The sequence below is a fragment of the Cnephaeus nilssonii genome (genome assembly GCF_951640355.1).
Source record: "Cnephaeus nilssonii genome assembly, chromosome: 6".
Lineage (NCBI taxonomy): Eukaryota > Metazoa > Chordata > Mammalia > Chiroptera > Vespertilionidae > Cnephaeus > Cnephaeus nilssonii.
The window spans coordinates 49,495,593-49,565,388 of NC_137077.1; the positions used below are offsets into that span (position 1 = coordinate 49,495,593).

The following is a 69,796-nucleotide window of genomic DNA, read 5'->3' on the forward strand; positions in this document are numbered from 1 at the left end:
GTTGGTTGGGCACTGCCCTGTGCACCGAGAGGTCGCCAGTTTGATTCCCAGTAAGGACATGTGCCCAGGTTGCAGGCTCCATCCCCAGGAGGGAGCGTGCAGGAGGCAGCCAATCTATGTTTCACTCTCACATCCATGTTTCTCTCTCTCTCTCTCTCTCTTCCTTTCTCTCTAAAAATGAATTTAAAAAATTAAAAAAAAATTAAAAGGGGAAAATATTCGTAATTTTACCACCCAGAAGTAACTCTTGCAAACATTTTGCTAAATATTCTTCCAGCTCTTGTTTTGCATAATTTAATAATAAATATTAGATTATACTATACATATTTTATAACCTGCTTTCCCCCCACTTTAACTATATCATCGACATAGTTTTGTCACTAAAAACTTTTCTACAATCCTTTATATAGATGTACTTTGCATGAATACTTTTCTATTTTTGAAAATTCATTTGTTGCCAATATTTTGCTATTTCAGCCGAAACTGTGATGACATTCCTGAGTTGAATCTTGATGCATATGTTTGATTACAGTATTTCTTTAGGATGAATTCCTACAATAGGATTGTAGGGTCAGGAAGTATATGGATATGCTTGGGATAATTTCTAGGAGTGAAATTATGAGGTCCAAGTTTAGAAAGGCTTTAAGGCTCTTGATATATTGCGGTTTTGCTCTTTTTTTAAAAAAAGGCTGCCTCCATTTTCAAGAGTGGAACCTCAGTGGTGGAGGAGAGAAGAGTGGTTTTTTTGTCTTCTCAGAATCACCTCCCAGAGGAGAGAGAAATGGTGTGCACTGGGTTATGGGGACCAGCTCTGGGCCCTCTCCCCTCCCTCCCTGCACCCTCCAAGGCACGCTCCCCTTGCATTTCGGTGTAATGACAAAGACCACAAGACTCGGGTTCTAGGTGCCGGTTCCACATTTTACTGACTGAAGTCTTCAGCAAGTCACTTAGGTGTGCTGAGGCCTCAGTTTCCCCATCTAAGTGAGGCTAATTATGCTGCTATGGCGCAGCGGACTTTGTCTCAAAGGGAAAGAGGAGTAAAAAAAAATCAATTCCAAATCTCTATTCTAAGCCGTGCATTTGGTTCAGCCCCACAAGGAAGCAATGGCGTTCAGTACCAAGCTCCGTTTCTGCAAAGATGGTGGCGCCCTGGTGGTGGAGAGCGTTGCATCATGGGATTTCACCCACCTGGCCGGCTGCAGCAGGGTGGGGAGTGACCCCCATAAATTCCTCCCTGTGGCCACCTCTGTCTGCCTCTGTTCTGAGGGTTGGCGTGGTGGCGGGCCCACCGTTGGGATTCCTTGGTTTTATTTAATACACAACCCCTTTCTCCGCCAAATCCAGGCGGCCCCTGGAGGTTCCCATGGCAACAGCACGCCTGGGAAGGACCAGCTTGGGGGGAAAACCAGATTTTTTTTTTTTATTGTAAAAAAACAAAACTGGCCAGAAGCCACAGGCAGGGCAAGCTGGGACAGGCTGTCCGTAGGGGGGCTGGTCCTGAGACCAAAGACAGCGGAGGGGTGAGCGCAGGCGCCGGGCTAGGCTACCTGGAGCGCAGCACCTGGCGCGCTTTGGGTACTTGCTATGACCAGACACCATTCCATGTGTTGTGTTTGCATTGACTTGTTTGATCCTCACGACGAACCTGTGAGGTAGGACCATTATTATCCCTGCCTTACGAGTTAGGGGACCGGTATGGCGAGGTTCAAGTCTGGCAGCCTGCATTCCGGGCCTCTAGGAAGTCATGACTCTCCGGTCCACAGCCTCTGACAATTGATAAAGGATGGTTTCGTTCTACCGTCCCCCAGATTTTGCAAGATGAACATTCTTTCCCTCAGATTGCAGACGAGGAACTCAAAGGTCAGAGTGGCTAAGGGATGGGCCCCGAGTCACACAGCTGGTAGGTGACAGAGCCGGGGCTGGAGCCCAGGGTCCTTTTTCTACTCAGCAGGTCTGGGCCGGCCGCTCCCAGGGGCAGGCGGGCAGGACCGCTTAGTAGAGCTTCAGGGGTTTGCGGGGGGAGGGGCGTGTGTCTGTGCTTTTGGCACGGTGCCAACCCTTCCTCTCCGCGCCCACAGGCCCCGGCCACGGAGGCGGGCCCCTCCCCGCAGGGACGGCCCCTCCTCACCGCGGGCTGCCCAGGCAGGTGGCCTGCCCACACCTGCGTGCTCCCTGGGACAGGCGGCTGGAAGGCACATCTCCCCGCCCCACGCATTCTGTGCGACCAGGCCCCGCTTCCCAACGAGGGAGAAACTCCCAGAGGTCTGTGAGGCCACTGGGACTTCTGGGATTTTTTTTTTCCTAAAAAGAGCGAGGAGCCTCCATTTCCGAGCTTGGAGCCTAGGCTGCGTGAGGTAGGGAGGTCTCTGCCATCCCTAAAGGACACCGGCCTGGTGTTCTCCCCGTGCCCATGTTTTATTTCACATATTGGGTGACCTGTCCCCTGATCTGGTTATTTTCTGGATGGTGGCCTTCGATGTTTAAAAGTCCTACGATGCCTGCGGTAAGTGCAGTGGCCTTCTAACGATCTGTCTTTCTGCCTCATCACCAAGACTATTCTCTATTTCCAACGGAGAGTTACCTCTACGGTCTTGAAGGAAAATCACATTTGCTTAAGATCTGTCATGGCACAGATACTGGTCGTATGCCTTCCCCTTCAGAGCCAGGGTCTCCATGGGAAAGTGAGGACGCCTTTAGACCCACCCCTTCCCACCTCTGCAGAGACAAGGGAGGCAACAGCAGCCTCCGGTCCGGCCAAGTTCCCTCTCAGGCGGTGGGCTAGAGAAGGGGCGGAGACCGGACGGGGCAGAGTTAAGGTCCTCTCCCCAGCTCCATCGGCCTGACTCTCTGCCTCCCTCCAGTTCCCTCTGAAAGGCCCACAGTCCATCCTTAGGACTTGAAGCGGTCCTAAGAGGCTTGGACACCCCAGCTTTCCCCAGCAGCCGCAGACCCCGCCATGCCTCAGCATGAACCCCATGTCTGTCCAATGTCCAGCTGCAAAGGATCAGAGAAGCGTTAGCACACTGCCACCAGCTCCCAGTTTCCTCACTGGGGTGGAAGCCAGCCAGAAGCTTCTCTTCAGAGGACCGGACATCCATGCGCAGGACAGCCTGGCCCCCAAAGGGGAGTGGGCAAGGGGGAGAGGCTGCAGACACAGGGAGAAGGAGAGCCAGAAAGTGAGGAGTGGGGGCTGGTGGGAGAGTGAGCAGAGGGGGGACCGGTGGTAAAAGTATGCCAATACCATGTTGTGATTCCTCGGGGGGGGGGGGAGGGGGATGAGGGAGGGCATCCTGCTGTCTTGAGTACTGAGCACCTGTGCACTCCCCCCGCCCCCCCCCCCCCCCCAGCCTGGCTCAGGCATGCAGTGGGCATTTAGTAAGTGCACACCAGAGCCGGCGGTTCTGTTGATAAGATGACAGCGCAGCACTCAGTCTGCAAAGTCCAGACTTCTGTCTCTCCCACCCCCTGGGAATGTCATAAATAAATCCCTGGGCCTGTTCCAAGAAGAATTTCAAGGCTTCTCTGCGTGTGTGTGCGTGCGTGTGTGTGTGTGTGTGTGTTTTCAGAAACACAACAATTTTACATGCTGCTTGGTATGCAAACTCCTAAGCAACCCACGGGGGAAATGAGGGCTGGGCCCCACCAAGAGAAGGTAGAGGCAGGATCGGGCCAGACTGGGTCAGGCAGGCAGCGGTTAACAGCGTTAGGTCCCAGCCAGCTCTGTAGCTGGCTCCGATAACCTGGCTCCCAGACACCCAGTCGGCCCCAGGCTCAGGTTGCTCAGCCCCCACCCCCTCGGGTTTGGCAGTATTCTCCACCAGGTTTTTGCAAAGTGCTGGGGTCTTAAAATAGCATAAAGGCACACACACTCAGACGCTAGTGTCAATTCCTGTACCACAGAAGGATCACAAAGGAGGGAGAGTGGAGAGGGGGGAGAGAACTGCTGGGCATCTCCCTGAGCAGAGAGCAGTGTGAGTGTGAGGACGGGGTGGGCACTTGGTGTGCGGCAGGGGGTGGAGGAACAGGCAGGAGAAAACTCCCAGAGGGCAAGAACGAAGGACTTCATTTGAACCATTCCCAGGGCCTAGCCCAGTGCCTGGCACATAGACATCCAATACATGTTCCAGGGTAAAGAAATGATGGATGGACCCGTGGATTTGCTAGAACATAAAATGATAGCAATATAGTCCAACTTCAAATAGCAAAATTAGAAATGGGTGCCCCAAAGTTAGAAGATTCTATCCATCAGTAAGTATTTACTGAATGTCGTGAGGGAAATGGAAGTGGTGGGGATTGTGATCTGTCTGGGGAAGGAGAGATGAACACACCCAATAGATGGAGGGTTGGTGGGGGGGTGGCTTCCTGGAGGAATCAGACCCGAGCTCCTTCTGAAGGCAGGGAAGAGTTCCGTGAGCTGGTGTTCTAGCCACGGCTCCTAATCTACGAACAAGACAAACACACTCAAACCCGTGGAAGTGAAAAGAGGATTTCCTGGAAAGACGCATGGAAATCTCAAGGAAATGCACTGTGGGAAATACACCAAATCTCATGGGATCGGGAAAGGCAGGGGGCTGGGTATGTGCTGAGGACAATTTGACTGCTACAGTGGGCGAGCTGGAGGGCATGTGTGCACGTATGCCTACCAGCAGGCATACCTGGGTAATCTCTCTCCCGCCCCTCCCCCCTTCTCCCTGCCGCTGCCCCCTCTCTTCTCCTGGCTCGCCCTGCTACCACATGGCCCAACATGGCTTCCAGGCACTCCTCTGTGGCACCCACCACCATCTAAGTAACTGGGTTTCTACGCCTCGTTAGTTCAAATGCTCATGAAAGAGCAGCTGATTAGCTCGGCCAGTTTATTTTATTGCTTTACTTGGTTCAGATGCCCAACCCTGGTGCAATCATCTGTGGCCAGAGGGCAGACTGTGCACGCACCTAGGAGAAGGGGTGTAGGCAGGTGAGAGCCATACACTCTTGTCATCCAGATATGAAAGAGGGAGCAAGGACTCTCCAGGCACGGGAAGACTATGAACGAGGGTGTGTGTGTGTGTGTGTGTGAGAGAGAGAGAGAGAGAGAGAGAGAGAGAGAGAGAGAGAGAGAGAGAGAGAGAAAGAGAAAGCCAGGATAATAGGGGAGCTGTCAGGGCTAGAATTAGCTGGTGACCTTGGCCAAGTTTTCTAAAATCTCTCTATGTCTCAGTTCCTCATCTCCACAATGGGTAAATAGTAGTACCTCTCTTATGGGCTTGTTGTGAAGAGTAAATAAATAACCTACACAAAGCTCTTAGGAGAGTAAATGGTCAGTCTCTGCACACTATTTTTATGTGTAGGAGGAGATAATTCTGGATGGATATCATGTACAGGACTTTTTTTGGGAGGGGGAGGTGTACAGTGAACTTTATTGGTAGTGGTGCATGACAATGTAGGGCTTCCTAAACCCCTCTCCTTCTTCAGGGGTTTGGGAAGGAACCTGTGGGGATCAGGAGATTCTCAGTGTGGTGGGGGCTTGATTGTGGGCAGGGACTCCCCAGCAGCTGAGGGCCTCTTTTCCTCTCGCTGGGGCTGGTGGTCAGGGGGCTCTTACTCCTGGGAGGCCACGTGGACCATAAGGTTCACTACCCTGTTGCTGTAAACAAATTCATTGTCACACCAGGAAATGAGCTTGACAAAGTGGTCATTGAGGGCAATGCCAGACCCAGCATTGAAGGTGGAGGAGTGGGTGTCACTGTTAAAGTTGCAGGAGACAACCTGGTCCTAAGGATGACCCAGGATGTCCTTGAGGGGGCCCTCTGACACCTCTTTCATTACCTTTTTGATGTCATTGGGTTGGTCAGCTTTCTCCAGGCGGCAGGTCAGATCCAAACCCGACACGTGGAGGGTGGGGACATGGAAGCCCATGCCAGCGAGCTTCCCATTCAGCTCAGGGATGACCTTGCCCACAGCCGTGGCAGCACCGGTAGAAGCAGGGATGATGTTCTGGGCAGCCCCTTGGCCATCTTGTCCCAGCTTCCCAGAGGGGCCACCCACGGTCTTCTGGGTGGCGGTGATGCATGGACTGTGGCATGAGTCCCTTCATGATGCCAAAGTTGTGGATGACCTTGGCCAGGGACGCCAAGCAGTTGGTGACAATCTTGAGGGGGGTGTCACACTTGTCATGGCTCACACCCATCACAAACATGGGGGCATCTGCAGAAGCGCAGAGATGATGATCCTCTTGGATCCACCCTCCAAGGGAGCCCCAGCCTTCTTCAAGGCAGTGAAGGCACCAGTGGACTCCAAGACATACTCAGCACCAGCATCACCCCCTTTGACGTTGGCGGGATCTCGCTCCTGGAAGATGGAGACGGACTTTCCATGGATCACAGGCTTCCCGGTCTCAGCCTTGACGGTGCCTTTAAACTTGCCCCGAGTAGAATCCTACTGGAACGTGTAGACCATGTAGTTACGGTCAATGAAAGGGTCATTGATAGCAACAAAATCCACTTTGCCAGAGTTAAAAGCAGCCCTTGTGACCAGGCGCCCAATAAGGCCGAATCCGTTCACCCTGACCTTCACCGTCGTGTCTCAGGGTTGTGGCTGGCACTGTGCAGGAAGACGCGGCTGTCTGTCCAACAGGAGGAGTGGAGAGCTCCATGTAGAGGTCTTGATTGCCAGTTTTGGATCTTCCTATACAAGTCACTATCTTCTCTGAACTTCAGTCTCTCTGTCTGTAAAACAATGGGATCAAACAAAATACTTTCGAAAATCTGCTCCAGATTTAGGATGCATTCATTTGGCCGGGTGTTATGGGTCAATAGGGAGCCTGTGTGTTTTCAAGGAGTCAGATGACAAAACGAAAGGGACCTTCTCGGAACACAGTTCTGCGAGGTGTGCCTGGTAACGACGGGGAGGCCCGGCCAGGAGGGAGGGCAGGGGTAGCAGTAGCAGCACCAGAAATGTGTGGGATGAGACTCTGGGCTGTGGCTTCACTGAGGGCGTGGAGGAGAGGGGGGCCAGATAGGCAAAAGCTCAGAGGTCCACAACAAGAGGAGGATAACCAGGAGAGCCGTCCTGCTTGGCCACTGGGCATGCCGGAGAGCAACTGAAGTATGAGTCACCAAGGCTGAGGGCACAGACCTGTTTACCAAGGAGGCACTGGGGTAGAACAAGGTCAGTGTGAGGGTTAAAGAAAAGAAAGAAGGCTGGTCTCTAAAGTCATGCAATGGCCTCTGGAGCAGAAAGTGAACGAGAAAAGCCTAGGTTTTCTTCAAGATGGAACAGCTCGTCACCATCCCAAGAGACCACTGAGCACAGACTGCATGCTGCTGACCACATCAGTCCCTGAGGCTGACTAGGGCCTTTGGGCTTCTCGGGCCGGTAGCCGTCCCTCTAACCAGCGTCCCATCCTCAGCCACCAGGCACATCAAGTTCAAGTTCCTTCCATTGCCTAAGCGGCCCTCCCTCTGCTTCCTTCAACTCCCTGGCCCATCTGCTCTCCCCCCAGCCCCTACACCTCACCTCCTACCCCGTCAGCCTCCAAATACCTCCTTTTCCGGTCCCACCCTGGGTTGCTGACCGTTTCCAGAGGAAATTGTACCATCAAAGAAAGAGGCATGTTATGACCTTTACTCTCTGTTCTGCAACCCTAGCCTAATGCCATCTTGGCAATCACTTTCTGCTTTTCTAAGTCTCTGGACACCACTCCATGCTCCACAGTGGCTTTTACAAATTCTCACCACTCTCTTAGAGCACACCCCCCATACATACCATCCTGCCTCCTGACCATATTGTCACAGAACAGGTGGCCATGACTGAAAACAGCCAAGTGACCCTCTCATGCCTAAAAACTTCTTTGTTCAAACCTCTTTCCTCTAGCCTCCAAGAGGGTAACATTCTCCTCCAGGCCAAAGCTACTCCCTGTACCTCTGGGTCTTGATCCTGTGCCCTCATCAACCCTGGGTTCTGGAGTCATCACTCACTCCTTCTTCCTGTATCTTTGAGCAACACTTGGCTCCTTTATAATGATCTGCGTTGCAGTCTCTCCTTCTTACGAAAGCAACAAAACAAAGGAAACACTTCTGTGATCTTGTGTCCTGGAAATCCCCTTTTCTCTCTCTTGTCTAGTTTGGAAATCGATATTTTTAAATTGGATTATTTAGTCTATTTATATTTATTATCATCATGGATATATTTGAACTTATTTTCACTAAGTATCTTATTTTGTGTTTTCTATTTATTCCACCTCAATATTATCCTTTTCCTTTCCTTTCTTGCCTCCTTTTGGATTACTTTTATCTCATTCTATTTCCTTCCTTCTCTCACCCTGGGAGTTTTCCTTCTATTAGTCAATATCTGACAATTGACAAAGTACACATGAGTTCATACACAACTTACACCTTTCAATTAAGCTCTAACTTTTAAAAGGTATCTTCTATGGGCATGAAATTCTAAATTGGCAGTTATTTATTTGTTTTTTTTGGATTTAGCAATGCAGGTTCTATTTCTTAGAATTTTGCCTGTGAGGATTCCTCGTAGTCTGAGTTGAAGATGGGTTCCTCTGAAGACGATTTGCTCTTCTTCCTTCCAGGTCCAGGAGTGCCACCAGCCTGGGGTCACTTGAATCTGAATAGTGTGTAGTTTTTCAAACCACCCAGGTAGGGTGACTGTGGAATAAAATTAAATCATGAAGGCCAACTTGGGGTTATGAATCCTCAATGACGATTCCCCCCCCCCCCCCCATTCTCACTCAGAGGCAAGATCCAGGTCAGGCAATTTCCCTTCCAGTCTTCTGGAAGAGTGTTCCTAGTTCATTGGTCAAATGAGGGTATTATCACCCTTTGTGGTCACAGCTTTATGCAGATGGTCACTTATTAGACTGCCCACTTTGGGCAGACCTAGGTTTTGTGTCCTGTCCCCTATATCCAGCTCGCCTTAGAAAACCAAGGTTCAGCCCTGGCTGGTTTGGTTCACCGGATAGAGTGTCGGCCTGCAGACTGAAGGGTCCTGGGTTCGATTCTGGTCAAGGGCACATGCCCAGGATGGGAGCTCGATCCCCAGTGTGGGGCGTGCAGGAGGCAGCTGATCCATGATTTTCTCTCATCATTGATGTTTCTAGCTCTCTCTCCCTCTCCGTTCCTCTCGGAAATCAATAAAAGTATATTAAAAAAAGAAAAGGGAAAAAAACGCGCACAAACAAACGAAAATCAAAGTGCAAGTTCACCTGGTATACAAATGTTCTCAAGGGGAAAGCCAGCTTTGGTGTTCTGCTCTCCTATCTTTGTTCCTTAGTTTGGACTTGAGTGTTCTTCACTTTCTAGATTGTTTATCAAGCATTTTGAGTTGTTTCTTCAGCAGGAAGAATGTGGTCTATCATTCTGAAGAAAACCCAAATTTCCCCTTCCCGTCACAGCCAAGTTCTTTTAAAGCATAGATGGCCTTCAGTCTTTTTAAGCCTTCACCTCCCATTCCCTTGTAGCCTCCTGAAGATGGGCCTCCACACCGTCTTCCAGTGAACCTGCTCAGGTAAACATGACCAACGGGCTTCAAGTTATCAAACCCTAGACACGCTTTGCTCCTCATCTCACCTGAACCCTTCTTAACATTAGATACTGCTGACCTCTTGAACCCCGCTCCTGCCTTGGTTTCTATTCTTTCCAGGTTCTCTTCTATTTCTCTGATCGTTCCTTCTCTGTCTACTTTTTTCCTATAGTATTGATGTACTTCCGGAATTCTCTCACCGCCTCCCCCTGCCCCCACCCCGAGTTGTTTGAATAGGTATTATATGCTACTGACTTCCAAATCCATATCTCCATGGCTCCAGGTACCTCCAGGAGGCCTCAATGCCCAGTGGGGGAACTCAACATCTTCCTCCCAACCTGCTCTTGCTAATCTGCTAAAAGGAGCCACCAAGCAGCCGGGCAAGTCAGATTGCCCTGGAGTGGTTTGGGGCCATCCTCATTTCCTCCTCACTTCCTTTATCCAATCACGCCTGCAGCTTCTACCTCTTTCAAACCTCTTGAATCTATTTCTCTTTCCCATTTCAGTTGCTGCTGCCTCGGGTCAGGTCCTCCTCCTACCTTGTCTGGGCCACTGAAATTGCCTCTGGTTTCCTTTCTCCAATCATCTGCACAAAGTTCAGGTTCATTTGGATCAGCAAAGTCGTTTTTCTAAAACACAAATGCGATCACTTTCCCTCCTTGCTTAGAACCCTTCTAGTGTCCTGGAGAATACGATACTTCCAAGTGTATGTCCATGTCTGTCTGTCTTTCCAACACGACCTTTCAGCTCCCCCACCATCCTTCTTCACTCTGCACTCCCTGGGGGCCTGCCATGCTGTGCACAGTTCCCTAAATGCCAGGCAATTTCATTGCAGTATCTCGCTCATACTGCTCCCTGTGCCAGGAACAATCTCCTGCCTTCCCTTGCCCCATACAAGCCTGTCTATCTAGGAAACATTCTTTTGTCTTCCCAGAGTCAGCTGTAGCATGGCCTGTCCCTGAAACCCTTCCCGCCTCCTCAGCTTGTCCCCACAGAGTTGAATCATCATGCCCTCCTAACTGCCCTCTCCGACCCTTCACAGGTGTATGCTATACCACCTCACCCGAGGATATGTTTCTTGGTTTTTAGAGAGAGGAAGAGAAAGAGAAAGAGAGAGAGAGAGAGAAAGAGAGAGGAGAAACATCAAACATCGATGTGGGAGAAAAACATTGATTGGTTACCTCTTGTACATGCCCCAACCGGGGACGAACCTGCAACCCAGGTATGTGCTCTGGCTGGGAATCGGACCCCCAAACCCCCGGTGTACGGGATGACGTTCCAACCAACTGAGCCACTACAGCCAGGGCAACACCTTGTTGCTTTTTTTAAATACATGTTTTATTAGATTGTAAGTTCCATGAGGGCAAGAACGTATCTATGTTTATACGTTGTGCCTTGGATATGATGTGTTTAATAAGTGTTTGCAGAATGGATGACTGAAGAGGGGCTATTGCCTTCCTGGGATTAATAACACCGCTATTTGCGCACCAAGGCAAACTGTGCTGAGTTCCCCAAGAGGTGGGCTGTCTTGACTTGCTGCAAGCAAGAAGGCAGCTGTAGCACCAGGTGGTCTCGTCAGTGGAGCCCGGGGAGGAGGACTTTTTCCTGGAAAAGGGAATCCTGGCAGCTCTGGGGAATCTCTGACAAAGGGACAGAGCAGGGCTGACAAGGAGTTCATAGACTGTGATGTGGGTCCCGCCCTAAAGTTAAAGAGGCTTACAGAAATGGACACTTTGCTGAGGCCTTCATGGGTGGTAAGAGAGCCAGGCTGCAGCAGGGAGCCGTCTGTCCCCATGCAGCTCGGGACCTAAAAGGCAGGGTCGATGCATCACCTAGGACAGTGGTCGGCAAACTGCGGCTCGCGAGCCACATGCGGCTCTTTGGCCCCTTGAGTGTCACTCTTCCACAAAATACCACGTGCGGGCGCACACGTACAGTGCGATTGAAACTTCGTGGCCCATGGGCAGAAGTCGGTTTTCAGCCTGGGCGAGTCTATTTTGAAGAAGTGGCGTTAGAAGAAGTTTAAGTTTAAAAAATTTGGCTCTCAAAAGAAATTTCAATCGTTGTACTGTTGATATTTGGCTCTGTTGACTAATGAGTTTGCTGACCACTGGCCTAGGAAATCTCTGACCTGAGCAGCTGCCTCAAACTCTCAGGAATAGGGTGTGAAGGACATTACTAACCTCCCTCCCCTACCCCATCGAGCCTAATCTCCCACCTTCAGCTGGCTCTGGAAGATCAGCCCCTGAAAAAAGCATGAGATGCTTCCATGTTGAAGAAGGACAGGACCAGCAGGCTGTGGCGTTGACACTTAATTATACGTGAGCCTGGGCAAATCACTCACCTTGCTTAGGTCTCAGTTGCCTCGCCCATAAACTGAACACACCCTGACATGCCTCAGCCACTTCACGGGATTATAGTAAAGGTCAAAGCATCATTGTAAGAATAGCCATTCTCTTTATATCACTTCCTATGCGTCAGAGACTATGCTAGGTGCCATGCAATGTCTTCAGCCGTCCTCACAACTCCTCTATGAGGTAGAACTATTATCAGCTCCATTTTACAGATAAGTGAATCGAGGTTTAGGGAGGTAAAACGTCTTGCTAATGTCCAATGCTAGCAAGTGGGCTGAGTGAGGTGGCGTTCGATCTGGGGACCCAGTGGTCCGGGTGCCTGGGCCGTATATTCAGGTATGTGGCTGACCTTGCAGTTTAGGAGCAGAGCTACCACCGGGCCCCTCCGGGACTCTCGGTCTTGCGGCCACAGTGGCAGCACTGAGTGAGATGTAGGGAAGAACAGTCCCTTCCCCGGGGCCTCAGAGACGTGCCCCAGAGGGCTCAGCCTTCCCTTCCCAACCACAGGGGTTGGTCAACATACTGCATTGAATAGTGGCCCCTAAAATTCATACCCAGCCAGAACCTGTGAATATGAACTTACTGGGACGTAGGATATTTGCATATGTAATCAAGTTAAATTACTTCAGCTCCTACTGGGTTAGGCTGGACCCTAATTCAGTGACTGGTGTCTTTATAAGGAGAGAGGAATTTGGACAGAGATACCCACACAGAGGGAAGACGACCATATGAAGACGAAGGCAGAGATTGATCAGCAAGGCTTCCACAGCCAGGGACTGGGGAAGAACACCAAGGATTCTGGGAACCACCAGAAACCAGAAGGGACGGGGCCTGGTTCTTCCCCAGAGCCTTCAGGGAGAACATGGGCCTGCTGACACCCTGGTTTCAGGTTTCCAGCCTCCAGAACTGGGAGAGACTACATTTCTGTTATTTTAAGCTATCCAGTTTGTGGTGTTAAAGCAGCCCCAGGAAACTAGCACGGTCACCGAGTGCTGTGCCCACCACAACTGGGAGCCCCAGGGTGTGGGTGCAGCAGAGTTTGGGAGACCAGTTTAATGGACTAGAGAAGGGAGGTGCCTATTGGGGGGGGGAGGGGGGTAGGGAAGTAGGGAGGGGGAGGGAGAGCAGTATAAAAATAAGGTGTTTACTCATCTAGCTACACTGACCCATTTGTAGACAGTGCCTCTGCATGACTTTGCACGTGTGCGTGTTGGGGCAATGTGTCTACAGTCTTGTTTTTTTTCTGGTGAGGATGGGGCTTCTTCAGGTTGGTGATGACTTACAAAGTGAGGACTTCATTTGAGAAACTCCTCCTTTCACCCTTTGCTCACCGTTTCCAACCCTAGATCCTAGACGATAAAACTGGACTTTGGTTAAAATACTTGCCCAAGTTGTCGGTCGGTAAGAAAAGGAGAATTCAGATCCATAATTCTGGCTTTTTTTTTTTTTTTTACAATCTCAAGCTCTTTCTCAAGCCAAAGAAAGTAAACTCTTTTCAGGAAGATAGAAGTGATTTTATCTTCTATAAGTATTTTCCCTGAATTTGAAAGTAACACTTTGTTTATTTGTAAAAGGTTTAGAAAACACTGAAATGTTTAAAGAAAAAGTAAAAAATTATTCTGGCAGTGACTACTGATAATATCCTCCTGGTCCTTTTCTACGCAGATATATGGTATATTATAATAAAATTAGAATAATACTGTAAACAGTTTTGTGTGTTTTTTAAATCCTCACCCCAGAATATATAAGGGGTCCCCAAAAATATATACATACTTTTATAACTGATAATCAATTTTGAAAATGAACTGTATGTTAATAAACACTGACTTTATAATCACTTAAAGCATGTATCATTTTGGGGGACATCCTGTATTTCCATTGATTTGAGAGAAGGGGGAGAGACAGAAATGGGTTGCCTTCTTAGGGGTCCTGACCCTGACCAGGGATGGAACCCGAAACCTAGGTATGTGCTCCGATTGGAATTGAACCCTCAACCCTTTTGGTGTATGGGACCACGCTCCAACCAACCGAGCCACACCACAGGGCACATCTTCGTATTTTGCTTTTTAATTTAATATTATCTCATTTATCATTATCATTCACTGAACCTTTTCTCACTTCATGGCTTTTTATAACCATACCTTTTAATTACTAAATAATGCTCCATCGTATGGATGGGCCATAATTTTTTTTGTCTTTTATAATTGCCTAGTTACTAGCCATTTACAACGATAAACATGCCACAGTTAAAACTTTTCATAAGCATTTATTCTGTATTATTTCCGGAAGACAGACAGGGGATAATACCGGGCCAAGGGGTCTGTGAGTATTTTAAGGCATTATATACATAATGCCAAATTGTTTACCCAAAAGGTTCTACCTGGGAGCAGCATGTGAGCCTCTCAAGCACGCTCACCAAAGAGCCTTAGAATGTTCTGAAAGGGGGCATCCCGTCACTGATCATACAGGTTGCTGGGCGCCCAGAGGATTGCAGACGGTTGCGAAGACCCTGCTGGGACCGGAGGCTAGGCAGTGGGGTGAAGGGAACCAGAAAACGCAGGGGGCTCGCGGGACATTCGATGCGGGGGAGGAGGCTGGTGCTGATAAGATAACCGCACTGGGTGGGGTGCCGGGGAGGGCGGAAGCTGCGCGTTCCCCTCGGCTTCCTCCGAGCCGCACTGGAACGCGCCGGTGAGGGGGACCGAGGGGCACACCCCTCCCACCCCTTTAACAGGGACACTCCCCTTTAAGGCGGGCGCCCGCGCGCACCCGGCCCCGCCCTTCGGGTGCGCGCGCGGCGGCCGCGGGGCCGGCTCCGCCGGGAGCGCACGTGCCGGCGCCGGGCGGCGGAGCGGGAGGCGGGAGCGGGGCCGCGGGAGGAGGGGAGGCGCCGGGGGCGCGCGCGCGCGCTGGGCGCTGCTGGGCTGCGGCGGCGGCGGCGGCGGCGGCGGCGGTTACTATGGCGGAGTCGGCCGGAGCCTCCCCATTCTTCCCCCTCGTCGTCCTCCTGCTCGCCGGCAGCAGCGGGTCCGGGCCCCGGGGAATCCAGGGTGAGTCCGGGGGCGGGGGGCGGGGGCCGGGATGGAGAGGGCCGGGCGAGGGCGAGGCCTCGCGCCGCGGCGCCTGGGCTACAGCGCGCCCCTTCCCCACGCGCACAATATGGCCGGGCGGGGGGCGCGGAGGAGTCGGGGTGACCCCAGTGTCTTCTCCTGACCCCCTAGGCTCCGCCGTCCAGCCTCGACCGAGCTCACGCCGGGCCCCTGAGGACTCGAGCCCTCTTCCAGGCGGAGCTGGATTCGGGGAGCTCTCGGGGGTTGTGCTCCAAGCACCCCTATATTTCATAAAGGGAGTGCGGGCTTCTTTCCAAAAATGTGCAGATCATGTTTTCGCCCCTCCGCTTGTCCAGCGGCGGGGGTCTTCATTTCCTCTCTCCAGATGCTCCTGGGGGGATGCCTTTTCTCCCGCCAAGATTGTGGGGCTGCGGCGGTAGGGGCTTTGCTTTCCAAGGTATCCAGGTGCGGAGAGCCCTTGCGCACCTCCGATGGTAGGGGAAGGGGTCTCTAACCTCTCCTTCCGACCCTGCACTGGGGGCATCTCTTCGCCTCCCGCTCCTCCCTCCCTCCCTCAGGTTCCGGGCAAGGGGGTCACATTTCCCCTTCACGCAGCCCCTGGAGTTCAGTGGGGCACTCCCCCCACCTCCAATACACGTGCCCTGTGGGAGCTCTTTGGGGGGAGTGGGACGAACAGGCCCCTCCACCGGTTAGGAGTTTGCCTTTGGAGTCCCCCTGACCCTAGGAAACCAGGTTCCAGAATGGTTAATCTTCATCTAGGTGTGTTTGCTTTCCATCTCGCCTCCCCCACCCCACCCCAGGGGGCCCATTCAGTTGCTCACTTCATGGATGCCTTTCAGGTGAAATCCTAGAACCCGCCTCCAACCCTCAAGATTATTTAAAGATCCCACCACTGGACCCGCTCCCTGGCCCTTGGTCAGTACTTATTTACCTTCCCCTACGACCCCTCTTAACTCCCCCTCCCCCCCTCACATTCCCCCACCCTCACACACCCGTCACCTTCCAGCCCCCACCCTTCCAGCTGTAGAGGTAGGTGCCTTTCTGTGGCACCCTTAACTGGGCGTGTTATTTAGGAGGCTTTGTGGGGCTGAGAAGAGCAGATGAAACCCTAAGATATTTCATTTAAGAGAGTTGTCTCCGATGTGTTTTGGCATTGGGGTAGCAGATGAAGGTTATATTTGGCAGTTATATTGAAGTGATTATTGACCCACACATGGATCTGGGAGAGACGGTCGGGATTGTATGTGCTCTCATGTACGAAGCCTGCTGCTTTGACTTCTCAGCAGCCCCTAGCCTGTCAGCAGTGGGAGATCAAGTGTGTGTTCTGTGGCTCTCCTCTCCACTACACATAATGATTCTCAGGTGGGTTCAGGCTCCTTTAATGCACCAGACAATCAAGAAAGGGCCTCATCCCACTTTGGAGTGTCAAAGACAAGTTCATTCTCTCCAGCTCTCATACTTGTTCCCAGTGGGGTAGCCTGTGCGGTGGGGTCTTTGTTCAGTGGCTGATACTCCTGTTAAGCACCTCGTGTGTTCCTGGGTCTCCATGTGCCGTGCTCGGTGATACGCCGTAGTTTCTGATCAACACAGGGAAGGTGTATGAACACAGCCTGACATTTAAGATCATGGTTTTCGTGAAGAATGTTTTCTGGGCCTTATTGTGGGCCATGCTTTTGGAAAGTGTAACATCGTGTTATTTCTCTACTGGGGTAGTAAATAAGGAGACTTGGCCTTCATGTTTGTCATCTGATATGTGTATGAATAAATCTTTAAATTCCTTCCGTAGGAATTTTTATCCAGTCCCTGCTGTATGCAAGATTTTTAACAGCCGTTTCCCTGTTAACTTGTAGTGTCTGTGGGCTTGTTGTGAGCTTAGTTAAGAATGTTTAATTGATAATCCAACTGGTTCTGAATGGGGCAGAGTTCATTTTATTTTTTTTTGTAACCTTCCTAAAATGGATGTTTGTTGGGGTGAGATGGGTGGTCAAAATAGGGAATTAGTTTCTTTTTTTGGTAAATTGGAAATTGGGTTGTGTGTCCAGCAAACATTCTCGAAGGCCTTTAAACTTCTTGGCCAGACACTACAGTTTTTTCCGGGACACAGCTAGTTGCCAATAGTGCATGCTACAGAGACCACTGTTGCAAAAGGCCTAAAGTAAAACGTCAGTTCTGGGAAAAGAGAGGCTGATGATAACAAGAAGTTGATTGCTTTCCTCCCCTGCACTTCCTCTGTGCGCTGGGCTTCCCTAGGTGGGCTGGAGGAGCCGGAGCCCAGCCCTGCCGCCTGCTGCTGGGGCATGCCATGAGGACAGCCAGGGATAGGTGTTTCTGTTAATTACTGAATTAACTTCGACTTGGTAAAAGGCCAGTGATAAGGCGAATGGCTTCCAGGTTATAAACAGCATCCATTTGATAGGTGTAGCATGTTTTAAGGCCTCTCTTTGGAATATTCACATTAGTATTTAAAAATGAAAAATGGCATTAGTTAGTAACAGAACACACTCCTTTCTTAAGACAAAAGCAATAATGGCAACATTTGAGCTTCTGATAGGTACATTTTGAATTTCTTTGAACAGACTGAAAATCTCATTTCAGGCCAAGTCTTGTAACTATTCAGTGGACGTGGTTTTGAAGTACAGTTGAAAGTGAACTCTTGTGGAGAGGAAGGGAATCTCTGATTAGTTTTGTTAAAAGCTCCTGGAACAGATGTGATTGAAACATAGTAAAATGGCTACTCTGGCTAAAGGTTAGAGCCGGAGGGAGGGAGGAAGCTGGTTTCCAGCCCCACAACTTCGTTCCCTTTCAGGTTGTCCTTGAGTAAGTCACTTAACCTGACTGTGCTGCCTCAGTTCTCCCTCTGTAAAGTGAGGAAACAATCTGTGTCACTCTGATTGGGACATTAGTGGGACTGACTGATAGCCAGTTGGCTGGGAGGTATTTTTAGACACAGTTTCTGACTTCACTGAACAAGCAAAGTTGCGTTACTTTCTATCTTATGGAGCAGAATAACATACTGTCGGGATTGATAGAAGGGCCACCGCGTCACAGTGTGGTTAATTTCTGATTATTTGTGCATTTTTGTAGATGAGTCAGATTTCCTCAGTTAATTTCTGTCTTTTGACAGGCTCTTCCATCGTAGACCCGGCAGCATACCTGTGCTAATCAAAAACAGTCTGGAGGGAGTGACCTGCTTTAGGCTTTATTGGTTTGGCAACGTTTTAATTCTTACGCAACTCTGGGTATGTTTATGGCACTATGTAAATGTTACATAAGAACATGGAGGCTGCGAGGTGGCCGGAACGGTGCCTGTGAGCACAGGAAGGTTAGGCTTCATCCTAAAGGACCTTGGGAACCTGCAATCAGTGCACGGAGAAGCGGCACTTCATTTCCCTCTGGAAGCCTTTTTGGTTGATTGTGTCTTTCAGGTGGACTGCTGTGTTATAAATAGGTTTACTCTCCACTGGTGAGCTAATTGTAACCTTGCTACCAAAATATGAATCAGAAGGCGAGGCGAGGAGACGCGCTGCTGCTTTCAGCAGGTCCTGTGGAAGCCGCTTGTTGCATTCTGGAACATGAGTTGAATTGCGTTGCAGTCTGTTCTCATAATAACTCAGGAGTACAGGGTGTTGGGGTGGAATGGAATTGTCAGTTCATGGTGCTGTAGGGCTTTCTTTTTGAAGGTTAAATTAGAATACTGAAGTGGCTCTTTTGTTTTAATTTTGAAATCCTTATTGTTTACTGTTCAGTTTTTGCTCAGAGCAGCAGTGAACATTAATTCTGGAATCCCGCCCCTTTGTCTTGAACTCTCGTGTTGTTTGTCTGGTATAGTAGGGGTTGATGTAAGGGGGTCTTATCTCATTTTCCTCTCTGTATTTACACAATGAAAATCCTCGAGTCCTCTTTCTCACCAGCCCTGCCGCTGCTGGAAGTGCTGCCGCACCCGGCGCCCACCAGGGCCGCCTCGACGGGCTGCCGAAGCCGCTTAAGGGCTCGGCTGCTCAGCCCTGACGGCCCCCAGTCTAACTTGCACGCTCTCGCTCTGCAGGCACTGCTTCCTGGCCGGGTTCCAATCTCTGCTCGTGGTTTTGCTCGCCTCAGTTTCTCTCTCACACGCTTTCACCTGAGCTTGGGCTCCAGAGGCACCGTCTCGGCCCTGGTGTGTCCCCCTGCCCCTGGCTTCTCTGCCATGGATAAAGGTAGCAGCGGGGGAAGCTGCTATTGCAGAGTGTCCTCGCATCTCTCTGTCCCTCACTCTGTAGAGCTGCCAGAATTTAGTGGTGAAGTTTCCATCCCAGGTAATCTCACCTGCTGTCTGCGTTTCAGACGGTGCTACTTCTGGCAGCTTGGGGGTTCTCTCTCTCTCTCTCTCTCTCTCTCTCTCTCTCTCTCTCTCCATGTAGTCTTTTTTTTCTCTCTCTCTTCACTTAGTCTTAAGCCTGCATTTGTCTTGCTAAATATATTAAATTTAACATAATAAAAGTAACTACTTCTCCCTTTACAGTATCAATCAACCCTAATATTTACACAATTACATACAGGAGAATTCTTTATTTATTCAGATGGGTATGTGCCTGGAATGGTTCTTGGCGTGAGGAAATAACAGAGAACAAGATGGACAGAGATCCATAAATCCCTGATTGTCATGGAATTTACAACTGCAGTGGCTTAGGCTGAAAATAAAGAAGTAAACACAGTGATCCGTTGTGAGTGCTGTGAAGACAAAAAACCAGGATGCTGGGTTCGCGGGTGCTGGGAGCTGCCCTTTCACATCCACCTCAACTCTGTAAAACGGGGTGTTGCACTCATCTCGTCACTTGTGGTCGTTACGCTCTATAAAGTCAGCTGGAACACTGAATTACCAAATACAGAGCCAGTGTTCCCGGGGAAACAGAGGGTCAGGCTCCTGTGAGCCGCTGGTCACACATTACACCAGTCAGTGCATCCCCTGGTCTTCGTATTTCTAGTTAAGACACCTTGTTTAACATATTTATTAAACATTGAACTCAAGGCCAATAGCACTATAACACATGCCTGAACAAAGCTTTTCTAACGTATGTATTTTCTCTGTAAGGCACATCATCTTCTTAGCATTTCAGCACTACTCTTGAAGGCCATTTTAAACTGAAATCACCAACAAAACCACAGAAAGGCAAAAAGCACTGCGCTAAATAGACCATGAAGAGGACGCATACTTGCAGTGTAAGAGCTGAAACAGGCAGAGCGCTGCCTGTCCACCTCAGCTGGGGCATGAGCCTTGGGTGTTCAGACTTCCGGGCACATGTTCAGATTTTTCACCCCTCAGTGCATGTCCACAAATGACCATGAGAGCATCGAGAGTACCGATTTGGGGGTTACAAGTAAGGTTTAGCAATTAGGCTGATTCACAACTACAGAATCTATGATTGATAAGGATCAACTGTATTTTGTTAAAGCTGCTCAAATAATTGTGGGTGAGAGAAAATTATACGGACATTCAAGGACTCCTACTAAATGGTTTCATTGAACCAGGATTTTAATATATATAGTTAGAAGTCCCATTTTCAGCCTGTAAATAAATTACACACACACATATATATACACACACATAGGGAGAGGGAGAGAGAGAGAGAACTGTGGTGTCTAAAGATTCTTTTAACACATGTTTATTGAGCACCTACCATATTCCAAACACTTGTTTACAGTAAACAAAAGGAGACAGAAATGCCTTTCTTCATGAAGCTTACCTTCCTGGCAGGTGAGATAGTCAGTAAAGAAATAAAATGTTTCTACAGCCCACCCTTTACCTCCCACCCCCAAGACCCCCAGCCTTTGGTATACACACACCTCTTCCAGTTATTCAGTCAAACATGAATGTAGGTACTACTGTGAAGGGAGTTTGTACATGTAATTAAGGTCCCAAATAAGTTGATCTTCGTATAGGGAGACTGTTATGGTAGACAGAACCTAATCAAGCTAGCTAGCCCTTTGAAAGCAGAGAATTTTCTCAGCTGACTGCCAGAGAGGAAGGCAGAGATACTCCAGCTGGCTTGAAAGAAAATAAACATCTGTATATGAACCGCCCACGGGGCCACGGGGGCCAGGAACTGCAGGCCGACTAGGAGCTGAGTGAGAGTGGTCCCTGGCTGTCAGCGTCGGGGGAAATGGGGATCTCAGCCCTTGTGCACAAGGCAATGGGGTTTGCCAACAAACAATGAACTTGAAAGATACTTGAGACCTGGTACTTGGCCATCCCATCGCTCGACCTTGCATGTGAAAAGTGCTTTGACCACGTGGCTTTCATCTACTGCCTGTTGCCTTGTCCTAGCTATTTGTGAGTGTTTGGAGGAGAGAGGAAATTGTGGGTGCTTTGGCTATAGTGTTTTCTAGGTGATTGTGATGTGTATACACACATACACACACACACACACACACACACACACAGGGTGGGGCAAAAGTAGGTTTACAGTTGTGAGTACGTGGAACACAGTTTATTCTTGTATTATCACTTATTAATTATTGTATTTATTTTTAAGTAAGTATTTGTGGTGAACCCACCTTGCCCCAAATCTTCATTTATTATCTTGGTATATGTTTGTGTATTACATTTTACAATTGTATTAGGTAAGATTGAATCAGATTCGATCAGTGTTCGTTTCTAATATCCAGACCAAGCTAAATGAGAGGGATACTGAGGAGCCTGTCTTTGCCCTTTAGAAGTTTATACACAGATTGACTTTTTGTCTGCTTATTGGAACAACCACAGAATTACGAAGAGTTCATACCCTTATTGACTGGATGACAGTAGTAATAAAAGCTTCTGATTGACTGAATGTTTACTGCATACTCAAGCGTTGAGCGGAGGCACTCTTGTCCCCATTTTACCTAGGAAACAACTGGGGCTTACAGAGGTTAGGCCATGGGCCGAGCGAGGTCCGTCTGACTCCAAAGCATGTGCCCTAAATACTGTACTTTATAGTATGATGCCTACTCAAGTAATTTTCTAACCAGGCTCTGCCTCCAGTCTCCGAGTTTTCCTCCATCCCAGTGCTGAATTTAACTTGGGAAAATACACCTTCTGCATCTGATGGCTCTACCGTTTTTATGTGGCCTCCAGGATCAATGCCAGACCCCTTAGCCTGGCATCGCAATCCGTCCAACCTGGCCTAGTCTCTCTTACTGCCCCATCTGTGGCTGGCACCTTGATATTGTTGCATCTGCCATTCACTGTGGACCTAACATGCCTTGTGCTTTTCTTGGCCTTGCCCTTCTTTTAGCCAAATCCAACATCCTGCAATGTGGACCTTCTTTGTCCTCCTGTCTTTCCCCGGTCAGTGATCCTCTCCTCTCTGCTTTTCTCTTTGGTCCTTATTGGTAGTATGGAGGTTTTTCGTTGTCTGCTCCTCCCATTCTCCCACCCTCTAGCCCCCAAAATTGTTGCTAGAAACTGGCTTATTCTTCTTTACATGGCTTTGTCCTGTCACAGAGCCTTGCATACTTTAAGTACATGATAAATTACCTTATTTCTGACCTCTCAGCAAAATCCTAGGTAAATAATTCCAATTCTGACCTATAATTTTATCATCTTCTGTATATGCAGTTTTTATCGCAGTTACTCAAAAATAGTACATGTTGTGAGTTACTTGGAATGTCATATCTCTCTTCCTACCTCACCTCTTTCATCTCCATTTATTCTACCACCTATTTTATTCCAGCCAAATTAACGTGATTTCAACCTCATCAGTTTTATTCTCAGCCCTGGCTGAATTTTTTTTCTTCTCTTTCAAACAACCATTCCTATCCTTTTTCTACTCATGTACACCATCTCCTTTCCACTCATCCATAGTATCGTAAATAGATCAGGAAACAAATACAAAATATCACCATAAATATCCTCCCTGCCCTAATGAGCCACAAATATGTCTACTTATATACAACAAAGAAAGAAAACAATGTTTTGCATGTTCATTGTAAACTGCTAGTAAAGGAGAATTACCAAGTTACTAGTAGATAGTTTAAATATAGCGGCTGAGTCTGGAACATTGGACATGCTCCATCATAATGATGCCACTCACTCTGGTTTTACCTTGACATTCTCCCAAACAGCAGGTGGGCCCTTGCTGGATGTTCAGGTATTTACAGTCAGCCATAAATTAAGTTGCATTGACAGGTCTCTTTAGCATAAACATCAAACATCTCTTTTGAGCGAGAACAAAGCTTTCATTCTCCAGACCTGAGGCTTAGGGGTGAACTTGTTTAAACAGCTCTCCAAGTAGAATGTCAGAAAGGCAGTTTGTAGAATAGATATAGTGTGAAGCTGGCTTTTCAAACACCTTTCTCTCATGCAAACTCCATTCCGAGACCTTTTCCCAGATTGGAATTAAATACCAAGTTTATCAAGTGTTTTATTGTTAAATCTGTGTGTGTGGTTTTCTCCCCTCCTCATACAAATAGCTTCCTTTATGAAGTCAGTTACATTTTTTTCATAAGTGCTTTTACCAGTACATTGTGTGTGTGTGTGTGTGTGTGTGTGTGTGTGTGTGTGTGTGTGTGTTTAGGTACCACCACTACACATATGAAATTTGACTTTATTATGGCTCTTGGGAACTTGAGAGGTTTTGTTTTACAATCACCTTGTGAAAGGTGAAGGTGTAACTTGGGTCTTTTTTACCAATAACATCTGATCACTTTACTGCAAGATTTTTTCACTTTGGTTAGTTAGAGCTTTGGCTGCTGGTACAATGGCAGTGCCCCATTATTCCCCCTACACTTCCCCTTTTCAGGAAAACCTACCTCTGTTTTGTGACAGTTTACTGCCAAACACCACCTTCTTTAATGTTATTTAAAAAATAACATTAAAATTTTTTTTTTATTGATTTTACAGAGAGGAAGGGAAGGGGGATGGGGAGAGAGAGAGAGAGAAACATCAATGGGTTGCCTCCCGCATGCTACCCCACACACCCAGACCAGGGATTGAATCTGCAACATGGGTATGTGTCCTGACTGGGAATCAAACCTGCCACCTTTGGTGTATGGAATGATGCTCCATTCAACTGAGCCACACCAGCCAGGTGATACCTCCATTTTATACACACACACACACACACATACATATATACACACACACACACATACATACATACATATACGTGTGTGTGTGTGTGTGTGTGTATTATTGATTTCGGAGAAGAAGGGAGAGGGAGAGAGAGATAGAAACATCAATGATGAGAGAGAATCACTGATCAGCTGCCTCCTGCATGCTCCCTACTGGGGATCAAGGCCGAAACCTCGACATGTGCCCTGACCAGGAATTGAACTGTGACCTCCTGGTTCATAGGTCAACACTTAACCATTGAGCCACGCTGGCCAGGCAACACCTCCATTTTTAAATTAAGGATTTTCATAAGCACATTGGCTGTTGTCTAGATCAATAATTACTGTAGCCCTAGCCAGTTTGGCTCAGTAGATAGAGCGTCGGCCTGTGGACTGAAGGGTCCCGGGTTGTCAAAGGGGTGGGGTGGGGGGAATTAATTTGCTTTCTGGATATTTAATATAAATGGAATCATACAATGTGCTACTTCTTTCACTTAACATAATGGTTTTTAAAAGTTTATCCATATTGTAGTATATGTCAATAACTTACTTTTGTAGCTGAATAATACTCCATTGTATGAATATACCATATTTTGTTCACCCATTCATTATTTGATGGGTATTTGGGTTGTTTCTACCTTTTGATTATTGTGAATAGTGCTGTTACGAACATTTGTGTACAAATTTTTGTGTGAACACTTGTTTTTAATCTTTTGAATATACTATACCTAGGAGTAGAATTACTGGGTTATATGGTAATTCAATGTTTAACTTATCGAGGAACCATCGAACTATTTTCCACAGCAATGTTTGAGGTTTCAGTTTCTCTCACCAACTCTTGCTGTTTTCATTTCCTTTTGGCCTTCCTAGTAAGTATGAAGTGATACCTAATTGTGGTTTTTATTTGCATTTGAATTTGAAATTCACTTGCATTTGAGATCTTGTTGAACATCTTTTCGTGAGCTTGTTGACCATTTGTATATTTTCTTTGAAGAAATGTCTGTTCAGGTCCTTTGCCCATTTCTTTAAAAATTGTCTTTTTGTTATTGAGTTGTAAGAGTTCTTTATATATTCTATATACTAGATCATTATTAGTTATGTGATTTGTTTTCACCCTCTTAATATTTGTTCTCCTTTGGTGCACAGTTTTTAATTTTTATGAAGGCCAATTATCTACTTTTGTTTTGTTGCTTGTGCTTTTGGTGTGCTATCTAAGAGATCATTACCAAATACAAAATCAAGAAGATTTGCCCCTGTTTTCTTTTTTAAGTTGTAGAATATAAGTTTCACTCTTATATGTAGATTTTTTATTCATTTTGAGTTAGTTTTTGTCTATGGTGGAAGGTAAGGGTTCTATTTTTCTTTTCTTTTTTGCATGTGGCTATCCAGTTGTCCAGCACCATTTGTTGAAGACTAGTCTTCCACCCTGAAGGTTCTAGACATTCCTCTCAAAAATCCGCTGATCTTAGTTAGATATATAGGTTTGTTTCTCACAAGTCTATTTCATTGATTTATATGCCCATACTTATGCCTGGAGTAAGTTTTGAAATCAGGAAGTGTGAGTCCTCCTTTATTTTTTAATTTTTCAAGATCACTTTGGCTATTCAGTATCACAGAGTTGTGTAGAGTTGTGGTCTTTGTTCGATCCTAAGGAAGATGTAGGGGGGTTGGATAAGGTCCTTGTAAGAATAATTAAAATGATCCTGGGTTGTGATAGGGTATTCTGATAGTTTGGCCTGTCTGATGGAAGAATGAAGGCTGAGAGGGGCTTTCTGATCAACTTGTAAAACAATGAAGAGTAAGGGCAGCACAGGCTGATTTGGGCACCAAATATTGGATACGCTAGAAGTAGGAGGTTGCCTGGTGAAGTTTGAAGTGGCAAGTTTAGTGTGCTTATTAAACAGGACAGTACTCCACACAAGAACTAATTTGATGAAACTTATCTCCAAGAAGCACTTAACATAAGGTACAAATCATAAACACCATAGACACCATAGCTGTAAAACATTTTAGAGCATTCACAAACCTCCATCTCCCGGGACAGACGTGCCTGTTTTCCGGTATGCCTCTTACCTTTGAGGTTTGTGCCACCACCTACACTCTCCTATACTTTGTCCCCTGGTGATATGGTCTCAGGCCTGGTACTGGGTGCGTGGTTCTTAGGAACTCCCAGTGAACCACAGCCTCACCGAGGGTCTTCCCGGTGTCTGCCAGTGGGTAATCGAGGGGACCGAACCGGTGTCCTCCTGTGGTGAGTTTGTCTCGCTGGGACCTGGCTGTATTCGTGCCTCCACAGCATGCAGCTAGACCGAATCTGCCAGGCTGGGACCTGTCAGCCTTCCTCAAAGCACAGCCTCTCTCAGAATCAAATTTGCATTTATTTCTTACCACAAACCACCTTCTAATCACACTTTGGAACCATGTTCAAATCCTGCCAAAGTGGTTTTGCCTTTTTAGTTCAGGTTTGACTAGCTTGTTAATAACAAAATTCTGTGCTAATGGGAATTTTGTTCCGACCCCTTTTTAACTTGTGTGTAGAATGATTTTGTTACTCCTCTGTGATTGGTTTTCCTAATTGTGTTATTTCAACTACATAACTATTAGATATGTGTTGTTTATATTCACGTGTGTAGACTGATTTAACTTGATGAGTCAATATGAAACATTATAAAGGCTGTTATCATTAATCCAGATTTAGCTTTTCAAAGACATTGAAATTAGGTTTGTGATTTATAGCAAATTTATAGTAAATTCAGATGTTTGTGTAATTTTATTATCACTTACTTTGTTTTAGTGAAAAATGAATATTTACAGAAGACTAGCCATAATGTCTGTCTTTAAAGTTCAGGATAAGGTATATAAAATTTAAGGCAGAACTTCCCATTGTTGGATCAGTGAGGCAAACAATGTGGAATTTAGAAATAAACTGGGTTCGCATTTCAGCTGGAGGGTTTTAGAGGTCATCTAGTTCAGTCTCTTCTTTCTGGTTAATCATGAGGAAAATGAGGTTCGGAGAGGTTAAATGACTTGCCCAATGCCACGCGACTCAGTTACTGGCAGAGCTGAGGCTCCGACAGCCCTTCGTGCTGTGGTCTTGCTTTAACTTGCCTCTCCCTAATTAATGGATAAAGAGACAAATGTTAAGTGTGTTTGAGTTTTACATTGAGAGTTAGGATTAAAATTTATTGAGCATCTATTTGTTAAGCACTTTTTAATTTCATTTAATTCTTACCTAGTCCTGTGACATAATTATTAACAGTTCCACTTTACAGATTAGGAAACCAGGGTGCGTGAAGGCTCCTAACTTGCTCAAGGCCATGTGATTAATGTTAGAGCGGGTATTTGAGCCAGGTCTTTCTGACCCGTCTCCTGCTGTGGTACCCGGCCGTGGCTCCAGTCATAGTGACGGAGACCTTTTCAGGGGTGCGGGCATAGTGATGGTTACGTTAAAAATAGATCTTTTCAGACTTGTCACTCATTGTAAAACACATAGACGTACACAGATCGGTGCAGAGAGGATCTTTCTCAGAGTACCCACAGCACTTAATGCGTGTTTGGCTAATCTTTATACCATTTCTGTAAGATAATGGTATTTTTTGGTTGGGCAGCCAAGGCCCAGATAGATTCAGGGACTTGCTCAATTCCTTATCGCAAACCCACAAGGCCCTGCTCCCAGTTCCGGTCTTCGTCCAGTCTAGCATGGATTTCACCACTTTTGTTCTTTCCTGTCTTACACCAAGATTGTTTAAGTACTTCCCAAAAATAATGAGCCACGTGTGGGTGTGTTCCTTCTCCAGGATGAGTCACTGCGAAAGGGGCCGGGAACCAATGAAAGGAGGATAAGTATCTGGAATCAGAGTCTCCTGGCTCCCAATTGACGACTCTGAAATGAGCTTTTTTCAAAAGGCGGCTGCGGGTCTGGCCTGTGTGTCCCACGGTGCTCAGAATAGCCCTCTTGGAGTTGTTCGCTTTGCCTTCTCGCTTCCCAAAATAGACCCAATGCTGTTCTCTTTGCTGGATGGCCTGGCGCATGTATTGAGAGGTGTTCACTCCATGGGGAACCCCTTTTGTGCTTGAATGTCCCCACTGACACAAAGGAGTGGCTCTTGGCTTCCCTGACGTAACAGGACTGCAGCTTGAGTAAAAGAGATTTGAATTGAGTATTCGGGAGGTCACAGAAGTAAATTTGTTAACAAGAGGAATAAAAGGGAGCAAATAAAGGTATTTGGGAGGGAAAATGGAGAAGGTTCTTTTAGTCTTTCTTGTGTCTAAAAGGGTTGGAATTGAAGTTTAGGAGGCACTTACTTTTAAAATTCCTTCTAGATTTGGAATGTAGCCTAAAGAGTACCTGCTTTAAACTTCCTGCCTTTAAAAATGTAACACTGCCCAAACCCTTCAGCAGGTAGCTACATGTTCTGGAATTCCTCCCAGAAGAAAGGATCTGATCAAATGCTGTGAAGAAAATAACCACAGGCCATGCTGCTGTTTACCTGTCAGTGCTCGCTCTCCCTTGTTTCCTTGGCTGGGGATGGCAAGGGATGTGTCCTCTATAGAAGCTGAGAAAGGAGGGGTGTGACACTGAGATATTTAGAATCTGCCTTTGGATTTGAAAGCCAAGAGGTGCCTCCCATTGTATTGGAGAAAGAGACAAAGATAAACTGTTTACAGCCTAAAGGGGTGAGTGACAGCAGACTAGGTTTTCATGGGACTGGTCCGATGTGTCTCTTCTCCAGGGGCCCCAGTTTGAACACCTTCCCACTCGGTGTCCAGATTGTATCCACTTAGTGTCTAGTCTGGGACCTGGGTGGCCTACCACCTCCACCCCCTGATGGGCGAGTGCTTCGTCCAGCACTGGGAGTCCCAGCCTAAGCATTGTAGTGGCTAAAGCACACTCCTGCCCCTCCCAAGAGGTCAGGGCTCGGTTAGGCTCCTGGGAGACAGTGCTGGGCAGCACCAACTGCTGCTGTCTGTGCTATTCCTGTTAGACAGATAAATTAAGGAGTTCAGACTGCAGGGCTGCTGAACTAGCTTTCAGAGGCACAAATTCACTTACAGTAATTTCCTGTCAATAGTCTACACTTATGTATACTACACACCCAGCTCAACTCACTGGCCCAGAGATGATTGCATACACTACCTATTTGGGGGAGGAGGGAATATATATATATATATATCTTTAAAGTGATATCCAGGGACCTTTCCGAATAGGCTAAACACATTGAGTACTTTTTATGAATTAGCTCATTTAACCCTCACTATAGCTTTATGAGGTAGCCACTGATATTATCTTCTTTGGGCATTGTTTTTGCCCCTCATGAGAGAGGTACTTGACTTGGACTAAAGGAAGAGGATGTTGAACAGTCAGGGGAAGCTTTTCTTTTTTTTTAAATCCTCACCTGAGGATATGTTTATTGATTTGAGAGAGAGAGAGAGAGAGAGAGAGATCAATGTGAGAAACATCTATCAGTTGCCTCCCGCAGCACCCTGACCGGGATCGAACCCGCAGCCTTTTGGTGCCAGGACGATGCTCCAACCAGCTGAGCCACCCAGCCAGGATGGCAGGGGAAGCTTTTCAAGGGAAGTGATGTTTAAGCTGAATTTTAAAGGATTTGTAAGAATTAGCCAGGAAAAAGAGCATTGCAGCAAAAGACTATATGAGAGCATGCATACTGACTGCATTCAGGAGACTAGGCATCTAAATTTAAAGAGAAACATCTTTCCCAGTCACAAAATTATTTGTATTAAGTCTAAGGCAAAGTTCAAAAGGCAGTTTCTCTGTGTCTCAGGGGCATAAAATAGAGCACTTAGAGGAAGGTGGTGGGCCCAGAAGGTGTTGTTTGTGAGCTGAGTAAACAGGTGAAAAGGTTGTGTCTCCGTTGACGATAGCATCTTTCTGACCCGATCTCTATAAAAGCTGCTTATTTTGGAACATCAAGGATGCTAAGGAATGATATTCTAAGTTTGTGAAAGGACCTCGGATAAGATCTAATCTTTGATGTCAATGTCTACTCCCAAATTTCCTGCAGCTCTGCTGTGTACATGCACCAGCTGCCTACAGGCCAACTACACGTGTGAAACAGATGGAGCCTGCATGGTTTCCATCTTCAACCTGGATGGGATGGAGCACCATGTGCGCACCTGCATCCCCAAAGTGGAGCTGGTCCCCGCTGGGAAGCCCTTCTACTGCCTGAGCTCCGAGGACCTGCGCAACACCCACTGCTGCTACACCGACTTCTGCAACAGGATCGACCTGAGGGTGCCCAGTGGTGAGTGACACCCTTGTTGGACTATTGGCTCATCTTGGAGGTAGGGCACCCCTGTCACTTCATCCTTCCCTATGCGTCCCAACCCCTTGGTTTGATGATAGGTAAACTTGTTGAAGTTCCCTAAGGTGACAGGGGATGGGATTGCTCCCACATCAGGTTTGTGGATTAGAGGATGAGGGAGACAGATTGTTGTCAGATTGGTCCCAGAGGTGAAAGCTGCATTTTGGATGGTGGCCAAGTGGCACAGGCAACTGTTGAGGAGTGGGAGAACCAGGCAAGGATGGGGGAGGGGAGAAGGGTATGGGACTGATTCTGAAGGAGGCAACCCCAGAGCCTCATGAAGGGAGCTTTTGGGGTGGGGTGAAGGCAATAATGGAAAGAGGGGCTACAGTTAGGCAAAGCGGGCAGTGATCAAGGCTGGGAAGAGTTAGATCTCACCCCTCTGCAGGTCTGCCATTTAGAAGGTATCACTGAGGAGACAGAGGAGCAGGAGAGAGACAGGAGCAGAGCTTAAAAGAGTTATAAGTTGAAGAGTAGATCCTGGCATCTGTCTGGGCCACTGAGATGGGACAAGTACCATAAATGACAGAGTGGGTTATGGATTTGACTGCTGCAAAGGGCACTAGAGAGGTCTGCATTTGAGAGCAGACAAACTCGCCCAGTAAGACTGGAGAGGTCAAGCACACCTTGAGCGTGTGGGGCGGGAAAGGGCATCTCACTTAGAGGGGGGTGTTGGGATAAATGAGGCCAATGCCCTCCCTTGTTTTTACTCTTTGTTCTTTCCCTCTCCTGTCGCACCTGACCCAGGTCACCTCAAGGAGCCTGAGCACCCTTCCATGTGGGGCCCCGTGGAGCTGGTCGGCATCATTGCCGGCCCCGTGTTCCTCCTGTTTCTCATCATCATCATTGTTTTCCTGGTCATTAACTACCATCAGCGTGTCTATCACAACCGCCAGCGGCTGGACATGGAAGATCCCTCGTGTGAGATGTGCCTCTCCAAAGACAAGACGCTCCAAGATCTTGTCTACGATCTCTCCACGTCGGGGTCTGGCTCAGGTACTGAGTTCCTCTGGCCTTGTGTGTGTGGTTGGCCTTCAGCACTGCTTCCCGGCAGGATAGAGCATGTATGAGAAGAGCTGGGCCTTATGCTTGTTTCTAGCAGCATCGAGTCTTTTTGTTTCATACTTCCCCTTCTTGTGGAGTCTGACATGTAATAAGATAAGGGGGTCACAGAAAATCTTTCATTCCCTGCGATTCCAAAGGTCAAGTGCAAAACTCTCTCTGCCAGAAACTGCCTCTCTCCAAGTTCTGTAACCATACATCTATTAAAATTCATCTGGTTCCACCTGAGCGGCGGAGTGCTCAATTTAAGGGCCCCTTTTGAGAAACAGGAGTGTGCCGCGTTCCTGTGAGGTGGTGACAGCTAATCATTGATCTCTGAGCAACCACAAGGGGAGTTTAAGGACATTGAGTGAAGCTGAAAGCTGGGTTTGGTGAATCATTGACTTGTTCCAGTTGCCCAGGGGTTTTTCATGTGGTTAAATAAAGGCAGCTTGGGCTTCCAGCAGGCATCAGCTCCATTTCTTGTCCTGCCTGTTGGTAACCGAGTCTTCCTTAGATGCGGGAATTGAACCAAACACTGGGCCTTGTCGTGAGACCAGGATTGGCAAAAGGGAATTGGAAAGGTCGGGTCTCAGGGTATATAGCTCAGCTAGCTATGACGGCAAAATATTCTTTTTATGAAGATAAACAATTATTTTAGTGATGGTGGTATTCTGTTCTTGTAAAAAAATCACAAAAATCATTATTGTTGCCATTGTAGCTAAAACATACAGAATCATATTTGTGAGAATTTTGTGTTTATGTTTTTTGGGTTTTTTTGCCATGTGACAAGACTGTTCTGTAGGGAAATTATACCATCAGTCACAGCCAGACATTTCTCCTTGAACACAAGGAATACTTTGACATCTCTTGAATTTTAGTGGTTTTACCTTTATTAAGCTCTGCAGTAGAGTGTGCCAAAATGATGGATGTATTAAAAGCTGTATACATTTAGGAAGAGAGAACAATAGATGGCCTGTTCTTTGATGAAGGAGGAAGGGCAGTGGTTAGAACTTCCTGGCTGCCTGTGACTTGATTTACTGTCCGAGGAGGGTAGCTCGGTTTTCAGAGTCTAGCTGAGGCTCTGGAAGGTGCGTGGTGGTTCGTCAGCTGGAGCGGAGTGATGAACAACCATTTCTCTCTGGATGGTTCAGTCCTTTCTTAATTCGGAACATGCAGAGCTTCCGAGGTGTTGGAGTTTTAATTCTGTGGATTTAAAGTGAATCAGCCCTTTGCTGCTTACATGACTTTCAGTTCACATGAACAAATACATATGGAACACCCTCTGCATGATACAGGATGAACCAAGATAAGAAGGAAGCTGAGCCAAAGTTGGATAAGAGATGGAGATGGTTGGGAAAGGTCCTACAGAGGGGGGTGTTCTCAAAGGGGTCTTGAACACTGAATTTGAAGTTTTAAGAGAAATTAGAGGACAGGGAATATGCCAGGCCAAAGAAAATCTCTTGAGCAAAAGGACAAAAAGGCATGAAAGTTCACCGGGTGTTTAGAGAACGATAGAGAGTCCGGCATGGCGTGGCCACGCTGGGGGTGGGAAGGGGCAGGCTGACCAGGAGGAAAGGACCTTGGGTGCTGTGCTTTTTCTGGCAAGATCAGAGGCATCTACTGAAACGTTCCCTGTGGAAGGAGTTCTGGCAGTGTTGTGGAGGATCAATTCATTCATTTGCCAACCTCTTGTTAGAGAGGGCAGGGTGAGATGAGGCTATGTGTGGGTTGCAGGGCAGGGGCAGGGCGAGATGGGAGGCAGAAAGATGAGTTGGAAGTGTTTTAAAGAAGGGCCTGAACTAGGACTGGCACAGAGAAGATGGGGAGTAGGGGTCTAATTTGAGAAACATTTTGCTGGCTCTATACTGCATATAGTTAAAAGCATGAACTTTGGAGTCAGACAGTCCTAGATTTTAATTCCTGTATTGCCACTTATTGTTTGTATGCATTTGAATGAGTTACTTAACCTTCTCCCTTTGGGCCTCAGTTTTCTCATCTGTAAAATGGGGATAATAAAAATACCCACCGTATAGATGTTTGTGAGGAAATGAGATAATTTATGTTAAGCCCTTAGCATAGTGCCTAAAGCATACAGTAAATGATCATTTTACATCCGCAAGAGTTAGGGATTAATAACATTTTTTTATTTGGTCAGGGAGAGGAAGTGAGAGAGTTAAGCGTTAGTCATGATGGTAGGGGTGGATTGGTTAGATAGGGAGACATTGAATGAGTCAAATGAGGCAATAAATGAGTTCTGGAAAGACAATAAAATTAATCTTAGAATAAGCATGGGTAGTCTCCCATTCTGCATCTGGAGCTCCACCTGTGAGCAGAACTTTGATCTCTAGATCCTTATATGCCCTGACCACAATTTGGGTTTCATGGGCCACACAGCACTGCCCTCTAGTGGCAAATGAGCAGAGCAGCCAGAAGGTGCTCCCAGTGCTCAAGGCCTCACTTGCATCTTTTCTGCCCTCTTCCTGTTCATCTGCATAAGGTAGATGTGGATGGAGTGGCCCACAGGTGGCTGGTTACAGAGTTGATAAATCTGGTCAGATGTTTATATTAAAATCTGTCATCCACGCTAACAGAGGATAAATTGCTTAGATCAGGAACAGCTGATCCTTTGCATTTCCCTTTCTGTATTCACTCTCAGGCGCGGCCTGGCTTAGTCTCTGGTGGATTACCTGGCCATGGCACAGGGGCAGCCACAGCTCTCCGTGGCCAGGGCATCGGTGTAGCATGGGGCACAGTGATAAGGACTTTTCCAGTGTGGCAATGAGAGTGGGAGTTACAACGTTTAGCAAAATTACAGTGTCAGCTTTCTTTCCATCCTTTGGTCCATAGGGTTACCACTTTTTGTCCAGCGCACAGTGGCCAGGACCATCGTTTTACAAGAGATTATTGGCAAGGGCCGGTTTGGAGAAGTGTGGCGCGGCCGCTGGAGGGGTGGTGACGTGGCTGTGAAAATTTTCTCTTCTCGTGAAGAACGGTCTTGGTTCCGGGAAGCAGAGATATACCAGACAGTCATGCTGCGCCACGAGAACATCCTCGGATTTATTGCTGCTGACAATAAAGGTAAAGAAAGGGCTGGGTGTGGAGACAGTGTGTCCTAAAACCAACCATGGTTCCAGACAGAGGCGTGACTGGGCCAACACAGCTCTGTTTGCCTTCATAGTTATTACCCATAGAGAGAGAATCTAAATCTATACTACTAATAGAGGACTATGCAAATTGTCCAGGACACCGTCACAGTAACGACCGAACAACAGGCTGCGTGGGGCGACCAGGCCGGCAGGGGGGGCGGTTGGGGGCAACTAGGCCGGTGCGGGGGGCAGTTGGGGGCAACCAGGCCAGCAAGGGGGGGGGGCAGTTAGGGGCGATCAGGCTGGTAGGCAGAGGTGGTTAGGGGTGATCAGGCTGGGAGGGGGAGCAGTTAGGGGTAATCAGGCAGGCAGGCAGGTGAGTAGTTAGGAGCCAGTGGTCCCGGATTGTGAGAGGGATGTCCGACTGCCGGTTTAGTCCTGATCCCCGGGATTGGGCCTAAACCAGCAGTCGGACATCCCCTGAGGGGTCCCGGATTGGAGAGGGTGCAGGCTGGGCTGAGGGCCCGCCCCCCTCCCCCGCATGAATTTCATGCACCAGGCCTCTAGTAGGGTAACAATTTTCAAACTTTTCTCCTACAAAAAGCTTATGTGGAAACCCAGGTTACTTAGCAAGTAAATAAGCAGTTATTAAGCAGGTAAACAGGATAAAGCTCTTGCCCCTCCTGCTCACTGCCCTTCCAAGACACTATCAAACCTCCCCCCACCCCCCCAGGGTAGTCCCTGAGGGGCCCCAGGCAGTTTACCTTGAATAAAACTGGAGGGAAGAGCCCTGACCGGTTTGGCTCAGTGGATAGAGCGTTGGCCTTCGGACTCAAGGGTCCCAGGTTCAATTCTGGTCAAGGGCATGTACCTTAGTTGTGGGCACATCCCCAGTAGGGTGTGTGCAGGAGGCAGCTGACCAATGTTTCTCTCTCATCGATGTTAAAAAACAAAACAAAAAACAACTGGAGGGAAGAACTGTGGCCTCAGCTCCTGCCAGGGAAGGACGGCCCAGAAAAGCACGTCGCCCACATTCTGTGGCACCCCAGCAGCAGGCACCGTTTTGCAGTGGAGCAGGTGCAGCACATAGTGACCTGTCTGCCCCCAAAGGCTACCTCGTGGCTTTCAGACTCAGCTTTGGGTCCACTTACTTCCGAGGTCCCTTACTTCCTCCTCCTCCTCGCTCCTGTTTTTGCTTTTGTTCTTGAGTCTCTCTTGTGTGACCAGGCACATTGTCATTTTTGAGGACCTCATTCCCAGAGGGATAAAGTCATGGTTAATTACAGGATGTGATCAAGTAACATGCTGTTCTAGTGAGCACAGTCGGGTGAGAAGCGGGTCCGGGCGGGCACACCTGAGCTTGACTGAGGCGAAGGTGGCAGGAGCTGGTCAGAAAGCAAAACTAATGGAAGGTTCACTCCAGACAGGTGAGCAGAGGAGAAGTGTGTTTGGGAACCTGCAGGTAACTTGGGATGGCTGTGTGACAGCAGAAGACGTGGTGAAGTCACAGAGGCCAGACTGGGAGGGCCTTTTTGAGAGGAGTGTATTTTTCTATGAGATGGTGGGTGGTAACTGAAGTTTTATTCATTAATTCAGTAACATTATTGACAACTATGGGCAGGACCTCTGCCCGCTGCTTGGATCATCGCACCCAAGAACAAGACACAGTCTCCGCCCTCACAGCCCCAGGGAGGGGACGGCAGGCACATGGGGAGGTCGTCCGTCCACGTGGAGTCAAAGGCCATGAGGCGATGGGCTTTACCGCTTTGGAACCTCCTGGCAGTTGTGACAGTTAGCTCCCAGAGCACAGCGGTTTTTAGAAGTTAGTGTCTACAAAGCCTACGGAAGATGCTAAGTATTTATGTTTCCTTCCTAAAACAGCAGCAGGCTGTCATTCCTCACATTGCTGTGGGGGTTGGTAGTGATCCCAGCCGAAGAGTCTTGGACTCATACACAAGGGAAGAAGCAGAAGAGAATTTTTTACTCCTTCTGAATAAAACAACATCACCTTGGAATAAAATTTAAAATCTTACATATATTTTAAAGGATCAAAAGATGTCTTCCCTTTTGATTTATTGGCAGGGTCCTCAAGACTTGGGGGCTGGTAAGGGTGTGTTGAGTGGACCCCTGTTCAGAGATGCCAAGACTAGTGCTTTTCAGAAGCCACTCCCCTGATGCATCTGGCAGCTGTGTGAGTCGGGCCGGGCCGGGCCTGGCCTGGCTGTCGAAGCCACATTGGACCAGGGGAGGGGAAAATGGGACTCCTCTGACTTGCCTTTTAACACGATACGTAGTACAGTGTAGGGTCCTGGAACCAGCACCGGCCTGGAATTTAGAAGACCTCAATCCAATTTCCACTTTTCGTATCGCCTGCAGCATAACCCAATTAGATTGACAGCTTTGGGGTTTACCTTTTCTCCCCCTCCTCCCCATGCCCACCCCCACCCCCACCCCCACAACGTACAAGAGTGTGTGCTGTGCACCTTCCATTGCTCTTCTGAGGGTGAGATGACCTCTCTGGAATGCTGGGACCTGTGCTCATCATGCCCTGGAAAGTGTTTTTGGCCCGAGATACAATAATGCACAAAGGAGCCCTTTCCTACTCAGAGCTCATAACCTGGAAAGAGCAATGGCTTTAGGAAAGAAATGCTACAAATGAGACAGGTGCTGGGCTGGGCTCAAAGGGTCTTGGAGACTGGGGGTGGGGGAAGGTAGAAGAGGGTATAGGGGGGATAAATGGTGATTTAAGGAGACTTGAACACACAATACAATATTCCAGATGATGTATTACAGAATTGCACACCTGAAACCTATATAATTTTATTAACCCATGTTACCACAATAAATTCCATTTTTGAAAAAGGGTCTTGCCGCAGAGAGGACCTGCGAAGCCTCCCTCTGGCGGTGGTGGACGCAGCCCGTCGTGGTTGCTAACGTAGATGAGCGGTCTCCTCAGGATGGAAAGCCGCGTTACTCTCTCTAAGCGTACGCTTCCTCTTCTGGAGGCCTCTCGCTTCAAATTTGGGGTTACAGTGGGATGCTGTCCAGAACCCTACAGCCTCCTACGAGAAATAAGGGAGCAGGTCTAAGAAAGAAATGCTGTTCTCCTGTCCTCCCTGGAGCCCGAAACTGGTAGACACCTGCAGATGAAACGGACGCAGAGGGGCCTCGGAGGTGTGGAGGCGAGAGGTGGGAGTTCAGGAGCAACGGGAGTCCATAGGGTACACATCTTCCTTTCCTGCTTTAACCTCTGTGGTTGTGCTCCTTTATCTTACCTTACCTGGTTGTGGAACTCTTCTGTGGTTCTCTGCAGATAATGGCACCTGGACACAGCTGTGGCTCGTCTCGGACTACCATGAGCATGGCTCCCTGTTCGATTACCTTAACCGGTACACGGTGACGATCGAGGGGATGATCAAGCTGGCCTTGTCTGCTGCCAGTGGGCTGGCACACCTGCACATGGAGATCGTGGGCACCCAAGGTGAGTGGACCCAGCCGAGGGGCAGTGATGCTGAGTTGACTTTAAAAGCTTGTACCATCCTGATTTGGTCCCCCGACACCTTCTTACTGAGAAAGTTGGAGCTGGACCTCAGGAACTGTCGTCTGATCTAAAGGAGAGAGGTTTGGGCTTGACTTGAGTGAGAACAGAGGATCTCCAGGCTTCTTCCCACCTGCCTCCAGCACTCCCACGGAGGCTCTCGTGGCAAAGTGCGGGTATTGGCCATTCCTTGGCCTGGCATAGTTGTTGGTTGGTGAGCTAGTGTTCACAGTAATCATCTCAGAAGTCCACAGTGCACAGGAACTAAGAGGATTCAACAGACTCTTGTGACGGGAGCATCAGTTTAGTAATTTCACACATTCATTGTTGGGGGCAGCTGGCTGAAAGACTGCTTGGTGGATTAGACCCTGGGCTTCCCTAGACTAGGAAGGTTTTTCTGGAGGCAGAAGACCTTGACCATCCCTGCTTGTTGACTGTAATGCCAGCTCTTTAGGAAATCCTGGATCGTGTCACGGTGGCAGGGTGTGTTCCCTGATGCCTCATTGACCAGGGCAACAGCACTTGCTGGCCATGACAGAAAACCAGCCTTTAAAAGTTTGGTCCTGTTCTTAGCCTCTGTCGGGTATCAGCAGTCCTTACTAATTGGTTGGTGATTTTGTTTGATTCTAAGACCTAGCCAACACAGCCGTTTTTCTTTGCATTCCTCAGCACTTCAATACTGGAGCGTGTTAGTTGAGGGGAGGCGAGCAGTAGCAGTAGTCATAGTAATAGCTTCTAATACACATGCCCTTCTGAGCTCATCACTTACCTACATTAATGCATTTCTCCTCACAACGTTTCCGTGAAGTCAGTCCTGCGGTTAGTCTTTACAGTTGGGTTAAGTCGCTTTTCCAGGGTTACTGGGTTAGTGGGAGGCAAAGCCAGGACTCGAACTCATGCGACCTTCCTAACATTCAGTCTGGCTGGAGACTCTTGCTTGTAACATTTTTACTACTTTTCTTTAAAGGTCCTTGTTTTTTTCCTCTGCCAGGGAAACCTGGGATTGCTCATCGAGACTTAAAGTCGAAGAACATCCTAGTGAAGAAAAACGGCATGTGCGCCATTGCAGACCTGGGCCTGGCCGTCCGTCATGATGCAGTCACTGACACCATTGACATTGCCCCGAATCAGAGGGTGGGAACCAAACGGTAGGAAGGCCCTGGGCCTCTGCCTTTGCCCTCTGCCCGTCCTGAGTGGTCCATGCGTGCCTTCCTCGTTGTGCAGGAGGAAGTCAGAGAGGGTCTGCTTATCGGTTGAATCTCAGGGAACTTCACTAAGTTGTTTTGCTGCTTTTCCCTCCCCTTTGACCTGAATGAATGAATGACCCAGGATCCAAATTGTGAGGCCTGAGGTGACCCCCCTAATTTGCCTCTGTGTGTATGTGTGTGTGTGTGTGTGTGTGTGTGTGTGAGAGAGAGAGAGAGAGAGAGAGAGAGAGAGAGAGAGAGAGAGGGGGGGGGGGTAGTATTAATTATCTGAGAGGGACTTTGATGACTATCTAGAATAATTTTCACATTATCTGCAACCAGGTAAGGTAAGATAAAGAAGTACAGCATGAAATTTAAGCTCAATCCATCACTGTGGCTACATTTAATAAAGTCCAAGACCCCAGTAGCAACTAGATATTATATATTGTTAGTGCCCTGTGACCCACAGTACAAATACCTCTGCCAAGAAATCAAAACATGCTAAAAATAAATCTTGATGTTAAAAAGCAGAGGTACAAGTAAGAGTAGCCTATGCTACTTCCCAAAGCTATGCTGAAGAATTTAGATTCGAATCCAAAACATGGGAGTTTGCAATAAAAGCGTTGATCAGTTCCTCGTCCCCAAGGGGCTTTTTTGGGGTGGTACCCACATTCTGAGGCCTCGAGTCAGTGCTTCGATTTAGGAGAGAGTCGTCTTTTCCTGTGCGTGATCCTGTTTCCTTTGCTGTTGCAGATACATGGCCCCTGAAGTGCTTGATGAAACCATTAACATGAAGCACTTTGACTCCTTTAAATGTGCTGACATCTATGCCCTCGGGCTTGTGTATTGGGAGATTGCTCGAAGATGCAATTCTGGAGGTACTTTTCTCTTCTGCCTTTTCTTGCTCCTGCCTCCCAGTCTAGGATGCTGATCACCTGAGGATGCTGGTGTTCTACTGCCTCCTTTCTTTTTACAACCTGTGGGATGCCCAGTGACAGACGCCATCGATCACAGCGTTCTCATCAAATATGAGGGAACCTTGCAGGTAGCTGTGCTAAGGGTGTGTTTACTCTTTGGAACAGCTTCCAAAATAGTGCTTTACATTGTGGTAAACATTCTGGAGGCCTATTTGGCTTTATAAAAATTTTAAACAGATTGTTCTCATTGGTCCTGGAGCTTGTGAAAGTCCTGGGCAGGAAATAGCATGAGACTGCTGCAGGGGCCTCCGTTACACAGGAGGCTTTGGATGCCAACACACTGGCTCTCACGCTGCGCTCCTGGGGAACATGGGTTCATTGACAAATTAATAGTGGTAATTTCTCAATTTGTAGGACAAAGCTTATCAGTGTGTAGAGTTTTCTCAAAATGAGTTTTTCTCTTGTACTTTTTCTTAAATCTTTGGAATTTGCAACTGCTCACTCATGTCTGAATCTTGTAAAAGGTAGTGTCAGGTTTAGCTGAGAACATTTTTGTCATCAGCTTAGTACATCAGTATTTTACAGTGACTTTTAAGTATGCTGCCCTCAAGTTCAAGAACCACTAGATCCCTGCCCTCAGCCACTTATCTCTAAGAAATTCCAGTCGGGAATGAAATGAAATGAATTAAAAAGAACTGGTGAGTCTTCCAGCTAGACCCCTTTCTGTGTTACTGTTTTTTTCTGTCTGTAATATTTTTGGTAAGATCCAAATTATGGAGAAGGCACCCAGGTATTCATAGAATTATACTTCTAAAATTTTGATCCTTATATACAGAATACAGATTAAGAAAATCTGGTCACACAGATCTTAAACTGAGTAACTTAATTTGTTCTTCCTCATACCATCCAGAAATTGGGGCTAAGTGTATAATAAGAATAATGCTAATATTTACCCCTTTTTATTATAAATTAGTTTAATCTTTATTATAAACCTGTAAAGTGGGTACTAATATGTCACCATTTTGCAGATGAAGAAAATGAGTCATAGATTAGCTAATTTGTCTAAGATCATATGGCTGATAAACTAGGATTCAACCTGTGGTAAATTGAGGTCAGAGCTCAAGCTCTTAACTACCCCTGAGATAACTACCAAGTCAACTCTATTGCTTTTTGTTTTTTTTATTTCAGAGAGGAAGGGAAAGGGAGAGAGAGAGAACCATCAATGATGAGAATCATTGATCAGCTGCCTCCTGCACACTCCACACTGGGGACTGAGCTCACAGCTGGGGCATGTGCCCTTACTGGGAATCGAACTTCGACCTCCTGATTCATAGGTTGATGCTCAACCACTGAGCAACACTGGCCGGGCCAGACTCTATTTAAAAATCTCCTGTTAGCTCCGGATAGCAGAATTTTTCCTGGAAAAAGGCATGAGAAAGTTACATAGTATTTTTTAAAATATATTTTTATTGATTTCAGAGAGGAAGGGCGGGGGAGAGAGATAGAAATCAATGATGAGAGAGAATCATTGATCGGCTGCCTCCAGCATGCTCCCCACCTGGGATTGAGCCTGGAGTCCTTCAGTTCACAGGCTGACATTCTATCCACTGAGCCAAACTGGTTAGGGCACATTGGATTTTTTTAATTAATTTTTTATTGTGGAAAATATTTCAGTATGTAGCTCTGACTTCCAAAAATAATACTCATCACACTTTTTTAAATGAACATTAATTCTTAATATCATTTACATCAGTCAGTGTTGCGATTTCCCCAATTTTCTCCTGAACAGTTTGTTCAAAATTAGGGTTAATGTTCATTTGTTGCAGTTGAATGATGCATTGCTTAAGTCTCTTATAATCTACTAGAGGCCCGGTGCACGAATTTGTGCACAGGTGGGGTCTGGCCGGCCCGCCCAATGGGAGGGCATCGGGGACCAGGCTGGCCAGGGGGAGGGGTCGCAGGAGGTTGGCCGGCCAGCCCCGCCCCCTATCGAGGTGGGGGTGCCGATCGGGGCCCTGATCAGGCCAATTGGCTGCCGCAGTGCACGTCATAGTGAGCAGTCCTTCCGGTTGTTCCGGTCGTCTGTTGTTCCGGTTGCTTGGCTTTTATATATATAGATAGGTTTCACCTCCATTTCCCCCCATGTTTTTTTTAATTGGAGAATCCAGTCATTTGTCCTATAAATTTTCCTGTTTGTCTCTTCATGGAGTTCATGTGTTCCTGTGACTTTTCTGTGATAGTTACATTTAATCACTACAATCAGATTTTTTCCCCAAAAAAGCTCTCTGTTACAAGGCACATAGTGCTGGTAACTCTGTTTCTGTGATGTTAACAGCCATCGATGATCACAACAAGGTGTCTAGTTTGAACAGGAAAGGCAGGAAAAATACTTGATTTCCATTTATCAAAATAAGTTTGTTACCTATCATCTTACAAAGGTGACCATGATTTTGAGGGTTTTGTTGTTTCGTATAAGTATGAACTGGAAGACTTTTTTTTTGAATTGGTGGATTTTAAATATTTGTTTCCATTAAAGTTATTAGTCTTACTGTTGCATAAATGTTCTCATCTTTGACTAGTTGGGAGCTTTTCAAGTTGGTGCCTGTCAGCTTGACCTCAGTAGTCTTTGATAGTGTTCTTGCTTTTTGGTATGAAAGAGATGTTTCTGGCTAATCGTCTGTACCTCTTGTCCCATCCCTAGATCCACCGAGCTCTCCACGGGGCCCGTTCCCTCCTAGTGGGACGTGGTGTTTGCAGGCCACAGCGTGCTTGTTCTCATTGGAGTTTGAGTCATCTCTTCCTTCTCTTGGTAACTCAGGTGGACATTTTCTTTTCTTCCAGGAGTCCATGAAGAATATCAGCTGCCATATTATGACTTAGTGCCCTCTGACCCTTCCATTGAGGAAATGCGCAAGGTCGTATGCGACCAGAAGCTGCGTCCCAACATCCCCAACTGGTGGCAGAGTTATGAGGTAGGAAGCTCCCCTACCTCCTGCTGCTTTTCCGTCTGCGTGGTTTTTCTACCTTACCTGACAGTGGGTCCAGCCCCTGAGTGTGTCTGTTACGATACACCACTGTGCTATAATATACTAAGCCCTGAGAGGCCACAGTCCCTTGTCCTGGGCACTGTAGGGTCCCCTTGGGAATCCACAGCCTAGTACAGTGGTCAGCAAACTCGTTAGTCAACAGAGCCAAATATCAACAGTACAACAATTGAAATTTCTTTTGAGAACTGGAAACTGACTTCTGCGCATGGGCCACGAAGTTTCAATCTCACTGTACGTGCGTGCCCACACGTGGTATTCTGTGGAAGAGCCACACTCAAGGGGCCAAAGAGCCGCGTGTGGCTCGCGAGCCACAGTTTGCCGACCACTGGCCTAGTAGAAGAAATTGGCCCTGGGGACACAGATGAGATAGGTGGTCAACAGGAGACAGAAACAAAAGCCTAGTGGGAGCTGTTAGACCTGTCTAACTGGAAAGGTGACTGAGTGAGTACATGTCTGTGAGGGAGGTGGCCTTTCTAAAAATTAAGAAGACGGGAGGAGGATGTAGAGAATTTGAATTTGGAGGAGATGGCAGATGAAGTGAAGAGGGAACAACATGCCTGACTGGTGTAGCTCAATAGTTGAACATCAGCCTGTGAACCAGGAGGTCATGGTTTGATTCCGGGTCAAGGCACATGCCTGGGTTACAGGCTGGATCCCCAGTATGGGGCGTGCAGGAGGCATCTGATCAATGATTCTCTCTCATCATTGATGTTTCTCTCTCTCTTCCTCTCCCTTCCTCTCTGAAATCAATAAAAATATTTTTTTTTTAAAAAAGAAACATTTTGTGGAAAAAATTGAAATAACGTTTATTATACAGATTCCTAATAAACATGGAGTTCTGGGTCTTAGAGTCTTCAGGGGGAGCGGGTTTGCCTAGCTAAGTGCACTTGGGCCTCTTTTTCTCTCATAGCTCTGCTTTTTTAATTTTATTTTTTTATTTCAGAGAGGAAGGGAGAGGGAGAGAGAGAGAAACATCAATGATGAGAGAGAATCATCGATTGGCTGCCTTCTGCACAACCTCACTGGGGATCTAGCCTGTAACCCAGGCATGGGCCCTGACCCAGAATGGAGCCGTGACCTCCTGGTTCATAGGTGGCTGGCTGCTCAACTACTGGCTGGCCGCTCTGCTTTTTAGGAATATACCCACTAGAGGGCGCTTCGGGATTGGCCAAAAAATTACTAGTAGTTCACATCTTGGGTGATGTCCTCTCATTGCATAATACAGCAACATTTTCCAAATGTTCCTTGGAACCCCTGATTGGGTTTACTTCAGAGGATGAGTGAGGCTGGAAGAGTTGCTTTTACTGCCCTGCCCACCCTCTGTTCAGTCACCACTGTTTGTATTGTTGGGACTCTACTCAGGAAAGTGGGGAAAAAATTATTTTTCCTCTCTGAAAATTCCACTGCTAAAAGGAATTCTGAAAAATAGTGGCCTAGAGCAGCAATCGAGGAACTTTGTAGCCCTCAATAACCAGTAGCGGTCCTTAGGGGACCTACCATGTCACCTTGTGGCCTGACTATAGTGGTCACCTGGGTCATCCTGGCAACGACAATGTAGCTTTCTGCCTCTGACAAGATTGCTTTCAGGGGTAGTTTCCACCGAGGCCTTACTAATTGTTCTTTCAGAAAGTAGCATATGGCCCTGACTGGTTTGGCTCAGTGGATAGAGCATCAACCTGTGGACTGAAGGGTCCGGGGTTTGATTTTGGTCAAGGGCATGTACTTTGGTTGCAAACTCGATCCCTGGCCCTTGGCCCTGGTCAGAGCATGTGGAGGAGGCAACCGATTGATGTGTCTTTCTCACATCGATGCTTTCTCTGTCTCTGTCTCTCCCCCTCCCTTCCACTATCTCTAAAAATCAACCAATGGAAAAAATATCACTCGGGTGAAGATTAACAAACAAACAAAAAAGAGTGGCAGATGAGCCCTGGCCAGGTAGCTCGGTTGGTTAGAGCATTGTCCTGATATGCCAAATTGTGGGTTTGATTTCTGGTCAGAGCACATACAAAAAAGCAACCAGCCTGGCCGGGTGGCTCAGTGGATGAGCATCAACCTATTAACCAGGAGTTCAATTCCCGGTCAGGGTATATGCCTGAGTTGGGGGCTCAATCCCCAGGGTGGGGCAGCCAATCAATGATTCTCTCTCATCACTGATGTTTCTCTCTCTCTCTCCCCCTCTCCGTTCCTCTCTGAAATCAATAAAAATTATTTAAAGAAAAATTAAAAATGCAACCAGTGAATGCATAAATAAGTGGAACAACAAATCCATTTCTCTGTCTCTCCCTCCCTTCTTTCCTCTCTCTAAAGCCAATAAAAAATTTTTTAAGTAAAAATATAACAATAATAATGAAAATGGATTCTCGAACCTGATAGGAATGGTTGTCAGACCCCAGGTGGTTGTGGGTGTTTCTTTCCAGATTGCGCAGGTGATGGGGGCGGCTCGCTGTGCTTGCCGAGAGCTCCCTCTGCTGAAGCTTCTCCTTGTGCCTGCACAGCTGGCCCCTCAGGCAGGGCGAGCCGTGGGGACCGGGAAGCTTGCAGAGTGTTTCCCTGGGTTCAGAGGGGGGAGGACATCCTGGCACTTTCACTGAGAAATGAGGGGCCTGGGAGCCAGAAAGGCTTCCGCTGGGCAGGGTCCCATTGATGCCTCTGGGTCTCTGCAGGCGTTACGAGTGATGGGGAAGATGATGCGAGAGTGCTGGTACGCCAACGGCGCAGCCCGCCTGACCGCTCTGCGCATTAAGAAGACCCTCTCCCAGCTCAGCGTGCAGGAAGACGTGAAGATCTAACCCTGCTTCCCTCCCCTACATGCAACCGGGGCAGCGAGGACTACACAGAGCTGCCATGTCGAGCGTACGATGGAGGCCTACCTCTCGTTTCTGCCCAGCCCTCTGTGGCCAGAAGCCCTGGTCCGAAAGAGGGACAGAGCCCGGGAGACCCGCTCACTCCCACGTTGGGTTTGAGACACAGACACCTTTTATACTTACCTCCTAGTGGCATGGAGACTCCGAGCGAACGGTGTGAGAACTCGGTGCCACAACTCAACCCGGTGCACCTGGATATATCCAGGAGGGGCGACGGCGGCCTGGAGGGCCCAGGTGAAGCTGAGTGCTGAGCAGCACTGAGATTTTCCTCCGGGGACCAGCCCCAGCACCGAGGTGGCCAGAGGAACCCGAAGCGCAGCCCCTCCGGCAGGCAGTTCTGGGCCCGTGCTCCACCCTCGCACGGACATCGGCCGGGGCTGCCAGCGGAGACGGAATCCGCTCCTGTCTGTCCTGCCAGGTGTGCGTGTGCTGAGGTGCGTCTCCTGTTGTGCCTGGTCCGTGCCACGCCCGTGTGTGTGTGTGTGTGTGTGTGTGTGTGTGTGTGTGTGTGTACGTACACGTGTGTGTCTGTAGGTGTGTACTTCCCTGCTTGAGCTTTCTGTGCATGTGCAGGTCAGGGGTGTGTTCTTCATACCGTCTTCGTGTTGGTGCCTCTGTTCAGTAGTGAGCAGCGTCTCGTGTCCTGGTGCCCTGCCCAGAGGTCTCCTCCCTGCCCCTGCCCCTGCCCCAGAGCTCTGAGCCACGGTCCCTCCTTTCCCACAGGCCGCTCTGCCCACCCTGTGTGAGCACCGCTCTCCATTTCAGACTGGAACCAAAGCTGGCCCGGTTGTCCATGGCAGGCGAGGCTTTTGGGTCCAAGTGTGAGGGAGGGGTGAGTGGACAGGAAAAGCATCTTGGTGTGAGTCTTGGGCGTGTGGTCAGCTGCCACCGTGGGAAATGAGCCAGCCCAGGGCATGGTCCTCAGCAGCATCGAGGAAGGCCCAAGGCGTTTGGAGCCCAGATCTGGGGACTCGGGTTAGAATGTCACATCTGTCTTTCCTGTCCCAGAGTCTGGAAACAGCCGTGTATATTTTTGGTGGTGGTGGGTTTAGGGGGGGAGGGCGTGGGGTGGGCGGGAGGCATCTGCATGGGTCTTTTACTGGATTATCTGATCATGGTGGAGGGAAGGTAGGAGGCTTGTACCCACTTCGGGGCCCTACTAAAGGGAACAGCCTGAGCCGAATCCTATTTAACCTGAATGTAGTATTTAACGATGTCTAGCAGCACGGTTGTGGGTGGTGGTTTGGTCACCATGTCTTAGGTATATAATAACTTTGAAGCCATAACTTTTAACTGGAGTGGGTTTTTTGTTGTTTGTTTTTTTAATTTTATTGGGAGGGTCTAGATTTTAACTTTTTTTTAATATTATTAAGTTTTTATAAAAGAAAAACCATCTCTATGTGATGATTACCTCTCAATTTATTTGTTTTTAAAGAAATCCCTACAAAATCAACCACAAAAAAAAAAAAAGATTCAATCAAGCGCACATAGCTCAATCACACTGGAAATGTCTGTCCTTGTCCTGAGCCTGTCCCCACTCCACAGGAGAGACCCGTCCTGCCCTGGGGTTAGTCTCTCTTGCTTCTGCCCACCCCACCCCAGTTCCATGAGTGGTTTGGGGCCAGGGCCCTGCCCTTTGTGCATTGTCCAGCTGGCTGCACCTTCTCCTCCAGGCATTTGCTCAGCTAATGTTGAGTGCCTGTTGGGTGCCAGGCACTGTGCTCGGTGCTGGGAATACGGCTGTGAACAAGACAGGCTTGGGTCCTACTCCTGGAGCGCTGAGGAAGGACCTGGTCCACGATAGTGGGCGCCTGTTTTGAGACCAGAAGTTTCGTACAGTAGTTGGTTCTGAGAGCCTTTGCGCCTGGAATGATTGCTCTCATAGAAGAAGACCACTGAGGAGCAAGGATGCCTCCCACGCCAAAGAGACCGGTGGTGGGCACGAGAGCCCAATCACTGCGTTCCTCCTGAGCCTCCTGCCTGCCCCGGGGAGATGGTATGGATCCAGCTTCACAGCAGCCCTGCCTCCAGCCCAGCGATTCTCTGCCAAAGCTTGTGGAGGAGGGGGGAGCCCTCTCCCTGCTTATGTGTCTCCCCGATGCCCCTGGCCTTTCTATTTATTTTCCTGATGTATTGCCTCTTTCCTTGCATTAAAGGAGATTTCCCCCTAACTGTTTGGGCCAATTTACTGGCTATTGACTAATTTCCCTTGAATACCAATTGTGTCATCAGGGGACTTTCTTTCCTCACCTCTGCTGGCCCCTCGCCCCTCTGCCCTGCAGAACCTGGCGGGTTCTAAGTGATAACGGGATTAGACTCCTGTGCCCGTCACAACCAGCCTCTGGGATCTGCCAACACTCCTCAACCCAGGGACTCCCAAGCCACTAGCCTACTCCCTAGGTGGCCCTTCGTCCTCACCACACGTACGTCCAGCTCCTCCACCCTGGGGAAGGCTGAGCAGTGTTTTGGGAAGCTCCCATCCTCACCCTCGCCACTCTTAGCCATAAGCGTTAGGAGTTTAGAGAGTTGGGGAGAAACTACAGCCTGAAGCCGTGGTGTTTGGCCCCCCGAGGCTCACCCTGACCCTTAGGGCCACCTGCACCTCTGGATTCTGGATTCACAGACCAAGACCAAGCCCGTTCTTTTGTTGCCATCAAGGCCCCCGAACGGCATTCTCGGTACTTCTGTTTGTTTTTGTACATTTTATTAGAAAGGACTGTAAAATAGCCACTTAGACACTTTACCTCTTCAGTATGCAAATGTAAATAAGTTGTAATATAGGAAATCTTTTGTTTTAATATAAGAATGAGCCTGTCCAATTTCTGCTGTACATTATTAAAGTTTTATTCACAGAGCTGTTCTGGTGCCATCTGTATTTTTTTTTTTTTAATACATCCTTACTGATTTCAGAGAGGAAGAGAGAAACATGATGAGAGAATCATTAACCGGCTGCCTCCCGCACACCCCCCCACTGGTGATTGAGCCTGCAACCCAGGCATGTGCCTTTGGCTGGAATCGAACCTGGGACCTTCAGTCTGCAGGCTAAAGCTCCATCCACTGAGCCAAACCGGCTAGGGCCTGGTGCCATCTGTTGTCCATCTGTGGGTTGCTCCCAGCTGTTGTCAGGGGAGTGGGCCTGGGCAGATGTTCTCAGGTAGTGTTTCTGCCCTCCCACTGGGCTGGGCAGCAGGTCACAGAAGACCTGACCCGGCCCGGTCGGGGCTCCTGAGACTGTCCTCTGTTCCGTGGAGGGAGGAGGCCTGGCACGTGAGGGAGTGGGACACTAAACACCTTTTCCTGGGCTTTGTCTGTATTTCAGTCTTGTGGCATTTCCTTTTTAAGACAAAAGAGGGTCTTGATCCTGCTTAGTTGCAAACCACGTAGTTTCGAAGACAGCCTATGAGCTCTCCGCAGTTTCTGCTTCCTCCCAGCGTGGAGTATGAATGTGAATTTGGGGCTTTGAGATGTGCGTCTCCAGTGGTTCCTCTGGCATTTTCAGTGTGTGGGTGGGTGGCTGTGAATGTCTGTCTCCAGGCTGAGGGAGCCTGGGATAAAAGTCCTAGAATCATAGAATTTCATGTTTAGGCGGGACCCTAGAGGTACCCTTAGTCTACCACCCATTGGGCACGTGCCTCCTGACAGCATCCCGCCACGTGGTTGTGGGCCACGTGATTTCGAACCTCCTGCTGTAACACTCGGGATCACAACTTGCACGTCTGCTGTGGAGAACGTTCTTCCTCATGTAGAACCGGGCAACCTCCGTGTGACTTCCATCCACAGGCGCTTCAGAGCAGCTTCCTCTCTTCCATATAAGGCCCTGATAACACTTGAAGGCAGCTGTCATGTTACCACGAATCTGGCAAAGCTTCGAGTTTCTTCAGTTAATATTAGCAGATACTTACGTGTGCTGAGCAATGCGCCCAAATTTGCTTTATATATTTAATTGCTTTAATCCTAAAAGCGTGTGAGGTGGGCATTATTGTCCTCTCTTTGTGGCTTAGGAAACGGGGTTAGAGAACTCAAGTAAATGGCCAGTAAATCAAATAAGCATAGCTCACAGGTTGGAAAAGACCTTGGGTTTAGGATGTCGGACTGCAACCCTTTAGCCTTTGCACCGTCCAGCCTCCATGGTCCACGGTTCTTCCCCAGGCCAGCTGCTCTCCGCTGAGCCAGCTAGAGCCCGGGCCAGGAAGGACACCTCGGCATTAACTGGCAGCACAGACTAGAACGGGAGTCCCAGACTGTGCTTGACACCGGCAGGTCACATCCCATGGCTGCATCTCATGTCTCGGGTTGAGTAAAATCCAGCCTCCTTCCTCCATCCTGTATAAGGGAAGTTGAACTCAGGTGCAGGATGGCATATGTTTACCCTGTTAAGTTTTACCGTAGAACCTGCCCATTGCTCCGGCCTGTCGATATTTTAAAATTCTGATGGTTTGCCCAGACTTTTTCCTTGTTTTCCCATCTGAGACTGTGGGGCTGGAGAAAGTCAAGTAACTTACTTTAAGAAGTTGGCTTTTTAAGTTTGGCATCTGTCCCCATTACCCAGGTTAGCTGCTAATTAAATGCTCCCTGGCCACAATTCTTTGACGCACAAAGAAAACAGCAGAAGCCCAGGTAGCTTGCTGAAGTGGCCAAGTATTAGGGCCGCTGCATCTCTTTGACCTACCTGTCTGTCGGAAGGAAAGGTGAAGTGGCTTGTAGCTAATCTCAACCCAGTTCAGAAGACAGTCACCTTGCAGGCATGGACCTACAATTCCCTAGGCTATGGATTGCAGGTTCAACTTCATTCTGGAAATCAGAATGCCAACCATTCAGGTACCTCTTCATGTGCCCTTGGAGGTTACTAACGGTTTCACCTTCGTAAGGCCCAGTACAGGAGACCTGAATTCATTTGACTGGTGTATCACTTGGGTTTTCGTTACACACATTTTACATTTCTGCCTCCTCCTTCCCCCCAGGCCATGTCTTCTGATCTTTGCAGTCTGGAAAACATGATTGCTAAAAACAGCCAAAACAAAATAAGGAGTAGAGTAGGAGCCTTCAAGAGACACGTGGGAACATAGAGGGATGCAGGATGAAGGTGGTGGGAGGGGAGGAAGCTGTGGATCCAGCCAGGAATGCTGTATTAGGGTTCCCCAGAGAAAGAACCAGTAAGGTGGGTGGGTGGGTGGGTGGGTGGGTGGATGGGTGGGTGGGTGGATGGATGGATGGATGGATGGATGGATGGATGGATGGATAGATAGATAGATAGATAGATAGATAGATAGATAGATAGATAGATTTTTTAAGGAATTGGTTCATGGTTGTTGGGGCTGGCAAGTCTGAAATGAGGCCAACAAGCTAGAGAGCCAGGGAAGAACTGATGATGCAGTCTTGTGTCCGAAGGCAGCCTGGAGGCAGAATTCCTTTTTCCTCAGGGACCTCAGTGTTTTAAGGCTTTCAGCGGAGTGATGAGGCCCAACCACATTTGCAAGGCAATCTGCTTTGCTGAAATTCTACTGACTTAAAGGTTAATCATACCTAAAACATGCCTCCACAGCAATGTCTAAGCTGGTGTTTGACCAAGCACCTGGCAGCATACCCAACGGAAAGTTGATGGGCACCCCATGGTCAGACAGGATGGCATAAGGAATATGGCAGAGAGCCCTGGGTCTGTCTGGGAATGCTCTTTGGAAGCCAAGGATGGGGCTAATGGGGTAGGAAGGTTTAAGGAACAATTAATGAATATTAATAATAAATAGATTGTTATTAAATAAGCATTTGTTGAGCAACCGTAGTGTGTAAAGCAGACGGCAGAATGAACAGTCTGACCCCTTCTCTTCGCCACAGGGAGAGGATCTGTAGGGAGAGAACGATGAAGCAGATTTTGGCAAGTCCCATTACAGAGCAATACATACCGAGTGATGGAAGCGCAGATGCCGTGCCTAGGGAACTACAGGACTGCCCTCCAGGGCCCCTCGCTGGTGGAACAGACTAGTAAATAGATAACTACAATGAACTGTGAGATAAGTGCTATGATAAGGGCAGACACCGAATGCTCTGGGAACACAGGACAAACAAGAGGTTGGGGTCAAGAGAGGTGACATCTCATCTATTTTGGAGCAGACATTGGCCTGCTGATTGAGGAGAGGAGGGAGTTTTGGTCAAAACGAGTGTGTCACACATATGTCAGTACGGCTAGTGCAAGGGAGCCAGGGCTGCAATGGAGCTGGCACGTGCTGAAAAAAGAATTCATTCTGGGGCCACCAATGCCATCACTTCCCCTGTGACAGGTACCCCAGAAGGTGCTAATCTACCAGTAATTGTTTTCCTCTTGAGTCTAGACTTGGTCTCCAAATTTTTCTGAACAGCATGCTTATGTGGAGTTGTCCCATAACGCCTCTCTGTCATTCCCGATGTAGGCTTTACGCAAGGGCGTGATGTGACCCTATAAGTGTTTGGGGACAATCACAGCACTGACTCCAGGAAGCCATTGCAGTGGTGGTAGCAGGACCAGCTGCAGGAAAGGGGGAGACTGTTGGTAGAATGCACGGGTTTGGGGCGTGAGCAACAGCAAACAGAGAGAAAGAGGCGAGCTGGCGAGTGTAAACAGGAGAATCTTAGCCTGGTGCCCAATGCTCTCCCTCGGGAGAGGGAATGAACCACCAGAGCAGCTGTGTTAGCCAAGAGGGTGGAGATCCGGGGAACCTGGGCCCCGAAGAGCTGCTGCTTCCTGTGCTAACTGTAATGAAGCAGGTAAATAATGCATGCCCTCTGTCCTAGGAGGGTGCTGTAAGGAGAGCTGGAGAGTAACCCTCCTTCCCTCCGCCAGTCTGACTTGTTCAGGCTGCAGACCCCTTGCCATCCCAGCACAAGATGGTCTCTGACCTCTGGGTGGGACCAGACTCAGAGGCCAACTATATCCAACGGAAATAAACTGTCATGTCTGCCTTGCCCCAACATTCAAACCCCCCAGAATCAAGTCTGGGCTGTGACGGATCCCCCCTGCTGCTGGGCTCCCCGGGCCACAACACTACACTCACACTGTCCGTGGGAACTGTTGAGCAATGGGAGTCATTCAGAAAAACAACCACTCCTTCCCTGTCAGCTGCCCGCCGGCTGTCCATGCCTCCCTCAGTGCCATGCAACTGGGGGCCCAGCCCCTCATTCCTGGCCAGAGAGCCAGCTGAGTCCCAGGCCCGCTCCCTCCCACCCCCCTGCTTGGGAGCAGAGGCAACACCCAGAGAGGAGCCCCAGTGGCAGACTGGTCATCCCTCCAGCTCTGCCACTGAGTGAGGCTCCAAAGGGGCCTGAGCTTCTGGAGCCTGAGCAGGTCTCTGGGGGTGAGATCCAGCTCTCCCACTTCCGCCATGGGGGCTGTTGAGTGTCTGGGCAAAGGCTTGTGCCGAAGAGAAGGGGGTCTTACCTTGGCCTTGTCCAGGAGCTGAGCCCCTGCTGTCTGTGGCCCCAGCACAAGCCAAGCCCTATCCTGAGAGCTGGGAGCTAGGGCACCTGGGGCCAAAGGAAGCCAGACGTGGGGAGCTCCTCCTGAAAGGCAGGGGACTTGCCCTTGGGAATAAAGTGCAGATTGAGTGCAGATGTCTGAGGAGCCAGAGCGATGGGCTTTGGCAAGGAGGCTTCCCAGAGAGAGGAGAGGGGGGAAGATGTGCGCTGGTACGAGGTGCGGGCAGAGGGCAGCACGCTCCCCCCAAGCGTCAGGAGCTGCAGGAGGTGGATGAGGAGAAGATGCCAGACAAGAGGCTCTGGCTTCGGAGGCAGTCGTGGAGGCTTGGAAAAGGCAGAGGCTAAGGGCCTCATGTGCTGTCTGGCGGAGGTCACAGCACCAGGCGGCCCACCAGCGGCCTGCCTTCCCGATGAGTTTCACCTGCAGCAGGGCAGCGCTGGCTGAGATCAAAACACAGCTTCCTCTCTGTGCCAGGTATGAGATTCCAACCTCAGTGACTAAAGTGGAGCCGGGCTCCTCAGGGGAACACAGGCCCTCGGGGTGGGAGAGTTGTGGGGGATCCACAAAACCAGCTGGGGTTCCGGGTGGAGTCCTGGCACCAGCCCTTCAGTCTGATTGGAAGATTTTCCACCAAGAGACTCGTGACCACCAGAGGGCATCACCACCCCATGATGTGGTGTCTTCACCGCCTTCCCTGGAGAAGCTGGGGAGGTGAGGGTGGAGGTGGGAGCCAGCAGCCAGGTCTCTGCGCTCTCAGGGGAGCTACCAGCAACGGAATGAAACAGCCCCTGGGGTCAAGAGCCCCGGGATCTCGTGGTTATAGCACCCGTTCGGCCACCCTCTTGGCCTCAGCTTGCCTCCTCTGTTAAAGGAGGGCTTTATCCACGTGGTAATCCGCCTGGACCTTAAGGCCCTTTCCAGCGCTGAAATTCCTGGGTTTGGGGAATCGTGCAATGACCCTGACAGAATTGCATCTCCCGAGCCCACCCTTCCTCTGGGGGTCTCTAGGGCTCTCTGCCTGGCAGGAGGAGGAGCCTGGGCGACCTTCTCTGGGGGTGGCCTCTCACGTGGAGGCAGGGAGGCAGACTGACCTGCACACTGAGGGGCGTCTGCCTCCGCCTGGGCCTGAAGGAGGAATGTCCGCAGGGCTGTCCACCCCGGTGCTGTGCTGCCCACGGCGTCCTCTCCACTCCGGCAGGGAGTGTCGGTGAGCTCGCCCCTCGGGGAGAGGTAGGAGGGTGGCCCTTTCGCAGGTCTCTTCGGGGATAAGCACAGGAATACAGAGAATAGAAACCATTGCCTCTCCTGCCTTCGCTCGCCTCCCCACCCCCACCCCACCCCCAGCACAGATGCCGTCTGTCAGGAGCAGGCAGCAGACGGTCCAGGGGTCCATCTGTGCTAATGCTTCACAATAGAGTCCCATGTTTCCCCACCGACACCCGCTCAGCCCCTCCGCTGATGGCCACTTGGTGGTGCCAAGGGGAGAAGTGGGAGGAGGAAGAGGAAGGCACCCTGGGAGTCAGCTCTCCGCTCCTGGCAGTCCCCCTCCACCCCTGCCCCCCACCCAACAGGCATCCTGCCATCTGGACTTGTGTAATCACTGAGGGGCAGAGAAGTACCCCCTCCCACCCACACCTCCTGCAGGGCAGGGCCCGGGGGCCCGGGGCCTGGGGGTGGGGAAGAGGCAGACACACAAAGTCAAGGAGACAAGGAAGCAAGGAGACTGACAGACCCGTGAATGAGATAAACAGGACACAGCCAGGTGGATGTGGCCACTCGTCCCTCCGAACGCCTCATGCCAGGTGTCCAACACAGCACTGGTGCAGACACCACTCGCTGCCAGCCCAAGAGCCGCTGTAACCCCAGTGCCCAGCCAGGACCTGGCCTGGAGCAGGGCTTCCACGCAGGGAGAATGAAGGACTGAAGGTGACAGCATCATTTCGTGGTGGATTGCAGGCTCTGGAATCAGGCTGCCAGGGTTTGAATCTCAGCTCTGCCACTAAGTAGCCTAGAGCAGTGGTCGGCAAACTCATTAGTCAACAGAGCCAAATATCAACAGTACAACGATTGAAATTTCTTTTGAGAGCCAAATTTTTTATACTTAAACTATATAGGTAGGTACATTGTTATTAACTTAATTAGGGTACTCCTAAGCTGGCCTTTGCTAAAAACTCAAGGGGCCAAAGAGCCGCATGTGGCTCTCGAGCCGCAGTTTGCCGACCACTGGCCCAGAGCAAGTTACTGAACCTCCCTGGGCCTCAGCTTCCCGTGTGTAAGGGATGGTAATGACACCTATTTCCCAGGGTTGTCATGAGAACCCAGTGAGTTAATTTGTGCGTGTAAAGCACATGCAGGACAGGGTGCACAGCACATGGTCCGTGTTGGTGAGTGTTAGCTATGAAGGCCGACACGGGGACCGCGCTTCCCTGGCCTTGGCCTCTGCTCAGTGGCCGATGTGGTGCTTGACACCCTGTGGGGGTTACCCGCCCCTCAGACGCCAGACCTGGCCTTCCACTTCCTCCTCTCACTTCTTATTCGGGCACCTCTGACGACAGAGCCTTCAGCTGGGCCGTCCCCACCTCTCCCGCGGCCTGGGCGCCCTGGGGATGGTCCCTGAGACTGGGTCAGAGTGGCTGAGCACACCCCAGCCCTGCACACCGGGGCAGCGGAGGCACGCCCCCTCCCCAGGAGTCAGCTCCTTCGTCTGGGGGGAAGGGGTCTGTGAGCTCTGACTCAGGAGCTGAGGGGCGATTTCTCCAGGAGGGACCACTCTTCCCCTCCGAGGGGCCGGCCCCTTCCCTTCCCCTTGACTTGGGGGGAGGAGGAGGCCCCTCTGCCCTCTGCTGGGGACACCTGGGCCTCTCCCTCCTTGGGCTTCCGCACCGCCCTCGGCCTCTCCCCGGCCTGCAGTCTTCTGCAGCCCCCAGGTCTCCCGGAGCTTCCCTGGGCCGCCACACCTCCTCGCAAGGACCCCCTCCTGCTCACCCACCGCCAGACGTCCCAGAGTCTCCAAAGCCATCCCTCCGCCAAGTTCACGTCTCCCACGCCAGCCCCTCCACAGCACCCCTCCCCCAGGGGTCACGGAGACCCTGGAGCCCGCCCGGGGCGCCCTGCTTCCCACCCCTCTCCTCCGCGGCTAGGTTCCCCCGCCGCCCCCGGGAGTGCTCGGGTCCCCGACTTTCCCCCGCGCGCCGTGGGCCGGGCTCCGGGCAGCGCCCCCCGGGGGCGGGGCCTGCGGCTCTGGGGGCGAGGCCGCCGGGAGGCCGCCCCCGCCCCGGGCCCGCCCAGCGGAGCCTATAAAGGGAAGCGCCGGCCGCCCGCCGGGCTGGCACCCCGAGCTGCAGTCGCCCGCGGCGCGGAGCGAGCGCCTCCGAGGGGCGCGGGCCGCGGGCCGGAGCGATGACCCTCCGCCGACTCCGGAAGCTGCAGCAGAAGGAGGAGGCGGCCGCCGCCCCGGACCCCGCCGCCCGGGCTCCCGCCTCCCAGGTCGCCCCGGCCCGGACCCCGGCCTCGGGCGCCCCCGCCGCGGCCGCCGGCGCCGGGCCCCCGGGGGACGAGCTGTACGCCGCGCTGGAGGACTACCACCCCGCCGAGCTGTACCGCGCGCTCGCCGTGTCGGGGGGCACCCTGCCCCGCCGGAAGGTGCGTCCTCCCTGCGCCAGCTCCGCGGACCCGCTCCGGGGCCCCGACCCCACCCCAGGGTCCCTTCCCCCTGACCTCAAGCCCGCCACCCCCCCCCACCTGTGCCTGCTGACCCCTGCACCCCCTGCGACCCTCCAACATTCTGCTCAGGGTCCCCCAGTCCGCCACGATGTTCCCCAGCCCGCACCCCCACGGCCAGGTCCAGACCTGCCGAGTCCCCTCGGCCCTCCCCCGGAGGTGCCCGCCCCTGGCCCCCGCAGCCCACGCCTCCACGCCGCCCCATCTCGGGGCTCTCCCTCCTGACCCCCCAGCACCCCCTTTCCTCCTCATCCATCTGGCCGGCACCCTCCGCGCCCTGCCTCCCGGAGCCCAGGGGACTTGAGACGCCCAGGGCCCCTCGCCCGGCTCCTGCAGTGGAGCGGGGACCGGGCTGGGGTCCCGCCGCTCGCCGACCCCCGGAGGGTCCCGGTGGAGAGGAAGGGCGGCGGGCGTGCGGAGCCCCGGAGCGCTCACCCCTCGGAGGGAACTCTGGACGCCTGGGCTGGGCCTGCCGCCCTGCGTGCGGCTGGTGCGGGGGGCGAGGTCACGGCTCCTGGACCTGGCTGGCCCGGACTGGCTGGACCGGACGCGGTGGGAGGGGTCCCAGGGCGCCCGCGGGGCAGGAAGGATGCGGGCCTCGCCTGCCCTCGGAGTCTCCCCTCCTCCGCGGGTTCTTCCTCTGGCCTGAGGGAACCCGAGCTCCCAGAAGGGGGGCCGGAGGGTGGGGGTACAAGACCCAGGTTAGGAGAGGGGGCTGGTGGCCTTTCCTTGCTCGGTCCCCCTCCTCCCCCCCTGGCCCTTGGCTCCCCCCACACAATGAACAGCTTGTTGAGAATTTGCATTTTATGAAAATAGGGTGGGAAGACAAAGGGGTCTCTCTCTGTGCGGCCCAGTGCTTCCTCCCGGGCCCTTTGGGAAGTGTCCCCACCCCGAGGCCAGTCTTTGGTTCTGGAGAAGGAGGGTCCCCTTATCTTCCTAGCCGTGGGGAGGCTTGTGAGGAGAGTTAACAGGGGCACCAACCAGGAAGGCCCAAGGCTCCTTGGGGCTCATGGGATAATGGCTGGTCTGGGACAGGACTTCTTCCAGGGATCAATACTTTAGGGGGAGAGAGAGGGGGGAGGGAGGGACTGTTTTAGTTTCCCAAGGGCCCTAAAGAGGCAGGAACCCTCAGCTCTTTCATTCCCCCAAAAAAATATAAATAAATAAAAATAAAAAGAACTCCCAATCTCTCTCCTACGTATGATGAGACTTAAGGATACATTTGAGGGCTAAGGCTTTTGTTTGTTTGTTTTTGTCCCAGAAAGCATCCAGTGTCCAGGTTGAGCCGGGCACTGCTGGTCCCTGAAACAGTCTGTACTTTGGAGGAGGCATTGGCCCCCTGTCCCCTGCCTTCCCGCAGTTGGGCTGGGATTGCCCGCCCTCCAGACCTGGGCCCGGAGCCCAGCTCCCCAAGCCACTGTCTGCGGCTGAGAGATTAGGAGAGGCCTGACTCGCAGGCGGTCTCTGGAGGGCCTTGACAGGAGTCCGGGAGGCCTGAGCCCTGGCCGGCATGCACCCCGGGGTGGAGACTATTCTGCCTACATGAGTGAAACGCCCACCCCCAGTGTGGGCTTAGAGGTCCATGTGTCTGGAACCCAGGAGGACTGTGTGTCTCCGCAGTCCCAGTTATGGGGAGAATGCCATGGGGTGACACGGATAGTGGACTTAGCAAGTAGTTACACCAGCACCAAAGCAGGTGTGCAACTGGGACCAGACTACAGGGAGAGCTGGGGCCGGGGCCGGGGCCGGGGAGGGACCTCCCAGAGCCAGGCTCTCAGCATCTGCTCAAGGACAGCCCTTTTCTCACCTGCTCCTTCCGGATTCTCTATCTTCCTGCCCAGGGTTCAGGATTCCGCTGGAAGAATCTCAACCAGAGTCCTGAACAGCAGCGGTAAGTAACCACCACCCCTGCCCCTGCCCTGGTTCAAAGCGGGGAGGTACCTGGGTGAGGTGGGGGGTAGCCTGACAGTATCTCGGCCCAGCCCGGGGCAGTCATGCTCCCACCCTTTCAGCGTGGCTCCCTCCCTTGAAGTAAGGGGCAGGTGTGGGTGTGGGTGTGGGTGTGGGTGTGGGCTGTGTGAAGGGGGTGGCAGAGAAAGAGTCCCTACTTTTGAGTCATCAGATGCTCCTCAACCCACCCCTGGTCCCTGCAAACGTCCCCTCCCTGGGAGGCCTGGACCTGGGAGGTGAGGAAGTTAAGAGAAGTTTTCAGGGTCCTGAGCCCTCCCAGCCCCAGCAAACCCAGAGGGCCCAGACCATAGCCGAGCTGTGTCCAGCTGCTTCAGTCTTGCTGCCCCGGCTTCCAGAACCTGTCCCACCCTGTGGCAGCCCTGTTAGGAAGGACCTGAGGGAGTGCAGACATAAAGGCTGATCCAGGCCCCACTCAGCCGGGTCCCGATTTGGGCCTGGCTTCTTCTAAAATGGATCAGCTGGCCAGATTGGCCTGTTTGGTGCCTGAGCTGAGTTGTTTTTATATGTCTAAAGCCGTGGTCGGCAAACTGCGGCTCTTTGGCTCCTTGAGTGTGGCTCTTCCACAAAATACCACGGCCTGGGCGAGTCTATTTTGAAGAAGTGGCGTTAGAAGAAGTTTAAGTTTAAAAAATTTGGCTCTCAAAAGAAGTTTCAATCGTTGTACTGTTGGTATTTGGCTCAGTTGACTAATGAGTTTGCCGACCACTGGTCTAAAGGGTTGTTAAAATAAAAACAAAGAACCATATATTAGAGGCTGAATGAACTCTGAAAAGCCAGCCTAAAATATTTACTATCTGACCCTTTGCAGAAAAAGTTTGCCAACCCTTCCGGAAAACCAGAGAGCACTGGGATAAACACGGACTTCTCAGTCCCCCTGCTCCCTTCCCCAGCGCACTCAGAGGGTTCCAAGTGGGGAGGCGCTCAGGTTGGGGCTGGGAATTGCCACTCAGCATTTGGGGAGTATCTGGGTCAGGCTGAGAGCTGGGGACCTGGGTCTCCGGGGCCTTCCTGAGGCGAGGAGCCGCGAAGGGGCCTCTGGCAGCTGCTTTAACTCTGCCTCTGGCGGGGAGGGAAGGAAGGGGGTGGAGTGGGCAGAGGAAACTCTAGGCTCCCCAGCAGGCGAGGATCTGGAGCGGCTCCAGACCATTGTGTCCAGTGGGCAGGCCTTCAGTGCGGGAAGGGGCGGCCTTGAGCTCCCCTCCCCCAGCCCTCACATCTGGTGGGCTGGCCCCACCGCAGCTGGGAGGAGCAGCTGTGGTCTGGGCTCAGCCTCGTGACTGGCCTCTGGGGGGCAGGGCCAGCCCTCTTCCCAGGGCTGTGGATCGGAGGAGGAGGCTCCGGGCTGGGGCTGAACTTAGAGCCTCCGCTAACTCAGTAAGGGGTACTCTGGGGCTCCTAGGAAGGAGGAACCGACTAAGAAATCATCCAGCCAGTCCACCAGCTCTGGGGGCTGGACATCCCCAGGGCCTCCCCCCACCGGAGGCTGGGTGGACTCTGGGCGGCTGGATGAAGCTGCTTTCCGCTGGGCATGGGGAGGACATCCCAGCAACCTGTGATGAGAATGAGTTGTCACTGGAGACAGGGAGCCCTGACGGCATGCTCTAGAGCTGACTCCAGCGGCAGTGGCGGGCCACGCTCTGGGACTGCCAGGCTCCTTAAGTGCTGGCAGTGTTGATGAGACGGCCCTTGTGTCTCTGCAGGAAAGTGCTGACTCTGAAGAAGGAGGAAAACCAGACCTTCGGCTTTGAGATCCAGGTGGGAGAAGCTGGGTGCAGAGCAAGTGAGGGGTTGGGAGGCCAGTCTGAGGAATGGGTGGACCCTGCCCCAACCCAGGCCTAAGGGTCCCCTCGTCTATTACAGACATACGGCCTTCACCACCGGGAGGAGCAGCGTGTGGAGATGGTGACTTTTGTCTGCCGGGTTCATGAGTCAAGCCCTGCCCAGCTGGCTGGGCTCACGCCAGGTGGGGCCTGAGCTCAAGGCACAGGGCTCTGGGAAGGGGTATAACCTCACTCCCAAGCAGAGGGGGCAAGAAATCTCTTCTAAAATCAGTTCCCCTTCCTTGTCCTATTTTAGGAAGGCCAGAAAGAAGAATGGATAGATTCCAGGCTTAGGATCCAGGCAAATTTGCCATTTACTATGTGATCTAGCAGTCTCATCAATAAATGGGGGCAATAACACATCCTCACATTATAGTGTGGAGAAGGGGTTCCCTTGACACAGAGCCAGGGCCAGGTAAATGCCTGATGATTTTTTTAAAAATATATTTTTTTATTGATTTTTTTGCAGAGAAGAAGGGAGAGGGATATAGTGTTAGAAACATAGATGAGAGAGAAACATTGATCAGCTGCTTCCTACACACCCCCTACTGGGGATATGCCCGAAACCAAGGTGCATGCCCTTGACCGGAATTGAACCTGGGACCCTTCAGTCTGCAGGCCGATGCTCTATTCACTGAGCCAAACCGGTTAGGGCTGCCTGATGATTTTTTGCCTCCTCCTGGCCATCTGGTAACCCAGCACCTGCAGGAACTGGGGAAGGAGCAACATTCCCTTAGATCTGCCTGATCTTAGGGATCAGGGCCTATCCTGCCCCTGACCTGGCCCAACTCTGGGGTACCTGTGTTACTTCCTCTAACAAGGAAATGATGCCTCTAGTAGGAGACCCTGCGGATTGGCCAAATCTAGAGTCCCAAGTCCCAGGAAGGAGCAGCATGAAACTGCACAAACTGACCCCTCCCAATTCTATTACCATTTTCTTCCCTAAGCCCTCACCTGCTTGCCCACTTACCAGCAGGCCCTCACAGCCAAGTGATGTATTGCAACTTTGCAAAACAGGTTCACACCCCCTCTCCTTCCTGATCCCTGAGGTAGGCACAGCTGGGATCATGCCCTTTTTGCACAGTTGGGAAAGGAACTCTCAGAGATGGTGGTTTGCCCTGCCTGAGGTCGGGAGGCTATGCAATGGCACAGGGTATTAGAAGCGCTCATGCCCAAGGCCAGTGTTAGTTCTTAGCTTGGTGCTCCTCACCCTGCCCCCTTCCTGTCTGTCTGGATCTCATGGCAGCCTTTGGGCTAGACTGAAATAACCTTCTGGGGGGGGGGGGGCAGCCCCAAAGTTGCTGGGAGGGCTCAGCCTTTGGGGTCAGAGCTTCCTGAGGGAGGAGTGTGGGGGTGGGTTTAAGAGGGCCTGACCCCTAGGCTGAGGTCCGGGCCTGGACAACTTCTTCCCACAACCATGGGGAGGTGGAAGGGGGAGTCCAGGAGGATTCTGTGGGGTTACTGCCCCTACCCTTTCTGGCTGGGATTCTCCCCCCACTGAGCAGATGCTGACCTGACCCCCTCTCTTCCTGGCAGGGGACACCATCGCCAGTGTCAACGGCCTGAACGTGGAAGGCATCCGTCATCGAGAGATCGTTGACATCATTAAGGCATCTGGCAACGTTCTCAGGTGGGTCCAGGTGCCAGGGTCCCGGTGAGGCCTGAGCTGAGCTCAGCCTGTCTTGGTGTTTCTGCATCCTGGGCGCTCACTCAGCCTTGGGTTCCCCAACCTCCTCAGGCTGGAAACTCTGTACGGAACTTCCATTCGGAAGGCGGAACTGGAGGCGCGCCTGCAGTACCTGAAGGTAAAGCAGCCCGGATAACGTCCAGCTCCCGCCGTCCTCTCCCCCAGCCCCCGCCCCTGCAGGCCTCACTCTTCTTCAGGGGGTCCGTTATCTGAACCTCCATTTAACCGTAAGGTTTCCCCTGTGAGCTCCCCTATCCCTCAGTCTGTACCCCCCTCTGGCTCGTCTCTGGCTGGCTCCTGACAGGGAGCGGGTGGTGTGTCTTGCAGCAAACCCTGTATGAGAAGTGGGGAGAATACAGGTCCCTAATGGTGCAGGAGCAGCGGCTGGTGCACGGTGAGTACAGTGCGCTGTGAAGGGCCATTTGTGCCCCTGCTGATACCTTCACACTCGCGGCCATGTTTTCCCCCAGAACTGGTAAGTGGGTTACTTCCCCCTCCAAAGTGAAGAAAGGTTTGTTGAGCTACTACTTTGGGTACAGTACCGCCCTGGGCTGGTGCACACACATTGCTAGTTTATTCTCAATAGTCCTCTGAAGGCAAGTATTCGATAGTCTCTCCATTTTACAGATGGGAACACCAAGGCTCAAAGAGCAGGTTTTCAAATCCCTTCCGTGGCTCATGTGCCATACGGAAGTGGTCCTCATGAGGATCTGAGTGCATCATTCATTTTACAGACAGGGAGGTGGGACTCGGCGCTGGGACTTGCCCAGGGCCACATAGATGGTTAATAGGAAGTTGCTGTGACCCCCCCTCCCCCCGGGCCCCCCAGCTGTGCCCTCTGACGGCCCTCCCTCCTGTCTTTGGCCCTGGCAGGCCTCGTGGTGAAGGACCCCAGCATCTATGACACGTTGGAGTCGGTGCGCTCGTGCCTATACGGGGCTGGCCTGCTCCCCGGCTCACTGCCCTTCGGACCCCTGCTGGCCGCGCCCGGGGCCCCCCGCGGGGGCTCACGGCAGGCTGGGGGCGACCCCGACGACGCCGTCTACCACACGTGCTTCTTCGAGGGCGCCCAGCCGCCCCCATCGCCGCCCCCGCCGCCGCCCCCCGCCCGCGCGCCGGCGCTGGGCCCGGCCGAGGCGCTCCCCTCGGGGCTGCGGGCGGGGCTGAGCCGCAGCGCCAGCGTGCGGTGCCCGGACCCCGGGGGCGGCGGCGGCGGCGGGGGCGCGCCCGGCTCGCTCTGGACTGAGGCCCGCGAGCAGGCCCTGTGCGGCCCCGGCCTGCGCAAAGCCAAGTACCGCAGCTTCCGCCGGCGGCTGCTCAAATTCATCCCCGGACTCAACCGCTCCCTGGAGGAGGAGGAGAGCCAGCTGTGAGGGCGGGGCGGGCGGGGGAGGTATTTATTTATTTATTCGTTCCTGCCAGTGCAGAAAGCAAGGGGGCGCGGGCGAGGGAGGCGGGCACCCGGCCGCGGGGGACCCCAGGAGCCCAGAGCAGCGGGAGAGGGTCCTTGCCAGCTCAGCTGGGCGCCTGGCTGGTCTCTGCCCAGCGGGGAGCCCCGGCCCCAGACGCCTCTCCTCCTCCCCCCTTAGCCTCAGTGGGAGCCGGCGCAGGGAGAACCAGCCGGGCTCGGGCTCGGGGCTGGGAGAGGTTCGGGGGCCATCCTCCATCTGGTCAGCAGTGCCTTGTGGGGTGTCCAGGAAAGCTCCTCCTGATGGGGGACCCTGTCCCACGAAGCCTCCCCTCAGCTTTACTCGCCCCTTGGCCTTGGAGAGAAGTGGCTATGGCCTGTGGTCCCCCCACCTTCCATACACACAGTTCCAGCTAAAGGGCCCCTCCCTCCGGCCTTAACCCAAGGGCTCGGCCTCGCCCTGGGGCCTGTAACTAAGGTGGGCTCTCTGCCCCTTGGGGGACAGAATGAGCACGTCCGGGTGGGGTGAGGGCAGGACCGGCTGTTCCACCATTTCGCATATTGTTGCTTCTGAACCACAAACTGTATAAAATGGACGGTTTTTGATCTGTGTCAGCGTGGTGACTGCCTGACGGAGGGAGTGGGCTCAGGCAAGCTCTGACTCCACCATGCACCCACCTCCCCGCGCACACACACGTGTACGCACAAACGCTGTATTTTACACCTTGTTTACCTGGAGCCTGCAGCCAGGGAAATAGTCGGGGGATTTCTAACGTACGAGTCTGGGCCTGAACCGGAGGCCCACGCTCTCTTCAGAACGTAGCCTCTTGTTTCAATGCATTTTGAGTCTCCCTCCCCAAATACCCACAACAGGTGGCGGCCACGGCTCCTGAAGTCCTGGGTTATCCTTGTGTAGATAACTGTGCTGGGCACCCCTCTTCCCAGGGCCTGGGGTCTCCTGCAGAGGAGACCGTAGCCATCATCCAGCCAACTTGAGACAGGCCCCGTCACGGGTCTCCTCCGTGGGTTCCCAGTGTCCCCAAAATAAGAGTTCTAGCTCGAAGGCTTGGATTTCTGATCCCTGCCTGGCTAGTCTCCCGCTCTGGGTCCCTGCTCTGGCCACCTCGTTTTACCTGGTCCACGGCAGTTCCCTCCCCTTGGGGGGGTCTGCCCTTGCCCCTCCCAGAGCTGGCCCCTTCGGCCCTCGACTCTGCCTCCCAGAGGTCTTGCCGCCCAGTCTGAAATACAGTCACACCCTTCGGCGCGAAGGAGTCCTGTTTTATTTCCATCATCTTCCTCGTCACCACCTGAAATTGCCTGCGTTTTTATGGGGTTTGTGTTTTGCCTGGCCTCCCTCCTTCCTTTCTTATCCCTGGACCATCCCTTCACACAGCAAGCCGTCGGGGGGGATGAGCTTTCCAAAAAGGAAGTCCGAGCACAACCCTTCTCGGCTTAAAACCCATTATGGCTTCCCCTGGAATAAAAGAATAGGATCTAAACTGTTTTCCATAACACGTCCCTCTGGGCAGACACATTGTAAAAAGGCCTCCCTCCCTCTGGGTTGACAGCAGCCACACAGGCCCAACCGCTTCACAGCGCGAGCCGTTCCTGCACGAAGCCCTCCAGGATCTGGCCCCTGCCTCTCTTCAAACTCAGATGGTTTCTCCTTCCGTGTCACTTCTATGTAAGCCCCTCTGTTCTTTCTAGTCCTCTTCCTCAAGGGTGCCAGCTTCTTTCCTGCCTCTGGCCTGTGTCCATGCTCCTCTGTCTGCCTGGAATGCTCTTCTTTCCAAGGCTGATTCCTCCTCCTCAGGGCTCAGCTTAAACATTACCTCCTCAGACAGGTTTCCCTGACCAGAAGTAGTTCCCTGTCCCCATTCTTTATGTTGAGCCCCCCCCCCCACCGCCCCATTTTCTTTATAGCATTTACTACCAATTGGTAATTCTTTAAAAATATGTTTTTATTGATTTTAGAGAAAGGAAGGGAGAGAGAGAAACATCGATTGGCTGCCTCAGATACACACACCCCAACAGGGGATTGAACCCACAACCTGGGTATGTGCCTGACCAGGAATCGAACCGGCGAGCCTTCGGTGCACAGGACGAAGCTCAACCTACTGAGCCACATCGGCCAGGACTACCAATTGGTAATTTTACGGACTTCTTTTGCCTTCCTAAGGCAGGAAACTCTGCCTCGTTTACCTTGTACCTCCAGGGCCTAACACAGCCCGGCACACGGTAGATGATCAGTAAATGGGAATGCCTCCTTGGGGCCAGCCCTGTAGAGAGTTAACCACTGCCTCCCACCTCGCAGCCCTGGGTGTGGGGAGGAGCCCTCCCCTGCTCCACCTGTAACTGACATCTGTGGGCCCCTTTCACGCAATCCCTTGGGGGCTGGGTGTCAGCTCCAGACAAGGCACCTGCACCTGGCGGCCCTACCCTCCCTGGTCCAAGGGAGGGAGGACATTTGGTTAAGAAAATGGAGCTTCCCCAAGCTCCCTGTTTGAACAGCTGCTCTGCTGTGATGACAGACAGAGGCCCCCAGGGGCTCAGGCCTAGAGGAGGGGCCCTCTCACCTGGTTTCCAGACCCAGGGGACCATTTGCCTGGGCATGGCTGCCACCTCCCTGGGGGCGGGACTATCCGGCCTCCCTGCCTTCCTCCTCCCAGAACAGATGCCCAGCCGCTTTCCTCCCAGCCGGTTCTTCCCCTCTCCATGCAGCTTGTCGGGAGTGATGTTCGGACTCCTCGCCCGGGGTTAACGGGGGCTCCTGACTAGCCCTGTGCACCCAGAGGAGGGGGAGAGGGTACCCAGGGCGGGCGGGGCTGGATCCCACCTCTCAGCTGATGGGATGACGGCACCAGCACAGCAGTCTCCTGCCGTGTAGGTGGGTGACAGGGAGTGACTAATGTGTGAGCTGCGATGCTAAAAATTAACCCAGGAATGGCGTTGGGTGGAGGGATGGGTGTGGGTGGGGAAGGAGCAGGGACTCACAATATCGTGTGGTCGGTATTCCCCCTGCCCTGCCTCCCCTCCTTCACCTCCTACCGCCCTTCTGGTCCTCCCAAAGCCTCAGAGGACTCTAGGCCAAAGGGAGCCCCCATAATGCCAGAGAGGAGGAGGAGAGTGGACACCGCTCCAGGTCTTGGGCATGGTAGAGTGAGGACACAGCCCTGCAGACGGAGTTCTGGTCTGAGGTCCCCACACAGCACCGCATCGGCCCCATCTCCTCAGCATGGTGGCTGCCATGCCCTGAGTCCCCTGGCTCTTCCCCCTCTGCCCGGGGCAGTGGGGGGGGATCAGAGGCAGCCGGTGCACAAAGACAAGGCAGTTCCCAGCAGCAGGCCAGAGGGGGACAGTGGCGGGGGGGGGGGGGGGGGAGCCGTATATCCCCAGCACTGTACCAAGCACTTCCACACCCATCACCCCACTCAGCCTCACAGCATAGCTGAGCCATGTACCAGGGCCCCCATTTTACAGATGAAGACACAGGATTAGAGAGGTTAAGGTAGCACAGCTGGTGCCTGGCAGAGCCGCATCCTCTCAGATCTGCTTGTCTCTAGATCCTGGCTTGGGGAGGGGAAGGCTTCTTGGAGGGAGTGTGAGGACAGGGTCAAAGTGGAAAAGAACTATTGAGAGGAGCTTAATCTTTAAAGTTGTGGGACTCGCTTTGGGGGGGGGGGGGAGGGTGGGAGTGTGGAGTGTATATAAAGGGTGGGACCCGGAAGAGCAGGGTCTGAGATGTGCCAGATAGCAAAAGGAGGAGATGGGGTCCAGAGGGATCCAGGTTCCACAGATGTGGGTGCTGTGCTGGGGTGAGCTGAGAACATCCCCATCAAAGGGGGGGCTCTTGGGCGGGGGCTCTCGGGGCCACAAAAGGGGCTTGGGCTTGGCCAAGAGACTTGTTGACCCACCAAAGAAAACCTGTTAGGAGCGAACCATAGACCAAACCGGGGACTTGAGCTGAAGGGCTGCAGGAGGAGAAGAGGCGAGACAGCAGACGGCCTTTCTGCTCACCAGTCAGTCATGAGCGAAGTTGGGGAACTGAGAGGCTGTGGGACTCCCCAAGGGTCAAGAGAAACGTCAGGCTGTGTCGTTGGAAGGCTGCCTGGTCCTGCACTGACGAGTGGATGGGATGACCTAAAGGAGGGCGTGATGGGCTACAAGGAGTGAGAGAGGAAGGGACAGGGGCGGTGAGAGGGCTGGCGACCCAGGAGGCTTTCTCAATAGAATAAAATAGCCAGGAACTGAGACAGACGCTGGTCAGTAGAGCAGGTGGTCTGACCCCTGGTGGTGACCTCAGAACACTGCACCTCTCTCAGCTCTGACCTCACAGACAGGAGACCAGCAGGGTGCTGGGAAGGCAGCTCTCCCTCCCAGAGCCCACCTCTTCTGCCTTCCTTCGCCCTGCCCCACCCTCAGAAAGCGGAGCCTCCTCGGAATCCCACTCTCTGACACCTGGCCGGCCCAGCATTGAGTGGACAAACACTTCCTGGAGGCAGTTATGTCTGAAGGAACTGAGTTCAGAACTTCCCTGATCAAACTTCATTCACTTCAACCTTCTCCGGGTGGGACCCCATGTGGTCTGAAGTCTGATGGCCTGGGGCGCGGGGAGAGGGGGGAAGCACACTTGCAAAACTGCAAGACAAAAATTTTTGCTATAAGGGAGCCCCCCTACACACACCTCAGTGAATTTTCTATTCTTGGAGTTTAGCCTTTCAGTAGAGAACAAACAAATCTATGTCAAAAGTGAAAATTATGCAAATGCTGCCCCTCTGGGCCTCTTTCCCTGCGGCTACTCTACAGAGTCACTTAACAGCTCCCCTCACAGCTGGCCAGGTCCCGTCAGCAACCTCCCCCAACTCCCAGAGTGACAGGCAACCCACGGCCCACTTGCAGGGCTCTCTAAACCTCACTCTGATTGCGGGCCTGGCTCAAACCCTACTATTGCTGGGGAAGGTGGTCTCTGGTTAAGTGAATGCAAGACGTGTGATTACCAACTATAGACACTTCACAGTAGGTAGGGCCCATGCCTCCCCTTAAGATTGATTGGGGAGTTTGGAGGTGGGTTGGGGCATTGATATTTTAAAAAACACCCCAGGCCCTGGCCAGTGTGGTTCAGTTAGTTGGAACGTGGTCCCGTGCACTGAAAGGCTGCAGGTTCAATTCCCAGTCAGGGCACATACCCAGGTTGTGGGTTCCATCTCTGGTCTGGGAGGCAACCAATCAATGTTTTTCTCTCTTTCTCTCTCTTTCCTGCTCCCTTCCTCTCTCTCTAAAATCAAATAAACATTAAAATAAAACAAAATAAAAACACTCCAGTTGCTCAATAAGGATTTGTGGACTGAAGATTATTCTAGAGAGCTCTGGACTCCAAATACTGCCAGAACTCAGGCCCTGCTGAGGCCGACATCCAGTATCCTTGTCCTCCTCATCCTCGGGGAGCCCCACACTGGCACAGAACCACTTTGGGGTTGCGGTGTAAGTGTTGGTATGGGTGGTGGCCATCACCACTCCCCCCCAGACTGGGAGCTCCTGAAGGGCAAGGAGATCCCATCAGACACAGCCATGCCCCCACCTTGGCTGGAGTCAGCGGTCAGCACACAACCCAGGCATCCAGGACTTGCTCTGTAGCTGATGCTCTAGGGCAAGGGGAGGGGAGAGGAGGCTGCGCTGAGCAGGGGTTCATGTCCAGACCAGTATTTGGGGGTCAGAGGGGTGGTGCTG

At 51.0% G+C, this 69,796-nt stretch overlaps 2 protein-coding genes and 1 pseudogene across 3 annotated transcripts; 2 read left to right on the forward strand and 1 right to left on the reverse strand.

Moving 5' to 3' along the window:
- Window positions 1–5,577: 5,577 nt before the first annotated feature.
- On the reverse strand, window positions 5,578–7,762 carry LOC307101042 (glyceraldehyde-3-phosphate dehydrogenase-like; annotated as a pseudogene). Its single transcript has 2 exons — window positions 7,744–7,762; window positions 5,578–6,560 (listed from the first exon to the last, which is right to left on the reverse strand). The product of its transcript is annotated as a glyceraldehyde-3-phosphate dehydrogenase-like (transcript).
- A 6,987-nt stretch (window positions 7,763–14,749) lies between these two features.
- Window positions 14,750–47,455, forward strand: ACVR1B (activin A receptor type 1B). The gene is made up of 9 exons (XM_079774152.1): window positions 14,750–14,917; window positions 30,034–30,273; window positions 31,081–31,329; window positions 34,225–34,455; window positions 37,777–37,944; window positions 38,993–39,149; window positions 39,942–40,066; window positions 42,947–43,077; window positions 45,816–47,455. Exons 1-9 carry the CDS (start codon window positions 14,827–14,829, stop codon window positions 45,939–45,941), a joined length of 1,518 nt encoding a protein of 505 aa, XP_079630278.1. The 5' UTR covers window positions 14,750–14,826; the 3' UTR covers window positions 45,942–47,455.
- Window positions 47,456–56,653: 9,198 nt separating this feature from the next.
- On the forward strand, window positions 56,654–64,677 carry TAMALIN (trafficking regulator and scaffold protein tamalin). Its single transcript, XM_079774153.1, has 8 exons — window positions 56,654–57,105; window positions 59,025–59,074; window positions 60,855–60,909; window positions 61,015–61,117; window positions 62,511–62,604; window positions 62,713–62,779; window positions 62,989–63,055; window positions 63,535–64,677. The coding sequence occupies exons 1-8, from the start codon at window positions 56,863–56,865 to the stop codon at window positions 64,032–64,034; spliced, it is 1,179 nt and encodes a 392-aa protein (XP_079630279.1). The 5' UTR covers window positions 56,654–56,862; the 3' UTR covers window positions 64,035–64,677.
- Window positions 64,678–69,796: the final 5,119 nt, after the last annotated feature.

Bases quoted from the DNA above. Each gene is read 5' to 3' on its own strand.
- ACVR1B (XM_079774152.1), top strand. From the start codon at position 14,827: ATGGCGGAGTCGGCCGGAGCCTCCCCATTCTTCCCCCTCGTCGTCCTC. The intron at 14,918-30,033 runs GTGAGTCCGGGG...AATTTCCTGCAG, and splicing joins CGGGCCCCGGGGAATCCAGG to CTCTGCTGTGTACATGCACC. The intron at 30,274-31,080 runs GTGAGTGACACC...CACCTGACCCAG, and splicing joins CGACCTGAGGGTGCCCAGTG to GTCACCTCAAGGAGCCTGAG.
- TAMALIN (XM_079774153.1), top strand. From the start codon at position 56,863: ATGACCCTCCGCCGACTCCGGAAGCTGCAGCAGAAGGAGGAGGCGGCC. The intron at 61,118-62,510 runs GTGGGGCCTGAG...TCTTCCTGGCAG, and splicing joins GCTGGCTGGGCTCACGCCAG to GGGACACCATCGCCAGTGTC. The intron at 63,056-63,534 runs GTGAGTACAGTG...TGGCCCTGGCAG, and splicing joins GGAGCAGCGGCTGGTGCACG to GCCTCGTGGTGAAGGACCCC.